The 60,948-nt window shown below is 37.3% G+C and overlaps 1 protein-coding gene across 1 annotated transcript; it reads left to right on the top strand.

The window, feature by feature from the left end:
* The first annotated feature begins 10,568 nt into the window (after window positions 1–10,568).
* exoc2 (exocyst complex component 2) lies at window positions 10,569–60,483 on the top strand. Its single transcript, XM_055049302.1, has 28 exons — window positions 10,569–10,613; window positions 20,850–21,007; window positions 23,060–23,236; window positions 24,270–24,393; window positions 27,093–27,206; window positions 28,795–28,919; window positions 34,825–34,905; window positions 36,342–36,487; window positions 38,219–38,300; window positions 38,411–38,513; window positions 40,911–41,029; window positions 45,237–45,350; window positions 45,594–45,718; window positions 47,273–47,341; window positions 47,448–47,605; window positions 47,700–47,821; window positions 49,788–49,849; window positions 50,484–50,564; window positions 50,727–50,786; window positions 51,570–51,631; window positions 51,713–51,782; window positions 52,706–52,822; window positions 55,350–55,491; window positions 58,880–58,935; window positions 59,028–59,150; window positions 59,425–59,486; window positions 59,802–59,861; window positions 59,948–60,483. The coding sequence occupies exons 2-28, from the start codon at window positions 20,890–20,892 to the stop codon at window positions 60,039–60,041; spliced, it is 2,766 nt and encodes a 921-aa protein (XP_054905277.1). The 5' UTR covers window positions 10,569–10,613; window positions 20,850–20,889; the 3' UTR covers window positions 60,042–60,483.
* Window positions 60,484–60,948: the final 465 nt, after the last annotated feature.

Here is a 60,948-nt window from a genome sequence, read left to right on the forward strand (position 1 = left end):
TGTCTGTGTTTCCCTATTATTACTTAACAATAAAAGTGAAAAGAAAACCAATCTTTTTATGCGCTGCCCAGTCCAAGCCCTCTGACACAGGAAAACATTACAAAAGGGCAGGAGTGGCGAGATGAACACACAGTCATGTGTTTTGACATAACCTGACAATAACAGTAAACAGAAACACAAATACAGTGCTGCTCATTTCAAGTTCAAAACAAAATTACAACAAAACAAAACTAAAGTTAGTGTAATTCCTTGTTGCCAATAAGCTATTATAGTGATTTATAACAAGTTTTTCTACAAATATAACCAAATGGAAACAAATAATATGATTGATTGAAACAAAAATGTGCTTGTACTGACCATCCACCACTGTTATAGGAGAATATTACAAATAGGCAAAAGGTTGATTTACAAATTAATAAAGAAATGACACAGGAGAAAATAAAAACAGGATCCTGAATTAATAGTGAAAGTCTGTGCATTTTTAGATTATGTACTGTTGAATCTGTAAAACATGCAGGTGACACATTATATTTTCTCCAATTGGAACAAAATATGAATAGAATCCCATTAAATCTGAGGATTTCCTCCATCCAGTAAAATATACTTATTTTACTAAAGCAAATAATTGTAAATGTATACTCACAGATGTACCTAAAGGTAGTTACCTATTGGTAACTACCTTTATTAATTTAAATAAATGACAAAATATAAAAAGTATTAAAACAAAATACAATTGATACTCCCTTTGTAATGTTGTATTGTACATTTTTATGAAAAAAAAACAAATAAAATGTTGAAAATTATTTTCTATCTGCATATTGTTCACCCCTTAACTTTTGCCCCATCACATGTTAGACAATGGGCCCAGGAGGACACTTTGTACTTATGACAATTAAGGAGTCTCAACAATCATGGAAAACTTTATTGGCAGAAGAAAATTGATGGTAAAAATAAAGAAAATCTTTATACCATCATGCTATCATTTCAGCTTGCAACTCAAAAAACTCAAAAAGTCAATGACAAAGTCAAAATGATAAAAGTTCACTTCAGACTGAAGTATTGAAATCAAAGATCACATTTTATTTTGACCTAAAACACTAAAGTTCCATCATACCTTGGTTTTTAAAACAAGGTGAACAAATATATAATGAATTCTGAATGCACTGAAGAGTATTGATTTGATGCCATTTTCTTGCTTGTGAAGTAACTTGGAGAGTCAAACATGCTCACATATTAGCTAAGTTATAAGCTTGATTATCAGTGTTATTAGTCTACACTACGCTGTTTATTTAACAACAGACATGCTAACTCTCTAACAAACTTTGTCTTGAAAACAATGGTCTGGTTGAATAAAATTTGTTTACAGTTAACTTCATGAGAAGACCAGGTAAAGAAATTTTCCCCCTCTGTCTGCAATTATAAAAAGCTGACTGACATCTCACAGAAACAGGTAGAAGGAGGGAAGTGTCTCTCTGAAAAAAAAAAAAACAACAACATTTTACTGGGTCTTTTCAAATAAAACATAGAGGGTAGAAATGTCAATTTTGCTTTTAACGATGAAAAAGTAGCTTCTGTCTCTAAGTCTAGCATTTCATAAACCAACTGATTATACATTACATTTGGACCAGCTTAAAACTGACATTTTGACATTAGCTAAAACACTAAAGTTCAACCAGACCTTGGTGGAACTTTAGTTTGGATGAAATCTATATTAAACATCATCTGTTAAAGAACTGCAAAATTATTAAAAGTACAAAGCCATACTTTGGTTGTTTTGTTTTTCAGTACTGTTTTCTCCTGGCCTATATTTTACTGTACCAGAATGAATAAAGTCCAAACAAACAATATTTTTAAAATGTTGTTTGAAATAAATAAATCAAATCAAAACTTTGGTTGAAACAATTCACATGTGAAAGCAGAAATGCGTACAAACAGCTCATTGCTTCGGGCCTCAGGTCCAGAGTCTGACAGTTCGTGGGAGGATCAAAGTTCAGATTTTGAATACACTGCAAAGCAATAGGACAGAATAGAGAGAGGAGACAGGGAAGAACAGATATTCAGACAAAGCAAGGATAATCGTAATGCCCATTAGGGTTTGTACAAGCTAAAAAAGTGAGGGTGGGGGATAATTAGAAGAGTTTACCAGTGGAGAGGTGAGAGATGAAAATAGATTATCTTTGTGGAATGAAAGATAAAAGATTTTTTCGCCATTAAACCACACTCAAAAACACACACACACACACGCATGCTCACGCACCCTCACACGCACAACTTCTCCACCCAATTCACGGTTCTCCTTAACAAGGGAAGCAGGATGTCTTTTATCCCATTCGGCTGAAGGATCAAAGCTGAAAGGGCCACTCAGCTGAAACTGACCTCAATTTGCACTGAAGGCACCTTTCTGCATGATCCTATAGCTGCAATATGCCTCTCGCTGAACTTCACATATGCTGTTCCCCTACCTGTATGCACCACCACCTCTTCCACTTAAAACAGAAAATTTCTTAGTGCCTTCAGGCCATCAATACCACAATTTATGGCCTTTGCGTTCACACATTATCTTCAATATTAATCAAATAAGATGGCAGATATTTCAATGTATGGCTGGTCTGGATGGAATCGTTCATTCTCCACTTCAAAGAGCAGTCTGTTTTTATTTTCCTCTTTATGTCTTCTTTCTCACTGTTTTCACTACAAACAGCCACCCAGCTTCAACTCAGCACCCACACATACAGTGTGATGCAAACAGATAATGTATTTATGTATACACACACACACTCTCTCAACCAGGATCTTGTATGCAAAAAGTTACTCAGAAATGTATTTGTTTCAGGTAGGTTGTTGTTTTTGTTTTGCCTTGCCTCTGTTGTTCCTGGGCAGATAATCCTCTCTGTACACTACCTTACACTTTTTCAAATATTTTTTTTCACACATCAATGTATTCTCAACTGACTTTGTTATAACTGATTTGCACAAAGTGGTGCATAATTGTAAAACGTATGATTTTTTTTTTTTACTTTTTCATTGTAATAATGCGCCCTGTTTAAGTATTTTGCAGAACCACTTATACCTTTTTCTGTAATTTAATCTTTCTGTTTCTGTCTGCACATGAAAAGACTGAAGTGTTTCCTTTATTTTTTCAAGTAAAATAGCTCAAGTTCAGCCTCGTTGGATGGTGAGTCACAATGAAAATCAAGTTTAAAATTTTGCCATAAATTCTGAAATTGATTTACTGCTTCTAACACATGATTGTGCTTTGATTTAAATATTGAATCCTAGAAGTGCTATACATTTGTGGTCATGGTACTGATGAAAGATGAATCTCCAACCCAGTCTCGGGCCTGTTTCAACTTACAAGCTGACATTTCAAATGAAAAGTTTGCAACTAATTTAGTGTCTAATTATGAACAACTCCAAACAGTCAATCCAAAAAGCTAGGAATAACAGTGAAGTCAATTTGGATTTATATTTTTTTTGAGTGATTGTTCTTCTTATATTTTGTTTTACATTTCTTCTTGCATTTATTGTAAGAATGTCCCCGACTCTTTTAACATTGCTTATTTCAGTCACTTTGGTTCTTTGGTTCAACATTTCGAAGATGATAAGAATGTTGTCATCCTAAACCTCCTTAAATTTCTGACTCTTGGCCCCCAAACTGTCAGCTTTTAGATCTTAGCTGCATACCTTAGAACACAGGTGTCCTGGAGGGCCACTGCCCTGCAACTTTTAGATGTGACTCTGCTGCACCACACCTGAATAGAATAATTGGGTTATTAGCAAGGCTCCAGAGAACTGATCTACACAAGAAGGGGGTAATCAAGCCATTTCATTCCAGTGTTTTGTGCCTGTAACACATCTGAAAATTGCAGGACTGTGGCCCTTAAGGGCTGGAGTTTGACACCCCTGCCTTAGAAAGTGGTAAAATAAATTCAGCATAGTGTATTAGTTCTGTAGTAATTGTCATGCTGATACACAGCATGTTGGGTGTCCGGAATAGAAACTCAGTTGATGCACCTTATTATCAACATATATTGCCTGAGCATTGTTCTGAACAAAATGAACTTGGGGAGTCATGTTCTGTCTCCTGGACTGTGCTTGTTGTTTTCTGGGGGAGAGGCAAATCAGCTGGTCAGTTATCTGCTGCAGTTCTGTCTGGTCTGTCCCAAGTGGTTGTTTCTATCTAAGCTAGCTGACTTCATTTTTCTGTTCTCTTAAAGTGATACTTAGATAAATACTCACACCCCTCCACAGGCATCTGGGCCCTCTTGTTAAATTATAATTTATCTCCCATAAAACTTGCCAGTTAATGGTTTCACATAAACCAATCACATAAACCAAAAGTTTTTTCAGAAAACTGGTTGATCATTGGTTGATTAATGCTTAGAATATCTACATACATAAAAATAAAAAAAATAAGATTCACCTGAGAGAAGTTTCCCAATGCAGGGAAAAAGCAAGTGGAAATGTATAGAAAGATATCATGAGAACTTTGTCAAGCTTTTTGATGAGGTTGTGGAGTTTCAGGTTGTTCAACAGAGACCCATATAATACAGCCAATGTGCTTCAACATTAAAATTAAAAATATAAACACTTCCATGAATGTACAAAATCATTCACAACTTGTTGAAAACCAGGTTATTTTATGTGCAAAAATGACAGAATGACTTGAAGATTGAACCCGTAGTTTTGAGAGTTTCAATTCTGTTCTGAGAAATGCACCAAAGCGATTGGTACTTAAGTGCCAATTTCTTTGGGACCACAAAAACAACTAAGATTGAGGAAAAACTAGAATTGACCATGAAATGTTTTGGTGACAAACTTTTGTTTGTCTTCTAACAAATGTTTGGCGACAAACTGAGTTGTTTGCAAATTTTGGAGATTCGGGTTTTTGTTAGAGGATCAACTGCTCTTGAGAAGTCTAGAATTCAAAATGTGTTCCAGGTGATTAGGGTGTAAATCAAATAGATATTACTTTATCCAATACTATTATTATTATTATTATTATTATTATTATTATTATTATTATTATTAAAGAATCAATTAATTAATTAATTGGCAGCTTCTGGTTAATCTATCTTATATTCAGCTACACAGCAAAAACTAAAAACTTTGATCAATATTGTTGTGAATTTGCATTTTGGAGATCATCAGACACAAATTCTCCCCATCACAGAGTCCAATATTATGTTTGTCCCAACATCTGCATGAAGATCTTAAATGACATTCTTGGGCGCCCCCTCCTGGCCTTTAATGAGCTTCTTTTTTTTCTTTTTTTTACACGCTGCAAAAATACTCAGGACTCAGTCCAATAAGGGCCTGGATCCTCGCTGTCACCAATTCACCAACGGAAATGAGAATATATTATTAAATCATAGGTTTGAGAGCCAAAGTGCTTCACAGTAAGTCCAGTTAATGTTCACTGAATTTCTCCTCAATGTGTTGAATGCTCACATGCAAATCCACGGGATAGAAAACTCATGTGTGACTTTAGGAGGCTCAGAGAAGTTAAGACCTTCTCTTCCTTTCACATGATTTTATTTTATTTTCACTTAATGTCATGTGGTCATTTTAATCTGAGTTTTATATTAATTCCGTAATGTCCCTATTAGTGGGTTTAGTACAATCCAAAATTATAGTTCTCACGTTTTTTTTAAAAAACACAGCATTAATGAAACTATAAAGTGTTTGTTTCACTTTGAGAGCCTCTTTTATTTAAATCTTAAGAAATATTTTTCATGCAGGAACACTATAAATGTATTTAGATTGAATTATTGAAAGTCACTTAGGCATTTAAATTACACAATTTTTATCTTATGTCTATTTGCAAAAACATAGTAAGAATAATATAATACCCTAAATAGGAGTAGATTAAATGATACACCAGCAATGCCGTTGTGCCCTAAAGGATGTGAAAGAATGGCATCATGATGTTAGTAAACCCAATAAGAAAAGGAAGCAGAGTGCATGACATCACCCTGTCAGTGGCTGTTTTCTTTCCTGCTCTCCTGCTAATTATGACTAGCCTGAACCAAATCCAAAACATAAATAACCTTCCACTCTAACCACCTCCACCTGTTTATAAACAAAAATAAAGGTCTGAATATTCTCCAGCCTGCCACATCAAATCACGCTTCCATGGCTTCAGCTTGCCGAGATGCAGGGAGTCTGTTTCTTTTCCATTCAAGGGGGATGAGCAACAAACTCCATTTACATACCAAACATTTAGGAAAAAAAGATACCTAATTCAGAGTCATCTTTACCGTGTTTTGTTTGCTTCCTATTTTGCTTGCAAAGCCCCCCTTTTTTTCCCAGAGAGTGTTTCTCCAAAGCCTCCAGAACTGATCCGGACTGCGCCTCCTGAGACACAGTAGTCTGTTGTCTGGCCTGGGGGGGCTGAGGGAGAGCTGTTATGAGAAGGCAGGGAACATGTTATGGTAACCTGGGTGGTAAAAGCCTGAACATATTTGGGAAAATGCCCCTTTATACCCTCTCTGACCCTCCCATTTTCTTTCTCAAAATCTCACATCCCGGCTAAAATTCTTCCAGATCCTTTCAGTCTTCCCTGGCCGGCCTGAAACGCTAGTCTGGCTTTATTCTTATGTGATTTCTAAAGTTCGAGATGTAGATTTGGCAGACAATTATATTAAAATTTGTGTTATTATTAGAATTCTTTAGTATTTTGATATCTGACATAAAACTGCTTTTAAATGTAACATCTGCATAAACCAACAGGGGCAAATTAGCTCTTTAAGTGTTGCAGCTGCAAAAAGATTATTTCAAAAAGAATACTTGGTAAAAAAAAAAAAAAAAAAAATACCTTGGATATTTTATAGAAATAGAAATAACACCAAAGTATTGCGTTTCTCAATCCATTTCTACATAAGCCAGTATTATAATTTAAGCACAGCATTATAATAAAAAGTGCAGATTTTCACTGTGACAGCACATTGCCAGCGTTTTATTAAGTCATATTTAAAATTGACTTAATCAATAAATTTTATATCAACATTAAATCCAAATTTAATCTTAAAAACACAGAACATTGAATACTGTTCAATTCAAACTGAACAACCAATAGCAAACAACAACATTTACCTCTGTAGCCATTGTGTGCCAGAGGTGGAGTTTGTAAATTTGGGCCAGATGAAAAATCATGAAAAAAAGGCACCACTTACATTTTATGTCCATTTTTATTATTAATTTATTAATTTTTTCTATAATTAAAAATTATTTTTGATCACGTTATTTATGTCTTTCCCAAATATTTTCTGAGTGATTCATTTGATCTTGGTTCAGTTGATTATGGATATTGATGTTTGCAGTGTCTCCATAGAAAGGTCATCAATTTATCCACAAGATTTCTTGGTTATTAAGCCTTTTAATGTAGCTTATTTCCACATCAGCTTTTTCTTTGCAAGTCTTATTAGGGTGTATATTCACAGTGGTTGTGCTACAAACAGCTTTTATCTTTTCAAGAAATAACATCCTTTTACTTGCCTCCTAATTCCTGCTCTTTTACAGAATGTAGTTTTTCACTTCATCTAAGTACATGATACAGCTCTGTGATATTTTATATTATTCTTTGGAGGAACCCATTTTGACACTATTAAGTTCAACATAAACAAGTAACCAATTCAGGCTGTGAAATGATAAGTGACAGTGCTGACATAATCCTCTAGGATTTTTCTGATCAAACGTTGGTGGCTCCCTCACTTACAAATGGTCCAGGTCCTGAATGAGTATAGCCGCCTCAGAGCATCGCATTACCACCACCATGTTACTCTGCTGGTTTTATGTCTGATGTAAAGGAATGCACAGCCACTGTTGTTCAAGCACCTGGGTGCTTATCTTTTTACATGAGGCCAAGTAGACTTTGACTAATTTTTTTTCCCTTAGTAAATGAAATTAAAATTTGAAAGCTATTTTTTCTATATTTAGTCAGGTTATCAATGGCTGACATTACTTTTCATTCCCTTAACATGAAACTTGTGCAAAAAAGCAAAACAGAAGCTCTATGTATAAGGCCAGATTGTTTTGCATGGCATTATGGAAAACAATGTGGAATTTTGGACAACAGCCCATGTTTATCTTCAACTCTGAACCAGAATTAGTTTGACTCTTTGTGGTATGGTAATATGAAAGATTTTCAGGTTGCCTTTGATATAAAAAAAAGTACTAGCTCTTAGAAAAGATACTCACCTTCCGTAAAGGTTACACTGTGTTGCAACCGGACTACTTGTCTTAAATTGGGATATCTACTACCGTAAATGTTCTTTTAAGGCCATGCATGTTCATTGCATTATTCTTCCATTGAGACAAGCAATGTGCTAGCTTTCAGTCTGCAAGCCAATGTTCTCCTTTATTCCTGCATTTTGTTCATCTGGGTGATTTTCAAAACTAAGCCTGGCACAGGCCTGGATTTCCTGAGTCCAGATTCTCCAGGAAAAGAGAGCTACTGCAGATAAAACAGCACTCAGAAACAAAACAAACCTAAATATCAGAGGTTTATTTAAAATCCTCTCGTCTTATATTAACAGCAGCACTACGGGGCAAGAGATTAGCCATGCTTGGGTCAGCGTTCCTCAGCAATAGTAAGTCTCCTAGGAATACATTTTTAAAATTTTTGTGGTACACATAAAACAGACTAACTGGCTTCATACTGGGCAACTGAAAGAAATAATACATAATTTACGACCGACATGATAGAAAATCTGTTCATAATATGACACTGTAATTTTCTTTACCAAGGTTGGGACCCCCCAGGTTAATACAATGTAAACACAGAGCATATGATCTCCAGCACCCATCTTTGACACTGAAGGACTCCTGCTTGTTTGATGTGTTACAGTTGCTATGCCCTGTGCAGGAAGGAAGTGCTCACCCACTACTCGTCTGTTCCATCTTCAGGACCGGCATGAGGTGGGAGGAGGGATTTCAGTGCAATATTTACAGTGACCTTTTCCTCTCACTGGCGAGGGGCCCATGGGAAAAACTAGAGGAGACAACAATGAACAATAGGGCTGAGGGATGAGCAACGGTGCCAGCCCAGCATGTGCCATTATGGGACATGGATTAGACAGGGGTGAGGGAGGTCATGGTATCAATTTAAATTGCCATCATTGCCCAATATAGCAACACCTGTACACTTGTCCAGAAAATCTAAGCTGTCTTAAAAACACTAGAACATAAATTCAAATGTTTTCTCTTACATGGCTGTTATAAATAAGCAGAAATTTTAAAAGTTGTGTTTATATATACCATTGAATTAAAGCTCCGGCTGTATGTTTAGGGTTGTTGCCCTGCTGCAGTCTTTATAGTTTTTCAGTCTGTAATGAGTTTTCTTCTACAATTGCCCTGTGTTGACCTCTGCTTACCTTTTCATCAATGTTGAGCAGCTTCTCTGTCACTGATGATAATAAAGTGAACAGCTTAAGTGAATAATCTTACAGGCTTGGAGTTGTTCCATACTATTTCCATTTTTAGACAATGCATTGAGCAGACAATGCATTGAACAATGTGAGGTGTATGGAACGATGTGGGTTCTTCGGTCTTCATAATTCTGTTTGTTCAGTAATGATCTCTATAAAAAACCTAGGAGGTTTTCACCTCAATATTAGAAGTGGACAAGTTCAATGACTATGAGTATGCAGTAAAAGAGGCCAACAATAGATTAGATCACCACAAGATATATGTGATGTACCACTGACGCTCTCATTCACTGGCAATAGCTATACCACTGAGAATAAGATCAAAATCTTCCATCGTCATTGCTGTTAAGTAGATGTTTATGTAGACAAACAGCCTCTGTGTGACATCAGCATCTGTGCAAGCTCCCAAGTCACAGTTTGATCCCTCAATTATCAGATTACCCCGTGTAATTGGACAATATGGTTTCCTTGGGGACTGGGCCTTGCCTTATCACAGAAAGTCTTTCTGCCCTGCACAATTTGGTGAGATAAATGTAATGGTATCGGTGCTCCAGTGTGAGCCTGGGTGGTCTCTGTTGCATTTCTAATGATGCTGCGACTTTCCCAGAACAAGTGGAAATACCTCAGTGATGCACCGTGAAAAGAGAGACAAGGAAAGAGCAGAGCTCCCACTGCGCGCCAGTGTTCTTGCACAAAGGACGTCAGATTCTCCTGAGAAAAATGAAGGTGGTCTTTATTTGTTGTTGTACAGACTCTATTCTGACAAGATGCATTAAATTTGTCATAAGACTACCTAAACTTATTTAGTTTAACCATTTGAATATGTATTTGAGGCAAACAACTAATTTTAAAAAATGCTTTCAAAATTAATCTGCAGTCTTTTAAATTTGATGTAAAAATAAATTTTAGTGAAAACACATCAGTTTCATACCGATTGTAGACTGCAAATTGTGCAATAAAAATGTATTACTTACTTAATCACAGATAAAGTGAATAATAAAGTGAATAAATATAGATGATTTTAGTCAATTATGCGCTATACTGATTTAATTAATTCGTCCAAGTAAATATTAAAAAAGGAATTCATAATGGTCAAAATTTTCCACGTGTTTTATTTTGAAGGCTCTGCCCGGAAGTTGTTACAGAAAACAGGAAGCAGTCTCTGCAGACAAGCCTCTTTGAGCTGTGAGTTCCTATTTCTCTACAATATTTTGTCCTTCTTTTCTTATAATGTGGTGAAAATGATTGTATTCCGCAATTTAGAAGACTATAAACTTTAGTAGGATTTCAGTCAAGACGAATGACAGTACTTGACTCTCTTCTTTGACATGGATTTGACCCACTAGCTTCGCGTAGCGGATGTTAGCTTCGGCTAACGTTCGCTCTCAAATTAATCAACAAAGCGGCTGTTTTTGATGTTTTTAGTTGTAAATTACCCATAAATTATTTTGATATCCTAAACTGAGGTGACTACAACATAGCAGTGTTTGTAAGTAATGAAGTTGAAGTGGTTTAACTGTCCTTTCGCTAAAAGTTTCTAACAAGAGCGTTAGCTATGCCAAACTCTGTTCAAATTATAGAAAATTTTAATGTCCTGGGGGCGTTTCTTTTTTACAGAATATATCGATTGCTTCTTAGGTTATGTGAATGATCCATGGTAAATTCGGCGGGGTGCTTGCTAAGACATTGACAAAAGATTTGTCTTAAACTTAGAGGAACCGTTTGCTTACAAATATTTAGGCATTTCTGGATGACTGCAACATGGCTGGGCAGATTACAACTCAGCTGACAATACATAAGATACATAAGCGTCTCACTGGGGTTATCTCATCTGGACGTACTAACACTAGTTTTAGGTGAAACAGTTTCATTATCTGTAAATCCAAATTTTTGTATTTTACTGTTTATCATAAATGATAAATTTATAGTTTTTGTTTTTACCTTTAATAAATAAAATTACCTAACATCCATATTTTGGAGGGACTGTGAAAAGAGTACCTGGAAAAACCAATTTATTAATTATCTTTAGTGTCAATTGTGCATGATAAGATAAAACTATGAGATGTAAATTTAATTTCAAGTCAGTTTTATGTGGTACAGCGATTGTTAAAGACTCCTTCATGCTGAATTTTAAAAGTTCTCCCAGGGACTGATTATTTTGGTCATTGATAAATCTGCTTTGTAAATGTCCTACTAATCAGGACTCTTGTCATATGTGTATACATACTGTATCATAATTTTAGTCTTTTGTAACTATATGAGCAATTTTTACATTGCATGGCAATGTAACTTGTGAAAATGTTTACTTTTTGCTACAAAAAAACTTAATTTAAAGTTTATTAGAAGCTGCATAGCAATGCCCTCTTTGGAAAACAGCTATGTTTCTTCTGTAATCTTGCTTCTATGAACTTTTTTGATTAAGAGTCTCTGTTATTGTATAAAGTCTTGTCTTTTTTTTTCAGGCTCATTAAGTGTAGTGTTTTCAGTCTCAACACGTTTTGCGCTTCTTTAATCCCTTTTTGTGTTGCTTAGTCAAATATTGCTGTAGCATAGGCTCTTTAAGTAGGTTTGTCCAGGGAAAACAGTACTTCAGCATATGTATTTGTTCAACAGATTGATTGGACTTGAGAGTGAAAGAGAGCAGATGATTGACAAGTTCACAGCAAGCTGTGGCTGTGTCCTACAAATGTCTGTGATTTGTGTTTATATCCATGCTAGCAGGGCCACACTTAGAGCACTTTGTCTCACCTTCTTCTCCACTTCTCCTAAGTTAGAGGGGAGAAGGATGGGAGGGGGGAAACACAGGGGCAAGGCTACACTGATCCATTTCCTGTCCCCTCCTGGGGCTCTAATTGAAAAATTTGGGTGGCCCTGCTTGTTTGTTTTGGTGGAATGTGGTGGGCTGTATTTTCTGAGGCTTTCCTCAGTGACGCTGCTCCGCTGAGGCCGGGGTGAATTGAGTGACGGGGGTCAGGCCAAGCCCTATTTACGAACCAAGCTCACCCTAACCCTTTATTCCCCCTGCACTCTTTGCGGTGTGCCCCACCTGGTAGCCTCGACTCAGCTAAAAGCCTTACCAGGCCACTGGTCTTCACTCTCTGGCTCCAGTGATACAATGAACCTTGAATTTACAGACAGAAAAACAGAATACTGAAACTTAGAAACGTATTAAGAACCTAAAAATAAGTTTATATAGTTGTTGAGGCATTACAATTTCACCCAAAGAAATGTACTACCCTGTATTTATTTGTGCTTTAAATTGTCAATGCTGTGGTTATTGACATCCCTGGTTTTAATTGCATCCCCTTTCCCAGCAGGATAACAACACATCCCACAGAATTTCTGAAGGATTGCTTTCAAGATTCTGCCATATGATTTGTGTCGTTAAACTTAAGACATCCAATAAGAATCCCATCTGATTTTCATTTACAGTGGGTTGTTGTTTTAAAGAGCTCAGATGCAATGTGCTCGAACAATATTTCTAGAATGCTTGTGAGAGAAACAGACTCTGAGCATCACAGACCCTCTCCTCTATTTCACAATGTCCATCAGGTTTTTTTCACATTCATCCTGCTTTACACAAGTGTCATCTAAAATTGCTGAGTTGGTTCAATTTGTTTAATTTCTTCAAGTATCGCATTCAGTAAAAGTCCAAGTAGAGTTTGTCAAACTACACATGTTTAAGTTTGTAGCAGTAGGGAAATTAAAACTTTTTCTGGCAAACAACCAGCTGGTATGTTGCTTTAATTTAACAGTTAATATGGAGACTTGGTGACTCCACAATGCCTCTCTTTACTGTACTTTTGTTACATCTCTAGAAGTTATGCTATGTCCCTTAGCTGTTCATGGTGGGAAGATAAATTGGTCCTTCTCCAGTATTTTTTGTCACTGTTCCAAGTCACTAACTGATTTCCTGATGAAATGGTTTTAATCCACCAACTCATTTCTTGTTTGTTTTTTTCTCTTATTGCTCTGACTGTAGATATGGGGAAGTTTAGGTTAGTTGTTTTTCATTTGTTAACTTGAGATCGGCAAAGTAAGCATATATTTCATGTTTGATTAGAAGGGCATGTTCTTATGTCCACCTTTTTGAAGTGTGGCTCTAAAAACCCAGGTAAAAAGAAATTTGTAAGTTCAAAAAGAGAACGTTCCTAGAACATGACCCAGTTGTACTTTCACTGAGCAAATTATCTACAATTTAAAAGTAGGATTTTTCTAAGTTTTTCTTAAATTGGAGATTAATTCACATTATCTTCTCTAATTTGCTTAGTAGCCAAAATAATTTTGAGACAGTTGCACAAGCAAAGTAATAAACAAATGTATTTTTGGTATTTTTATGCAATATTAACTTAATTCAGTTTGTCTGTAACACCAGTTTGTGACTAATTTTTTTTCCAGAAAAGCAGGCAAAGAGAATTTTATTATGACTAAATTATTTGAATAATATTCAAGCATTCTTTGAAAAAATACTTTTGACTTAGAAGCTTGTCAATAAGAGAAAGTAATAAACCTATCAATTTAAATATTCATTCTTTTGTTATTTTTTATATGTAATTGTGAAGTACAGATTTTTGCTGTAACATATTGAATTTCTGCTCCATTATTAATTACATCGCTTCTGTTTTGACTCTGGACGTTTCTCACGCTTGTACTTTTTTTACATAAACCAATCGGGATAGCGACGTTCCAGCCCGGCTCACCAAGGTTCAGATTGCTCCACTGAGCCTCGTCACCAGGCAGAGCCGCCTGTCTCCAGTCTCCTAATCCTCTGAAAACATTTTCTTACAGTTGTAGGCCTATTCTTCATATTTCTGTTTATTGTTTCAAGATTTTTCTTATCTGGGAAATTGGCGACTTCTCTTCATTAAGCCTAACTCAGTGAAGCACTGGAGACCGACAAACAAACAAACAGATAGCCCCAAACATAACAGAGCCTGTGGGTAAATATGATGCTGGTCGGACAGGGAGCCAGAGGCAAACATCTGATCAGTTTGTCTTCATAAAGAGTTTCCAAGAAGTTTCAGGCTGGCTGGTCTAAAGAGCAGATGCTGACTCATTGTAGAAACGGTTAGCAGTCACTGGACAAGTTTCCAAACAGACTCTCCACAGTCCGTTTTAATGGAGCCCATTTATATGGAATCTGATACAGTTCACACATATTATGGCCAATTTCTGGCTATCGGCTACATTAGGTCGTCCACATCTTAGAGCGGCGTGGCTGTGAGTGAACAGTAACGAAGATTGTTTAGGGTCGGCCCAGTCATCCTCGGCTGGGAGATGTTTGGTTAGCTCTGTGCATTCAGAGGAGTCGAAGGGATCTTTGATGGAATCTAGTGTTTATGTAATGATGGGGAGCACAGAGCAAAATGGTGTGTGTGTGTGTGTGTGCGTGTATGTGTATATGTATGATGCTTAGAGGGGGATGGATTGAGGGTGATGAGCTGTTTTAAATGGGTCCCTTTGTGCCCGCTGAACCCATCACACACTCGCTTACACTCACACTCCAGCACAAATTTATGCCAATCATTGCCATATGTGAGTCACCTTTTAGCTCCGAGGGCTAAATGATCCAAAATTTGAACGCCTTATTCACGACATCATCACGGGGCACCGGGTCGTGTGTGTTGCGATTATAGGGGGTCAGCTAGTTTAGATAAATTTATTTATTTGTGTGGTTACAGTTTTTCATGTTTTGATGTTAGAATAATTCAAATCATTGTCATTTAAGTAAATCCTGAACACATTCTCTGATGCTCCACTATTTCAACAATATTAGTATTCTTTTAGTGGTTGCTAAGAGTTCGTATAGCCAGAGGAAAATATGAAGCAGTTAGAATTGCATTGAGAGTCTAACTGAAGAAAAATCCTTCTTATTGTGGCCAGGTTTCACTAAATCTATAATATAATCCATGCAAGACTTTTATTTATACATAATGATTGTTTATGCACAGGTTTTCCTATCTAAAAATAATTGAAATGGCAGGGAAAATGCTAAACCCAACTAAAAATATAAGCTTATTGCTTTAGTAGCATTTGTATTTTCAATGCAGTGAATGTAGCACATCCTTCATGTTCAAGAACTGAAAGGAGATACACTAATTTTGTCTAATTTTATCATGCATCTCGTGGGAAGCAACAGTTTCAGATAATCAAGACAATCTGAGATCATCAAGATAGTTTATTATTCAGAACTTAAATGTGGGTGTGCGAGTAAAAGAAGCAAACAGATGTCAAAACTGGATTCTTGATTTGCCGTTTGCTCTTTTTATCAAATACTCTTCTGATCCTCCCTGCAAAGCATTAGGCTTTGTAGCGCTTCTATGAAGAAAGGTTTGTATGGGCTGGAGCTACATGATTCAGGCTCTTGGTGGCCTTATTTTTTTTTGTCTTTTGCAGAGTGGCCTGCTGATTTCTATCACTTTGATAGAAATTGTCATTTTGAATTTAATACAAAATGGTGAATACAATATTTTTTCTTTATTTTGAAGGAAATGCATATACCTTGCTTTTGTTTGCTTTTTACTTAAGGCAAAACAGAATACAAAGAAACATGTGGATTGTTTAGACATTTCCAAACTGAAAGAGGTGCCAGTTTTCCATTTTGATCTGTTTAACGGGAAAAAAAGAGAAAAAAGATGGACTTTTTGATCATTAGTTAAAAGCCAAACAACAAAAATCTATTTCTGAATGGTCTGGGCATCTTTGCATCAGAAAAATCAACAATAAAAAAAAAAAATCCAGCCAAACTCTCCAGTAATTCCAGAAATTGGCTAATAAGTCGATCTACCTTTTAGATATGGATGCGGATGCACTCTTTACAAGGTCTGGATTCATTATGATAAGTTATTTAAATAAAAATTTAGTAAACCTTTGTTTTCTTTCTTTTTTGTTTTAATAGTGAATTGTTTCAGTCACATTATTTAAAGTTTCAGATAATCAAGACAATCTGAGATCATCAAGATAGTATGATTCAACAACCTGAACTGTTACTGATATTTTTTTAAGATTATGTAAAAAAAAAAAAAAAGCTCTAAATTCTTTTGTAGAGGGAATCATCAAAAGAATAGCTTCTTTACACATGATGCTTATCTTCAATATTTCAATGCGTAGCTTAATTTGTCATTGAATTGATGTACCAATAAACAAAAAATCAGTCAAGTAAATTTTAATTTCTTGCCGTTATAGTTAAGTCGAATCTCATTTCTTATTTTTTATCAAGATATTCAAGAAAAATAATTTGCTTACATCCTAGATGTAAGTTAAAAAGACTCAACAGTACGAACAATTTCTATTTAAAAAATATTTTGCATAGTTAGTTTTCTCTAACAGCTGCTGTATAATTAGAGGAAACTCTAGTGTTGGTGACCTTCAAAGGAAAGTAAAGAGTGACACATGGGACAGTGGCAGCATCCTGATTCTGAGGGATTCAAGCTGTAGAAAGGAAGCTAAAAACAATCTATGATTAAATTTAACCAACAAAAAAAGTTGGGGCTTTACACATGTTGGAATAAAGTGGTTTATCATCTTCTAATGCCCCCTAGAGGCTAGTCATTTTATCCTTTTCTAGGAAGATGCTGCCCCCTTAAATGGTTCCAGTTGGGGATTCTTTTCCTTTTCATGTTGCTCAACGGCAAGAAAAAAAAAGTTTGCAGTTAAGCGTCTGTTTGAATAAAGTTACAATTTCTCTGACCTTGTTAGCAGGGTATTTGTGGTGATGCATGACATGAGGAGTCCCGTTACTTGCGACTCGGTTCCTTGTCCGAGCGTGCGTGATGTTCCACGTGTGTGTGTGTGTGTGTGTGTGTGTGTGTGTGTGTGTGTGTGTGTGTGTGTGTGCTGGATGTTACAGAGAAGGGCCTGGGCAGTGTTCCCGTGTCCATGAGCAGCCCCCAGAGTAAAGTAAACACAGCGGCTCTTTTCTCATCCCAGCCGTCAGCAGGCTCTCCCCAGGCCCGCGCCGGAGACCACACACCCAGACCACACACACGCACACATCTACAGACATTCATGCACACACATGCACTGCCCAGAACTCTCTTCAGATTCTTCCTCACGCTTGCATACGCACAGACCACACAACACCAGCCTGGGCCCCTCGCACGCAAACCTCGCTGAGCTGTCATTTTGCCCAGCGTCTGTCTGCGTGTGTATGTGTGTTTTCATGTGTACTATAGAACAGAAATACTCCTGGAAGTAGAATCTGAATTATTATACAAAAAAAAAGGGCTGTGGTCTCATTCCCCCACTGCCTGTCCTCACGACTCCCGCTCCAAACATGTGGGATTGATGAAGGATATACCAGGCTCTTGTTTTAGGCCTGTTGACCTCTTATCTTCATCATGTCAGATTCAGAGTCCCTCCATTTCCTCTTAACAAGCACAGGGCAGCAGGAACAGCGCGAGGTAAATCCCTCTGGAGGTTTGTCTTTAGCTTTGGGATGTTGGTGCGGTCCAGGAGGGAAGGAGCTGTTCCAGAACATTCCACGGACAGGTTCCTTTTCTGCTCAATTTTTGGGTCACTACAGTTTTGTTTACTTTGATGCATCTGTGTTTCAGATTAGCTTGTTTTTTTTTCAATATTGTTCTTTTAAATGAAATTGACTTATAAATTTCAGTTTCACCACATAATTTGATACCTTTTCAATAAACTGCGCTTTTGTTTTTTTTTTTTTTTCTAATTAAAGTAAATATAAAATTTCTTAATTTTTGTTTAACATCTTAAATGTATTGAAATATATTTTAATTTCAACATCTTACAAAACATTCTTGTACATCTTCTGTACAGGTTCTAAGTTATTTAGGGGCATTTCTTGACACTAGATATAGTCAATATAAACATAAGCTGGTTCTGGGAGATAAAACAGATTCTCACTTTGTAAACAGTTGCGATGAATGACAGCTTGAAGTATGTTGTGTTATACTCCTTAAGGATAGAACAGGGATTTCTTTGTTTCAATTGAAAACTTCTCATCAAAGAGGGCAAAGGTCACATGTGGGGTACCCCAAGGTTCAATCCTAGGACCCCTCTTATTCAATATTTATATTCTCCCACTGATTGATTGATTGATTGATCTAAGTATTATGATTCTGTGTTGTGTTTTCTCAATACTAATGAAATCAATTTTATTTAGATGCATCAATTTAGATCTTGAGACGTATTAAATTTTTTTCTTTCTAAGAAATTTCATAATATAATATTAAACAGAAGTTTATCTAGCTTTCCTTCTATGAATGTAAAGATCAATAATTCTGTGATATGTAAGCGCAAAAGGATGAAACACCAATTTGCTAATATTCATTCCTGTTGATGTATCTGCAGAGGGGTCTCGTAGTTTCCTTTTAAACAGCTTTTTTCAACTTTTGAGTTCAATTTGGCCTCCCAAGATATTGTCACAAGATATTGAGTTGTAGATAATGTTACGAAAGTCAACAATGGAGTACAAGTTCTTGTAAAATTGGGCAGTCAAGAAAGAGTTTTTGTTGCTTTTGTTGCTGTGTCACCTCTTGGTGCTTAAGTCTGGCACTTCCACCAGATGCTGGTCAAGCATAATAGCAGCCACTTCATGTCACCATTCAGCCAAATATGTTTTGAAGTCAGAAAATAGGAAAAATCTGTCATATTTGCCTACATTTTTCTAGCGGGTGTTTAGGATATGGTAATGAGTTTAAAACCTATTTCCTCTCAACAGTCTTCCAAGGAGAAACTGTGTGCTTTTGAGTCCATTTGATGTCAACTTTGGTGATTGTCTTTCCTTCCTCAGAGGCAAATTCTTTTGACATGATTTTTTATTTTGATTGAATACTACTTTTTTGGTTTGATGTGATCTTTGAATAATTGTGACAAATTTAACATCATAGAAGTTGCCAACACAAGAATCACCTTTCTGCGTGTATTGGAGTGGACATTTGCTTCTCTTTTCTCTGGTTATTGATGAGCACAGAACTAAAATTGGGAATATGGATTTTCTCCTTTTTTCTGAACATGTCACTCCTTTAAATTGAGACAAATTTTGTAGAGAATTTCAAATCTACATATGTGTGAACTGTTTGGAGCTTCTTATAGATCAGTTTATGCCTCTCACATACAGTCACATTCGTTTTGAATTGTAAAATCTCATATTTCTTGCATATTCTTAATTTTTGGGTCTGTGCAGAGAGTTACCACCATGGACAAGCTAAGGGTCCAGTCCGTGTGAACTCTTGCATTGTTTAAGGTGAACGTGTTCTGGCTGCAGAGCGAAAGGGCGGAAGCCCAGCTCGGGTTGCTTCACGAAGCTGAGCCTGGTCAGAGTCCTGGCAGTAATTTATTAGCAAACATCTGCTCAGCTGAAATGCTTCCTTTCATATTTTTGTTTTATTTGAAACCCTTCTCTCTCCCCAACATGAACTGATTTGCATGGTTGCTCCTTCTTTGGTACCAGAATGTGTACAGTATTTTGTGGGCTTATGAGGTATGATTGGGCAGACCAGGTTTATTTATCCTGCACTGTGAGGTTTACATTCTTGCAATCCTCTCTGCTCTCTGTCTGTTTCATTCTTGGCCGCTTTCTCTGTGTTTGCTAATATCTGAGAGATAACTTTTGCAGTGCATACATTGTTTGGAGACGGAAATGAACTTTGAGCCAAATTCTGATCATATTTTGGTAAAAAGGTCTAAGTATCTGGCATGAGTACTAGGTGAAAATTCTTGTTGAATATATAAAATGATTTGTGTTATTACTGATGTTATACATTGTATTGTAATAGTATTGACCCCCTATGATTCCTTATTCGAGTTTTTACAGGGCATGAAAGAAATGAAAAATAAATGAGACTAGTATAAGTCATAAAAGCCTTATTAATTATTCCATTTTCTAAAAGATAAAACCCATATAAAATATTTTCCATTGGTTTTATGTTTAAATTATGCCCTTTGTCTTATATTACAACAGTAATCTTTGGGTTGATTCCATTTTTCATTTACTTTTTTTTTGCTGACAGATAACCACAAATAAACACATACTTGTTCAAACATTTTAAAAAGGCCTCCAAACTTACTTGGATGAGAGTTTGAAACTGAGTTTGTTTTCAACGTTGGTCCAGATTAGATCCCAAGTAAAGGATATACAATTTCAGATTGTTCCTTGTTTCCAATTACTAACAAGATGTGACAAATTGTAAGAATGAATTTAGTGCAGGGTAGTCCAGTGTAAATTTGACCACACACTTTTATGGTACTTCAAATTTTTAGTAGACATTTGGAAATATATTTGTTGATCTAATATTCATATAGAAGCAAAGTATGCAACAAATTCAATTAGTTTTATTGTTGAGTTCTTTTCTCTAACTTAAATGGACCAACAGGGCATTCTGTAATGTTCTGCAAGAAGGCTGCATTTTGGATGCCACCCAATTCTTACCATTGTATGTTGTGCTTGTCCAGTTGCTGATTGGTCCAGAGCTGCACTGCGACTCAGGTCAAAATGTCACGAGCACGGCCGCCACCACTAGTCACGGGCATCTCACCTAAGGAGGGACAAGCCTGGACCAAAGTGACCATTCGTGGAGAGAACCTGGGTACAGGCCCAGCTGATCTCATTGGTAAGACCTTTAAAACTAACTGAACATCTCAGTACCAGCAGAGTCATAGTTTGTATTTTTGTAAATTTCTTTTAATATGTATTTAATTTTCTTATTGTCTCTTGCTGTATCTATATTTATAGATATGTGTTATTTAAATTAAGTAAATATTTGTTCTTAAAAGTCTTTAAATTCGGGTATGTGGAGCAGACAGGTAAAAGTTATTCAGTCTTGCAACAAATGTAGTGTTGTCATTTTCAGTCAAGAACATGTAATGATAAATGTAGTAATAAAAAGTTACTAATAATTTGTGAAACTTGCAAAAATAAGTGATCTGAGTTTGTAAATAACCCAGGAGCCACTAGGTCTTAAGCTTCTCATTAACTGGAAACTGCTGGAACATCATTAGAAGCCAGTGTTACTCCACCATGGACTGAGGGAGTGTCAGCCAAAATGTAAAATGTCCAAAATCGTTACATGAAAGCTTGGCAGAGATTTGTAGCTGCACTTGTGGACAAGCCAAATTCTTTCTAACATCAAGATATTTGGCCACAATGAGAAGACATATCGAACAAGTCGAGGTGAAGCTCTTAGTCCTACAACCAAACTGTTAAATGGCAGTGGCTGTGTGCTTCTTTTAGAGGTACTGGTCCACTGCACAAAGTGGATGAAGAATTGAAAGGTGGTCACGGTCAGATGTTGTATCTTCACCTCACAACATCAACCAGAATAGTGAAACATGGACTCAACGTTTCAGTTAATATCAAACCTAATTGCAGGCAACTGGAATGACCTAAGGTCAATCTGAACTCAATCTTATTGAAACTTGTACTTGAAAGTTGAACCAACCAGTTTAATTCTGCCATAAAGTCAAATATCCAGTCAGAATTACACCTTAAGCTTGGTGACAGTTATAAATAATGCATTGTCAAGGTGTGACTTGCTTGGAGATATTTAGGTAAATATTATTAACGGTATATGCAAAATTTAACCCCTGCGGGAATTTGAGAAAATGCACAATAAAATCAAAACTAAATTTGCTTGTGTAAAAATTACTTTTTTTTATTTGGTAAAAATACCCAAAAAACAATTCAAATAATTATGATCCACTTGCTCACAGGTACTGGATGTGTACTCTTTATGTTAAAAAAACAATCTTGTAAACACTCAAGACCAGAATTTATATTTTAACATATTATAAGACTTTTTCCTATTTATGAATATAGAAAAACAGAGTTGTCATTTGGCTTAAAAGAAAAAAGTCAAACTACTTTTTTTGTAAGCTAAACTTGAGCTTGAAACATCTTGCTCTCATTAGATGATTTTAACATCACACTTTGACTCTGCCAATATTTTCCGTCATCTTTGCCAGTTCCTGTAAAAACTCTGATGGCAGTTCAGAGGACCCACAAACCGCTCTTCATCAGGCTGCCAGCTCTCTGGCCAGCAATACAAGTCTATTCCTGACCATTCATGTCCCTGGGGACTTGACTAGGACAATTAGATATGCACAAATGTGTGTGAGTGCCTATGTATCCAAACAAAGTGGCCTATGGAGAACAGAGGCAGGAAATGGGACTCTAATGGGCAAATTATTTACGGTTTTATGGGCTATTTGTTGATCGCCTCTCGTTGGATGACACACATGGCAAGCGCTACAAGATCTCCTCTGCCGAAAATGCCCAAGTTCTCCCTGCCTTTGTGAGGTTCTAAGAAGAGGTTGACAGATGTCGGAGCAGAGTGCACATTGTGCCAGTAATGAGCCACTTAGCACTGAGGAGTCCTCACATTAAGTTTAAGCAGTTGAGTGAGTTGGAGGAAGATCAAGGCCACCCACGCCAGCTGTGACCCCGGCTTGAGCTTCGACCTCTGGTGACAGTTTGACTAAACTTGCTGATAGACGACAGTAGTGCTGTCTGAGCAAGCTCTTCTGCACTGCTCCATATTTGTATTTCTGTGCATGTGTGCTTGCATTGCAAATGTTTATGTGCTCCCCCTGTGTGTGTGTGCCTATGTGTGTGTGTGTCTGTATCTTTCACCCATTTCACCTTTTTCTCTCCCTCTCCATCTCAGGTCTGTCCATCTGCGGGCATAACTGCATGCTGACAGCAGAGTGGATGTCGGCCAGCAAAATAGTGTGCCGTGTGGGGCCTGCCAAAGATGACAAGGGAGAAATCATTGTCACCACAAAGTCCGGAGGTCTGGGCACCTCGACCGTCTCATTTAAACTGCTCAGGCCAGAGAGGATTGGTAAGACTCAGCTATTGATGATGTATATATGGCTTGAGGTAAACTTTAAATTTAGTTTCTTCTGGCTATCTTTCAACAATGGCTTGAGCCCAGATTAGTGGATTGCAAGACTAAAAGGTGATAGATTCTCCCTCCTGAGCTGCCAAACTGTGCAGCTCCTCCTCTCTTAAAAACCTCTGAGATCTTCACAGTTAAACAAATTTCAGCCTAACAAATACTTTTACTTTTAAATGCAATTTCTTCATTTGTTCTTTATTTACTCTTGTCAGTAGACTAAAAATAAGTAGGTGCAACATTTTAAGAGTTTTTGTTAAAAAATTAAAACATTAGTCTATTTTGTTTATTTCCCCTTGAGTTTAAAATAATGCACTACTTTGTATTGGTCAGTTGCAAAAATTTAAAATATACTCAAGTGACACAATGTGAAATGATTTTAGGGGATTGTAAACCTTTGTAAGGCAGAATCAACTGGTGAAATTTTTCATAAAATTCTACTTTTAATCTAACCATAATCTAATAAAAACACATGTGATTGCATGTGACGTTAAATTGTTATTTATAATATTAAAAAGATGCCCAGATTACAGTAATTCTACTAAGCTGAATCAATTTTATTTGAATTTGACAATGCAATATTGAATTTAGCAAAATGTTAATGTGAGTACAAATTGCAATACGGTTAATAAAATTTTAACAACTTCAATAGATTAGTTTTCTCTTAAAATTTCAGGGATTTTCTTGCTTTGCCACTCACCGCTTCATATGACAGTGGCAAAAACTTTTTTATGCACATTTTTTAAGCTATGTTTAATATAATTTTTGCATTTGGTCTTGTATGATGCAGTTTTAGTTGCACAAACCATATAAAATGGTGTATTTTATTAGGTATTAAAATATAGAAAAACATGATGAATACATAAACCCACGGTTGACTTATTTACTATTTGCATGCTTGTAAAATAAATGAGAGCAAGTGTGTTTACGTGTGAGCCCATCTGGGATGTGTTGTGACTGCATCCCGCCTGTCCTGCAGGTATCCTGGAACAGTCTGCCGTGTGGGTGGACGAGGTGAACTATGACATGAGGACGAACCGCAATAAAGGAATCTCTCCCTTCTCTCTGCGTCCCAGCAATCCACTGGGCATCGAGATGGACAAGTACGGATCGAAAACATACAAAACGCACACATGCCATCTCACTGCCATAAACACAAGGGCTCTCAAGTCACTGAATCATGGGTTACATCTCTAAACAGACCCAAACTCTTCCCATATGCTGGCATTTGAAATATTATACCAGCATGGGAGAGGCTGAACAGCTCCGCGCAGGGAGTGGAAAAAAAATAATTGTGTGTAAAGTAGAGAGGAGGACAATAAAGAGACGTTTGGAAAGGACTTTGGGAGAAAACGTCACACTTTCAGCGCCTCACAGAGCAGACAGTGCACTGATGCCTCCCACTCGTCGGCCAGGGAGGGCAGAGCTTGTAACTTATAGTTTGTCTTGTCAAGTTCTGACATTTCTGGCTCAGTATTTGTTTGACTTAGAGGGTCTGGGGGCAAGTGACCGCTCGTGGCCAGAGACAAGACCCCCATAAACAGGCTGCTCCATTGACTGGCTCTCAGAGATGCATTAAACATTCACCGCAGCGCGTCTCCGTGTTTGCCTTTCAGTCAGATTAAAGCTATCTCTGGTTGATATGTAACATGAAGGCATTCAAAAGGAGTCCGATTGGTTGTTTACATTTTTCTGCAGTGATCTCACTTTTAAGGTTTGCTGCTGTAAGTATTTAGCAGCTTTAGAAAAGACAGGTCACTTATAACTTCCGCTTGTGAGGTGTTGCTTACAAATGCTGCGATCTCTGACAGAAACACTGATTGCACAAAATGTAAACCTGCTTCTGAATTAAGGGTTGAAGCCTAAATATTTAATTAAGATTTAATCACACCCTAAGCTACATTTATATTTTAAATGTTTTTATGGTATTGCTCTTTTGTCTTTTATTTGTATCAGAAGCATAATTAGAGATAATCTCTTTTTTACATTAAACATTGTGTATACTCCACATATCAGTGGTATGTGGAGTATACCACATAACAGTGGTATGTGGAGTATACACATACCACTGTATAAAGCAGAAATAAATTAAAATCTATTTTGGCCTTTTAAGAACAGGGGTAAAATTTTTATTAATCACAGAAATAAAAATGGATAAACCAAATGAGCATAATAAATACAAATATTTAAAATTAAGATGAACCCAAACTAAACAATAAGACTACAGATAAATTTACTGTAAGATAAGAATAGGAATGAATTTGAGTTATGCATCTTAATCACTTAAATTAGTGAAATACCAAATGAAAAACATATGTTTGAAGCCTTCTTTTAAAAAACGTCTTTGTTCTCAAATTTTCTTAAGAAAGCTGTTTAACAGGCAAGGACTGTCAATATTTGCTTAATAATATATTTTAAATACAATATATTTCTTAAAAATACATACAATCTAAAAGCTTCCACATTTTTCATTTTGTAAACGTGAATCCACTAACAACATATTCTTCTATATGCTCAGGTTTTTTGAGAATATGGTAGAGGTCAGGGAGAAATGCTTTGATGTGTGCATTTTTTTGTTGGATTCAAAACAACCCCAGTCTAAAAAAAATCTGCGCCAAGGTTTACTTTTATGCTCAGTGTTTGTTATATTTTAACTGTTGAGTCAAAACTGTTTACACAAATATGTTTCTGTGTGGTAAAGTTTCCTAGAGAAAGAATCAAAATCAACAGGTCAGACTTTAGAGAAAATCCGAAATCTGATGAGTGCATTGCTAAAATCTTCATTATGTCAAAATAACTTTCCAGAAAGCTAATGTCATTTCAGAAATGTAAAATCTTGCTGCTACATCAGAATTCTAAAGATAGAAACACCATTGCATTTGTCCAATTGAAAGGTATAACACATGCTGTTTGTGTGGCTGTGTATGAAGTCCAGCTGTGAGATTTCAAAACACCATAAAAAATAGATTGATAAGGAACATTGTATGAGGAAAAGCCAGATCATCTGTTCTGCTCTGCTTTTATTCCTTAAAATAGCTTCAATCTGAGTTCTGCTCGATGCAAGACATTTTTGTCATAAACATTTACAATTGAACAAATATTCTCTTGGTATCAGTTCCACCGTTCAGGAGTAAAATACATTAGAATAAATACAACAGCATTTCTGGTCATTTAAAATTGTACAAACATTTATTATTTTTATGAGACTAAGAGCTTCAGAAAGATAAAAATCCAATCCAGTGTAAATATTTTTACTTAGAAGTGTAGCTGAGCTGAAAATCAACTGGAAAAATTAAATATATGTTAAGGTGGGAGAAGAGCAGGAACCCTGGCACTCCCATCCACGGGAGGAACTTCTGGTTTTGTATGCATTTGTGCGCAAACATCACTGTGGTGGTAGATGGTTTTCTTTTTCTTCACATAATTAAGCACTGAAGTCTAATGTGAGACATTTCCTTCTTTATATGCATGTGTGTTTGTGTGTGTGTGTAACTGCAGGGTGGGTGGTGATGCTGGGGATGTTGGTTTGTGTAGCCCACAGGTCATTAGTAGAGATCAAGCTTCCCTAATGAGTACTGGGTCCTCCAGGGGCATCCAGGCGTCACACACTGCACTTCCCACGCCAGGCTCTCCAAGGCCTGTGCTTCCTGGCTACACGCTGCCCCCTGCTGGAAAATAAAGTTGCATTAAAAAGATAAACCTTTACAACTAGCACACTTGTAATTCAGTTCTCCTCAACAACACTCAGCTGTTCATACACTTTTCTCTTGCATTTATATGCCTTAATGTTTTTTTCTTGCAGGGGCAAAGTCCCACAGAAAGACCTGGAGCAGATATTTCCTGGAATGAGTGGAGACTTCACCAGTGAGAACTTCTCTGCCTCCTGGTACCTTATAGAGAACCACGCAGGCTCTGGGTAGGTCTGTTGTTCTGTCTGTTTAAGCAACCATCTCATATAGTGGAAAGACGGTCTCCTCTTACTGATCATGCACTTGAGGTGTGAGTTTTTTACAAAGACAGAAGTGAAATCTTGATTTTTGCATCCATTGGTTACAACTGTGATGTCTTTTTTTAAATACTTTTTTTCACCACATAGTGCAAGTAGTCAAAAAATGCATTTTCTTAATTTTCTTTAGATTCAAATGACAAATGCCACATGTAACAAAAATACAGCGTATTAATAGGAGGAAGCATAACAACAGTGTTGCATTTTAACTCCCGGATTTTGCTAATATGTTTCTCGATACACAAGTTTGGATGTAATTACAGCAAAAGCATTAAATAATAAATTATAATTTTACTAATATCTGATCAAACTCATGATTCCACAGATGTTCAAAAGAAAGATCATTCTGAAACTATTGTGGGGATTTAGCTATATGAGACACAAACGCATCTCACAGTTTTCTTCCTCATTTCTTATAGTTGCAGTTTTAGTTGTTTAATGGATGACTTTTTCCGCTTTCAATGGAAGCAATTTCTAATGACAGATTAGAAAGACAGACTTTTGAAAATAAGTTAAATTAAACGATCTACTCACATTTTACTGTGAGGAGATCAATAAAATGTGAGTAGATCATTTTATGTGACTTCAGTTTCTACTTTATTTTATTTATTTTTTTTATGGTTCCTAATCTGACATATTTCATGATGGTCAACATGTCCAAATGGATATCAGAAACCCAATTAATGGAAACTAGATGTATAAAATCGTCAGAGAATGATGTACAGTTAAAAGAAATGGTGCTTGGGAGAAAAACATTTTCATGATTGCTTATCTTGATAATCCATTAACTATATGACTTTATTGTTATTAAGTCTCTAGATATTTTCTTTATTCCAATGTACCATCCACTTTTTTTTTTTTTTTTTGCAAATTTCTGATATTTTGCAGTTAAAATAATAATAAAGGATTATTTAAAAAGGAAGAAACAATTCAATATACTGTTGGAAGTGATTTCTACATTCACTAACTGACTGGTAAAGAAAATATGCCAGGAATTCCAGCTGAAGAAAACAAAAACATAGTTGCATTGTTTTCTTTTTGTTGTTGTTTTTTTTTTAATATACCGATTCCCTTTGAGTTTCTCCCCACATTGTCAGCTGGTTCTTCAGAGATCAGAGCGGCATGTAGACGAGGCAGCCTGTTGACCCTTAAGACTGTTGGGGCAGAGGAGAGTTATTTTGGACACTCCTGGGTTCCTCTCCCCCTGCTTAGCCTTCCAGTAACCCAGACCCCAAGGATCCACCATGACCAGGGGCCTCTGTTTGGACCTCACTGGGTGACTGTTTCTTCCTGCAGAGGAAACCTCACTCAGGATACTGACACACAGACACACGTACTCACACACGTAAAATCTCAAACTATGCGTCCTGAAATAGTGGGCAAGAAATGCAAACAGACATGAATAAGAAACAAATTCAAGTCATTGTTTGGCTTTTTTGTGTATATCTCACAATAAACTAATAATTATTAGTTGTTTTTGTTAATCTTTTTGTTGCAGATTTGAGCAGCTGAAGATCGCAGCCAATAACCTGAAGAAGCAAGCAACTAAGAAAAACGAGGGAAGCCTGGCCTATGTGAAAGGAGGTCTCAGCACATTCTTTGAGGCTCAGGACGCTCTGGCAGGTAAAAAAAGAAATGATCCCAAACGTGCGCAAACCTTTACTCCCTCACTTCATATTTGGCCTCAGAAATAAGGTCCTAATTTGGGAGTAAATGTACGAGTTGGGCCGTTTTAATCCCCCCCCTACCACATGTGGTTTAGCAGTGCTTGATTAAAGAGGCTCATTTGGACGGTGTGTGAAAACCCTCCTCTCTGCATTACAGTTCCAGCAGCCAACCACAACACAGTTAAATCACCTCCATCAAAATGAGATCAGCTCTCACCTGTCAGCCTTGCTCGGCTCTGAGAAGTAGTTAGAAAAGCACAAACACGCCATTCACATTCGCTGACCCTCAGATGCCAAAAAGATTTCAAGGTGGCAGAGTCGGGCCGCTGTCGCTCTGCCAGGTACCTCGAATCAATTGTTCACTTCATCATTCATGCTTTTGTCTGTTTACGCTCTGCTCCCGCCGCGGTCACTCAGTTACTTCCCCTTACTATTTATATGTACACTTTTCTGCCTCCATCTTTATTATTATTGCTTTTCGTATGTTTGTGCTCCGGTTGGAGGAGAGGCAATGTTTTCATTGTTAGTGACTGAATCTAAATAAACGGAGCAGCCCAACACAATGCGAGCCAGAGTATTAGGACTGATAGAGCTGATAACGGAGCCAATATGACCAATGGGAACAATGCAGAGTCATTCTCACGTTCAGACTGAGCGTGGCTACTGTGTGCCCACTGCCCCAATGGGAAGTGTACAGTCTGGAGGGGTTGCAGGAAGCAGCACACCATGTGTGCACTACATTGACCTGTGGGCCAAATGGACTTACACTCATGGTTGGTAGAACATATACCCTCTTTCAGCTCCAAGGTTTTATGTATTAGGAGATAATAAAAATGATCTGATGTCTGCCAGGTTCTAAAATTATTTGAAGTGAGGTGTCGAAAAGCACAGAACACATTCCAAATTGTCATTTATTAATGGCTGAAATGGAAAAGCTGTGGATGAAAAAACAAAATACATCCAACAACTCAGCTTGTAGAATCACCTTCCCCACCAGCAGCTGTAGGTAGTCATTTCCTGTATGACTTTATCAATTTCCCACATCATTGTGGGGTAATTCCACTGACCTCTTCTTTACAACCTTGTCTCCCTGCTTCCATGGCCCAATTTGAACCAAGCTTCAGTTCTCCAAACTGGACAGGTTGACCTGCCTCACATTTGACTTTGAAATAATACAATTTTCAGACAACTTCATAAATGACTGCAAAATGACCTGAAATCATCAACATTTGCCAAAGCAACCACAAATCATTTATTCAAGTTCTCTAACTAGAAAATCTCGGCTGCTGATTTCACTTTTCAATCTTCTCTGAACTTCAAGAGTGCATTTTGTTTTTTCCACTGCTGTAAGGATTTTAAAATGTATTTACTAAAAAGATGTGTACAAAAATGTAACAATATAGAACATAATAGTCAATCAGTGTGATAGGTGAATGTAGCTTAATACAGTTTAACCTCTTTAAGGAGTTCCTCAAATTTGAGAAAAGTTTTGTCATTTTTACTCATCAGGTAAGAATGACATGGTTGATGGATATTTTTAGGGTTTAGTGATTTTTTCCCCCTATTTTTCAATAAAACTTAGAAACTAAAAACATTAAACTGAAACTATTTTTGAGTTAAACATTCATTTATTTTAAATTTGTCCATTTTATTTTTCCTTTTTCAGCAGCGGAAATGTAAGCATTATAAAAGCTGCATCAGGAGAAAGTTTATGACTACTTATAAATGTGTTAACTATTCTGAACAACGAAGGGAATTATCTTTAGATTCTCAGCACTTGCATGATTTGTCACTATTGAAACTTATTTTGTATTTGCGTTGCCAGTTTCAAGAAACATGCCTTAAAACTGATCATTTCGTATGTCCACTTGAGAGAATACGTAAAATATGAGAAGCAAGATTTCTCTCTCTCTAAACGTTTTGCATTAGGCCATAAAGGTTTTCACATTATTCAGCTTTTGAACAAAACTTGCTTTCACTTTTTATGAGTTTATTTATTCATCAGCAGCTCCTAACAACAGCAGGACAGAGTAAAGAAGCATTATCTTGACAGCGGTACGGCATCAAACACTGTAGCTGTAAAATCCCTTTCCTCAAATGCTATATTACATCCATGTGTCCATATTCTTTTCCACACATAAAGATAAACATTGTCTCATATTTGAACCAGCAGCGTGACTTGAAGGTTAATTTTCAAACCTCTAGACCCCATGTCTTCTCGCTGTGACTCATTACTGCCCTGCGGCATCCTTTTCAGGCCAGGGTTCGGTTCTGTGTCTTGAAAAATGAGGCAGCCACACAGAATGGGTTGTTGGGTCAGGGATATATTCGTTACACGGAGTACGGTTGGCCAAACCAACGTACAGAGCACACAGCCTGTGAGCTAGCCAGTTGGACTTGGCCCCTGCAGTGAACTGCTGCAGGGCTACTAAGCACAGCTGTCTGAGCGACTGTGAATCCCTTCTTTGTGTCTCCGAGGAGCTTGGCATGTTGTCGTTGTTCTGAGCCAGACCAGATGAAGCTTACCTGAGAGGCAGGTTTTGGGATTTTTAGAAATTCCTGCACTTCAGAAAGTGCTGCGTTGGAAGTTGCTGCTGTGTCTGCAGATGCTCTCAGTCACCATGTGACATTCTCGTCTCCCCTCTTGTTTACTTTCAGCTCGCACAATAAGATGTTCAAGTTTTATTGATGACTTTAATTGAAGTCTGGGGTTATTTTTAATGCAGCATGCAAGGTGGAAAGAAGGACAAGAAGCCAAACCTGTGTAAAGAAATGAGACAGATGGAAAAAGTTCAGAGCAACAGCGACACTCTGAGGTTTTCTTCTTCTGAACATTTTTTTAGTCCTCATTTAAAGGCTTTTAGCTGTTTTTCTCTTCAGTTCACTATAGACATTTCTAACAATTAAAATAGTAGTTTATTATAAAATATGACGTTTGTATTTTAGAAACAAAGAGATCTGCAAAATGCCTTGCTGTTTTGGGATAGTTCGCAAATACTTCGTTCTACATGGTTTGTATTTATATAAAACATAAAAACATTGCATATTTAAACTAACGTCATGTTTTTATAATGTGTTGAAAATATGAACTGAAATGTCTCATTAAATTAATATATTATGCTATTTATTAGTACTTGGATAAACTATGCTTTGCTGACATACTAGAGAAGATATCCTTGATGAACGCTCCTTCACTTTTAAATCATTTATGTGGCCAGTATGACCTTAGCATTTTTACATAGTACATTGATAAATAGCACTTAATAGCAGCATTTAATCATGTTTTCCAAGATATTAAAATTTATTGATGCTCTCATAAACCTACTCGTGGAAAGGTAGTCTAAGTAACAAACAAAGGTGTTAGTTTCAGGGTCTACGGTCCTCATTAGTTTTTTTGCTATCACAATAAATAGCAATTTGCATCTTATTAGAAAAGCATCACAATAATGATAAACAATACAATAATAATCTATCCCAAATTGTGAGATCAAAAAAGGAATGGTGACCAGATACAAACTATTTATAAACACTTTTAGAAATTATTGATAGGGATTTAATGCTATATAACTTTTATTTTATAGAGTCAGGACTGCATTTGATCATCTCTAGTTTAAAATCTAAAATTTGTTCAAACCTCAACTGCATAGTTTTATATGCAGTTAGAATTCTCTCTAACAGTATTGTATTCTGTGAAAACAAAATAAATGGAAAACAAAATAAATGGTGATGCACAAGTCAGCTGTCCTGTGATCAAAATCTGGCAATTTCCTTTGATTAGCTTTGATTGGTGATTATCCAGACACTGAAAAATTGGGAGTTTTTTTGCTATTCAATAATTACATAAAAACTAAGAATAATTTTCAAATCTTGTAATTTCTTTTTGGGTTTTTTTTTTACTCTAAAAAACTATGTTTATCAAGAAATCAGCAGAATTATTTTCTTTTACAAATAAATGAATTGGAAACAGCAGGTAATTCTCTCACTTCTTCAGGAGGTTTGATCTCAAACAAAATGGGAAATCGATATTGGCCAGCAAAAGCTTGATTATTGCATTGCTAATTCTATAAAACAATGTTGATTAATTACACAATCTTCCCTGTAATTATGAAAGCCAAAACCTGGGTAATGGAGTGTGTTTTAATTTTTTTTACAAAAAAAAAAAAAAAAAAACATAGCGGTTAAGGTTAATGGAGAAGATAATTTAGGCCTAAATGTTTCGCAGATGATGCACATGTAATTTTCAATCAATTTCATATTTTACTCTATTAATGTTCTTATATTTTAATGTGATAAATATTTTCACTTTAATGGAAATGTCTCAGGGTTTCGTGGAGCATTTTATCCCTGCACACTGTTTGATTGCAGAGCCTGAGAGACGAGCTGGACCGATTCTTCTGAGACATTCTCTGTCTGGGTGATTGAATGAGTGACAGGCTGTGAGGGAGGGGCAGGTTATTTCTGCTAAAATGTTGAAATTTGAGGTTTTTCATTGTTGTGTGAAAAGGAAGTCTCCCAGTGATGCAGGAAACGGAACAGCTACCGTGGTCCAAAAATGAAAGATTCCCAGGGCCTGTTCGCCATGTCCCCAGCCCCAGCAGGAGTCAAAACATCTCCAGCTTTAGAAACCAGGGACACTGTATTTTTATTTTTATTCTCTTTTTTTCTTTTTTCCCCTCCCTGAGTGGTTCCAGGAAGGGGAGCAGGAGCTGCGGCTCTTCCTCAGGACCTGCCTTCGTGTGTTCTCCGGATCTTGACCTGATGTTTAGCTTAACTGTAACGTCATCAGGCCTCTCGGTGGGAGAGGACAGGCAGCTGGCAGTGGGGCAAAGGGCAGTCTGGAGACATGAAGCAGACCTGCAGTGTGTGTGTCATCCTTTGTTTTTGACCCTATCAATTCTGCTTACACACACCATCTCTGCTTATTTCTGTCCTGATCTGCGTTCAGTCACATTTACTGGTGGCTTGTAGTGACATCCTTACTGATTATGCACAGTGTGTTTGAATAGTCTGTCTCAGTAATGCTTCTGTCTGTCTGATTCTGACCTTTTTTATTCATGGAAATCTTCTTTCTCCTTTTTTAAAATCAGCTAAAAGTCACTTGGTGTAAATGTTTGTCTTCATTTTTTAGATAGAGTTCTTCTTCACAATGGTGTTGCTGCACAAGAATGCAAGAGATTGTCTTTTAAAGCCTCCCCACCTCTTTGCCACTCTGTCAATAAACTCACCCTCAGCTCTCAGCACCCAGCTGCCCACTACTGAACACCATTTATTTATTCACTGGGTTAGCCCCACCACTCTCTCCCTCTTTTTTCCCCCTTTTTAGTTTTTTTTCTCCTTCATTCCACCTTTTTCAAACTCTCTTTCTGGTATGAAGCTCTTCATGCTAAGTGATGGCTAGAAGCCATCAGAGGGTTCCTGCCCCCCTTTCACTCTCTTTTCTGCCGCAGTCACTTTTGGCATAAAAGCGTGTTATTTTTTCAAACAAATGAGACGTTTTACTTTCATATTTACCCTCTCTTGGTCAAAGGGCTTTAATGTCCCAAAACCACCAAACTGGGCTGTTAATGGCTGTAGCTGGGCGACTTGATCCAGGCTAGTGCGAGGTCATGTCCTGGCAGTGTGGGAACAGTCACTGGTGGGTTCAATGGCAGAATCTGTGAGTGGAGAACCAGTGAGGTTATCGCACATCTACCACTGAGGGAGAGCCTGTTTGTTGTTTTACCTTCAGTTCCTGAAGCTAAAAATGTCCATGTCTTTGGTGATGTGTCCCACTGCAGTTAAGAAAACAGAAATAATTTCCATATGTCTGTTGCAATTATGTTTAGAATTTTTAATCATTAAAATTATTAATACTCTTCCAGCGATCCACCAGAGACTGGAATCGGACGGAACAGAGAAAGTTGAGGGATCGATGACCCAGCGACTGGAAAACATCCTAAATCGTAAGTTTGATTTAAAATTTTGTGGAACAAAACTGATGATGATTGTTTAAAATTTTACAGATGGTCTTTGGTTCTGGCCTTCACAAGAAGGCTTGAACTTAAAAAAAAAGTTGTGTTTTTTCCTCCAGGTACACATACACATTTTGTTCATTTTTAAGTTAACCTGCTCAGTTGCACATATTTTTTTATAGTTATACTTTATTTATGTAGAAATGTTGCCTTTATTGTTTAATAAATTTATTCTTTTCTATTTTCAAATTGATGTTTTAAATTTTGCTTCTTAATTTCATACATATTCTTAGTCATTTGTATCTATATTGATCAATTTTCATTTAAATGTAAGTATTAGAGCATCACTGAAAAAGGAATTTCTTTTATAGGTGAAGTGACTTTAGCCAGATTTGTTTTGCCAACAAGAGAGATTAGAAATAATTTAAATATATAAATATAAAAAATGAAAAATTATTACATACATGTACAAAAAAGATCTTTTAAAGTTACCTTTTGGAACTGATAATGCTTACGTTCCGAATAGAATAGATATATTAATATATTTTATAGCCTCCCCATACAATATAAAAGTATTTAATAGGAGAAAATAACATTATAGTAGAATCGATTTATTCATCTAGCTGAATATAGAAAGGATAGATCAAAAACGGACTGACTGTGCCAGAAAATTGGAATGATAAGTGAGAACTGTAACCTGGACATGTGTGTGTTCTTTCAGTGCCCTGTTAGTCTTTCCCACTTTAATAAGCTGATCCCTCATCAAACCCTGTGTCCCACCCTTGTAGGTCATACATGATAATGGGGCCACTCTAATGTGAGGTCAATAAGCTGGCCCTTTTCCCTAAGTGAAGAGTAAATAAATCTCTTAGCCGGACATATCTTTCATCCCCCGAACCCGGACGTAAAGGCCCATGGCACAGCAGAAATAGAGCTTTGTTCATCCCCCCTCCAAAACCTTGAGCATCCAACACACAGCACCAGTCACCCAATCACAAATCAGCCTTGTTAAGTGTCAGCTCCTTAATAAGTGAGACTGGTGAGTGAAAAAATGTTAGATATTAGTCTTTACTCAGCCTTTTGCTGTTTTTCCTTCAGTGATTTTGTTGTGGGTGGGGGTTTTGTTTTGAATAGAAGATCTTTGTTTTTTTTTTTTGACGGCCCAGCTGAGGCCACCCACAAAGCCCCTTAGTCCTGCTCAAGTCCCACCAAGTACGCGAAGAGATAGTTGTCACTTTCTTGTGAGCAGTGTAGTTCCTGCTCCTACTCCTCTTTTTTTCTGTCTAATAACATCCCCAGCAAGAGGAAAACCAGAGACCGGGAAATGTGGTGTTTAACATTTATTTATACAGTATCCCAGTTTCTCATTTTCTCCCACCTCCTTCACTCTCGCTCATAGCTTTTTCTCACTCCGTCTTTTTTCGCAGGAGCGAGTGATACTGCAGATACTCTCTTCCAGGAGGTCCTCGGACGGAAAGACAAGGCTGACTCCACACGCAATGCACTCAACGTGCTGCAACGGTTCAAGTTTCTCTTCAACCTGCCGCTCAACATAGAACGTAACATTCAGAAGGTACTTTACAAGAACATGTGAAATCCCAGCATGTAAACAGAAACTGCCAAATGCAAAATTAAACCCACCTGATCATTGCTTAAACACCAGTGTGTTCCCTCAGCAAACCTGATATAGAATATATGAACACTTTACTCTAGTTTCTCTCTTGAAAACATGTTAGAGGTTAATAAAATTAATGCTTAAAAAAAAGAAGAAATCCTTAAATATATTTCTCTGCTTTCCAGGATATTGCCTTGTGCAACCTTTGAAAAAAAGCCTCCAATATTGGTGCTCGTTTCATCTAACATTTTGTTCTAAGTCTTCACTGGGGGTGGTGATCCCATTTCTTTAAGATCTTCCATTGAGATGAAAAACCTGCTTGTTGTTAGATCTACAATTACTAAATAAGGCAAAAAAGCCATCAAATATGTGCAAGAACAACTCTTAGCAAAGCCGTCAAGGATGTGTTAAGAAAGCACTGGGCTCCTGGTAGATCACGATGGCTCCCAGGAGGGTCTGAACATGTAAAATACTTCCGTAGCATAACTGTGGTGGATTACTGGAACGATTGCAGTCTGGTGTGGAGCATGAGTGAGTAACACCATTGAGACCCTATGCACACCGACATGGCCTGGTTGCCAAGAATTTGAACCAGAGATTAACTACAGTGATTTTATTCAAGATTCTGGAATATTTGTCAGCCCAGCGAAATACAAGTTCGCACTGTAAAAATTACTTTTATGTGCCAAATCCACGTTTGTGTTGATAAACAATGTAATGTTTCATTGTCTTTTTTTTATCATTCAGTAGTAAAGTTGACAGGCAAACGGAAACATTTCACACTAAATATAGACAATTATTTTTAGATTGTGCTAATAAAATAAAAACTGAATCACAGGTACTCACTTCGATGAAGGAGATTACCATGTATAGTAACTGCTACTGTGTGGACTGTTTTGCCAAACAAGGAAGTGACACTTTTAAATGTTACATTTTCCTGAACAAAGGCTGAATTATTCCATACTTATTAATCTTGCTTTGTTAAGGAAGTTAAAATGTGGTGATATGTTTTTTGGCAAATGTTTTGCTCTTGACTCGAAAGAACACAAGGCCTTCAAAAAATGTTGTGCATTTTCTTTTACATTGGTATTGAAATTTAGAATTTTTACATTGTGACAACTCACCTTTAGCATGACACTAGATCATCTTTTTAGTAGATTTTGTAATTTTGCAGAATCTTTTATGAGGACAATATATACATAAAGCAGTCAAGGGGGAAGGTGAGACAAGCCGGCTAACCATTAAATGTCTTGGAAGCTGGCTTGTCCGTCTGTAACAATTTTAATTCCTAACAAAAAGTATGCCAAAATGTATGCATTTATTTTTGTGCTGCATTTAAGTTTTTTTGTATTGAGTGTCAGAGAAATAAAAGCTTCCTCACCTGTTCATTTATATTTACCACTTGTGTTTGAAGATTAATCCTAAAAGTTTAAACATTTTCTGGGTTTATTTAAATCCACATTTAGCATAAAACACTCGCCAATAATACACACGTTCCAGCTCTTTTTCATACAGTTTCGGCTCCGTCTGTCCACAGTTTGTCTTGTGTATTTGTTTTTGTCTTGAGGTCCAGCCTGGGTGACTTCAACAAAAGGGTGGAGCTATAGAAAGTTTAGCACAGTGGGTGTTGTGATTGATAAGTTATTAAGATCAAAATGCTAAATCATTAACAGATTTTTTTTCTCCCAGGGAGACTACGATGTGGTGATCAATGACTACGAGAAAGCCAAATCTCTTTTTGGGAATACTGAAGTTGCAGTTTTCAAAAAAGGTTTTTTCTACTTTTTTTGTTCTGCACTTTCTGGGGGGTTTTGCCCCAACAAATAAATGCCACAAAGTAATTTGATGATGTTAAAAAGCTGTTTCCATTTTGTGCTGCAGTTTATGCTGAGGTTGAGACCAGAATCGAAGCACTGAGAAATCTCCTGCTGGAAAAACTGCTGGAGACGCCGTCGACTCTTCACGACCAAAAGAGATACATCAGGTCTCCTTTCAGTTGTCTAATCCTCGCTGACTGTTCTTCATCATCTGTCTCTCTCTGTGTGTCTGAAACCTTTGATTTCTTTTACACAAAGGCTTTGCCCTCGTACTTTGAACAGTCATTATTTTGCGTTCAACCTCAAAATATCCAATACAAAGTCATGATAAATCTTTTATATTTTCTTCTTGCTCACATTTTGGTTACTTTTATGTCTGTTTATCTTTGTTTACTAAAACTTCAACCTCTATCCACGTCCAGTTTGTATTTTTTTTTTGCCTCTCACTTTCCTATGTTCATGAATCTTGTCATCTTTCTTTTACGTGGTCCTCTTGTTTTTGCTTCTATTTTTCCTTGGCTTTTCCGCCTTTCTTTCCCTCCTTTTTTCCCCTCCATCTAACCATCCGCTCATACTTGCGGTTGGTGCCGATTTATTATTGTTAGTACCAACCTGTCAGGATCACAGAGACCAGCTCCCAACCACATGGTAACATCTTTCATCCTGGTGCATTAGGCACAGCTCCTAACGCCCACTCAGCTCCTGTTTACCCTTCGTGTGCAGGGTGGGAGCTGGGTGCATTTCTTCGTGTGGGTCTCACTCAAACTTTTAAAAAGATGCCACTTAATGAGAAACAAACGAGCAGCTGGTTTTGCTGGATGACGGCACAAGAAATGAGGCCAAATCTCAGAGGTGGAATCATCTGACATCCCAGAGGACGCTTTAGGGACGTCCGGGAAATCAAATCTCCTTGGAGATGAATTAGGATTACCAGGATGGACTGGAGTTCAGATGATCAAAGAAGACTCTAAATGCCTAATTCATGCATGGATTTACAAAAACGTTGTTTTATTTTAGTCACAGAAAAAATTTTCCTCTTGAATTATTTTTGCTATATACAAATAGTTCTTTGATTTTTATTTATTTATTTGTAAAAATAGTATGTACTGTGTGATTCTTTGCTTGCTAAGAGTTTTTCATTCTATTATTACGAAGAACTGTTAAACAGATTTGTAGTTATTTAACTTTTTTTCTCTGGTAAGATACATAATTTACCTCCTGAGAAAGATATTTTTACTTTTGCTTAAAATGGAAATTTTGCTTTTGTTTGAAGGGGGAGAAAGCAGAAGTAATTTTTCTGGCCCTGCACATCTCTACTGGGCATTTCTTTTCCAAAAGCAAGCCTTTTACTCAGTGTTATAATTTTGTGGGCAGACTGCTTGGAGCTAAAATTACTTGCTACGATTGATGCAACATTGCAAAATTTACTCTGCATCTGTAGGAAATCTACAGAAACAACAAAAAACAAAATTATCATCAGTGAAATCTTTTCATATATTCCAAATTGTTTTTCTCTTCTTAATATAAAAAATGTAGACTATAATTATATCATATTTTCTTCTTATTTTACTTATGGATTAATTTTTACATTTTAGTTATACTTATTTTTTTGCTTGTATTTATACACACTTATTTTACCATATTTTTTCTTATATAAAACTTATACATGCAAGCGTTTTAGTATTTCCCTAAGTTTGTGTTATTATTTTATTTATGTCACTATGTTGAAAACAGAAACTAGTTTAGTTATTTTAATTCTTTGACCTTTTTCCTTCCTCACAGTGCAACACAAGTAGTTGTCATCATTTCATTGCAGGATAAATTTTTGTCTGTATTGTTTAATATGTCTTGACCATAATGCTTATTACAAAACAATGTAGTGCTAATTCTCAATCATAAAAAAATAAAGATAACTTTTTCATTTGCTTTTTCCAAAAAAAAAAAAAGTATTTATTTTCCAACAAATCTGTATATTTATATTTACTATGTGTGTACATTGAGACCAAAGTAGAAACAAAGACACATTCCTTGTTTGTGTACACAAGCTTGACAAGTGAAGCAGATGTGAAGTGGTCTAGTTGTAAGATGTTTCATTGACATGGAATCAGATTAAATCTCTTATTCTTTTTCCACCTACCACCAGGGGTGCTAAGGTTTACATTTTTTTCCTCTGCAAAGAAATTGAAAGCTTCTTTCTGATTGAATATGTGTTTGTGGCAATTTCAATCTAATTTGGTTTTATCGCTGAATGCTGTCTATCCCCCCTTTCAAGATTTTAACTGTCTGTAGACCATTTATAAAATCAACGTAAAGGCATAAAGACACTTCAAAGGATTGGGTAATCTGGCTAGAAAGTTCATCAGTTTCCTTTAAGAGTTTAATCTGACTTTACCTTATTTTATCATCTTTAAAATACATTTCTGCTCTTACGTTCTGTACAACGTTTTAGATTTAGGAGATCTAGGTGGCAATCTATTGAGTGATTAACACAACAATTCAACCATAATTCCTTCAGTCAGTTTTATTTTTTGTTATTCATTTCCCTGTCTGTTTCTGCCCTGTAGATACCTTTCAGACCTGCATGCCCCGGGGGACCCAGCCTGGCAGTGTATCTACGCTCAACACAAGTGGATTCTGCAGCTGATGCAAAACTGTAGAGATGAGTTCATCAGCGGTGGAAGAGGTGACTAACAGGACATAATATTAGTCTTAGCATCCTATTTTGCATTCCCAATTATGTCTTTTGAGCCTAGAAGTAGCAGAAGGAAGGGAAATCCAGCTGCATCTCCGTCACTCCAGCCCTCTGCCCACATTCCCGCTTCGTCACCACCCTCCCAACCCCGTTCTGTTCATGGCTCGCGTGTTTATTTTTTCACCAGCATATGAATAAGATGAAAGCAAGGCAGCGCTGGCTTCGGATTTGGGTTTCAGGGCCCGATATGTTGCCACACACACACAAACTCTCTCCTTCTGCCTCACACACAGCTTCACAGATGGATTGGAACAATTAACGCCAATTAAGCTGTTCCTCTGTTAAAATCAGCCGGCAGAAAAATGTGGATGTGAAACTGTCTGCTCAGGAAGACTAGCGATTCTCCAACCACACTTCAGACACGTACATGCAGAAAAACACTGCTAGAGAGGGGTCTGCTTCACATTGTACAGCTGGAACATAAACATGTCTAATGCTAACGGTAACAGAGATTTCCGGGGCTCTGGCTTGATTGATTTGGGGTTTGGTTTATTTTTTTGCCTATTCACCTTAAATAAAATGTCAGACAAAAACGAACATGCAAACTAGAAATTGTGGAGTTTTTCAAAAAATAATTTGAAAAAATTATATCTGACTTTCCCATTTGTACGCATTATGGAATCTGCTTTTTTCTTGCATCTAGTTTATAAATGAGGTTTAACTGAAAGGTATTGAAAAAATCTGTAGGTCAATGCACAGTAAGTTCAACTCTGGTTGTGACAAATTTTGTTTAGATTTAAAGTCCTTCCTGTCTCGGCTCTTCAGTCACTGGTTGCACTAGTGCACTTCATGTTTTTCTTTGGTGCACCAGCACAAAAATTAGATGCATCCAGATTTTTTATTGCGTTGCATTTGTAGTTTCACATGATCACTCAATTTATAGACTTTGTCTGATAATCTGATTATTGCCTCCATGTCAGAGTTCTGGTGATGATTTTAGGATGGATGTAATAATGCTTTAATTCTTGAGACAACTCTCCTTCTTTGCAATATAGATGTGATTTTCAACGTCTTGGTGTTGTCTTTGTCTCTCCTATGTTTTACTCAGTCTTGTCTTGTTCTCTGAAGTGAAATAGATAAAGGATTTTTTTTCTTAAAACCATCCAAGACCACAGCTACAACATTCTCTTTTGCAACTTAGAGCCTAAAGTTTTAAAGCAACATGAAAATGCATTAATTTTAATTATAAATGTGTGTGTATAACTTACTGACCAGGAACCATGCAGTCAATTAGATCCTAAACTCAGGAGTAAAAGGATCCGCTATCTTCTGTGTTTTTTGTTTAAAAAAAAAAGTTGCCAGAGTGTGCTTTGTTTGGGGGTCTTCAATTTAAAAAAAAAGTTCATTATTGATTATTGTGAAGGTGTTAATTTGAACATATTCCTTATATATAAGAATCACTGACTTCATAGACTTTGTCTGATGATCTGATTATTGCCTCCATGTCAGAGCAGTGGCATATATGCAGCATATTTATTTTCATTCAATCTTTTCACATTTGAAATTCTAGATAAAGGTTTTTATGTTTAATGAAATATTTCAAGATTTTAGTCTTGATTTAGATTTTTTTTGTTTGTTTTAAGTTGATGAGAATTTGTATTATAACACTTGAGGAAATAAGTCCTGTTTCTCTCCTTCTTAACACTACATCTCTTCTCCTCTCTCTCTGTCTCTCACACACATGCACGCGCACACACCTGGTTGCTGTTTACCATCTCCTCTTTTCGCTCTTCAACTGTGAGAAACCTCTTGAAACGTCTCTCCACCCAGCCAGTGCCTGAGTTGCCATCATCTCAAAACCACATCCACTTCACTCCCCAGACCCCAGTCTTCCTCCATGCCTTGCTCACCTTGCCACATTCACCCCCCCTACACACACCGTCCTCAACCCTCTACTGAGCGGTGCCTCCACCATCCCTTCTGCTGGCTGCTTCCTCTTCCGCCTTGAATCACATTCAATCACACGTGGTGGGGATCATTATTTGTCTTTGATGGGTCAGTTGTAAAGACAGTAGCTGAAATCGTTTTCTCCATCTCCTTTGCTTCTTAGTCAAGTTTGGAGACCAAAGGCCGTTCTGGTGTTCGTATCGCCCCATTAATCCCTCGCTGAATTGTTCTCAATGCGAGATCCAGCCATCCATCTTTATCAAACTATAAACGGGAACGTTTTTTGCCCTGTGAAGAAGCAGAGCAGCACAAGTTGCTTTCATATGACTAAACACTTCCAGCAAACCCCATAGCTGCCGTCTGATTCGAGTCGGCCCAAGTCATTTATAAACTGAGCTACTTAAACAACACTTCTGTTCCCAACATCAATACAGCTGATCAGGAATCTTGGCTTGTTGTTTAGTGATGTGTGAGTTTGCTCTGCCAAAATGACAGTTCCCATCGTTAATGCCTTTTATTGAGATTTTAAGTGACAGAAAAGCACAAAGAGGCCATAAAAAGCATCAGTTTCACATGTACTAACTAAAACTTGAAAATAATTGTGTGTTAATACTCAGACTCTGATAGGGGGTGAAGGGTTGTCAGTTTATCATATTAAAATGTGTCTGATGTTTTTATTAGTTTAATGCCTCCACCCCAGCTTCACATCTTTTTCAGTTTCTTGCAGTTGCTTCTTTCAGGAATATTCTGCATTTACCTCTATGAATCTTTCCACCAATCCCAAATAATTTGTTGCCCCTTTGAAAAAAAGCATTCACACTTCCTGGTGTGTTTAGGGTATGCATACTCCAGCCAGCTTGTGAAGTGCAAAACTATTATTTGTCCTGGCAAAGGTTTCTCTGAAACTCCTCTAGAGTTGCGATCAAGGCCTCTTGGTTTGTCAGTTCTGTAACAGTCATGTCAGTTCTTTTGTCAGTTTTTAAGAGTATCAAAGTAGATACAGATGCAAGTCACACTCTGATTTTCATAAAAAGATTTTTTTTTAAACATACAATTTCCTGCTTATTTATAAGTGTGCACCTCTTTGTGGTGGTCAATAACATGTATTGAAGCATGCAAGTATGACTTTTTAAAATGTAGAAAGGTTTAGTTATAAAAATATTTTTGACACACTTTGAGACAACTGAGTTCATCAGCAATCCCACGCGTCAAACTTAAATGGGAAGTATACAAGGAATGCATGCATTATATTTAGCACACGCAATTTCTAACCTCTGTGTTTTGAGAAGTGGCTACATAATATTGTCGTGCAACCACAGATTGAGTCCTGCAGACTTCCATGTTTTCTTGTGATCCACAGCCGACACCTGGAACAACAGCAGCTCTCATGGCTGTAAGAAGACAGGGAAAACATGAAAGACAGACTCTGTGCTATTCCATGTGGGTCGAGTGTGGATTTGCGTGTGTGTATGTGCGTGTGTTCGAGATATGTTTAGAGATAGTCTGACTCAAATGAGAATTTCCTTACATTTTCTAGGCTGCTGTGTTGTGTGCACAGCCATCTAAACCACAGTTGCTGCTCAGTTTGGGGGATTTCTCAATACTTGCTAACACACTGCAGTCAGTCTATGAGTCACCGGTGCACTTTTCTCTCTCTATGTGTGTGTCAGACACATGTTTTGGAAATGTGGTCATCCGTCTCCCATCGTTTAGACAAACTCCATGTAGGCGTTCTGCAGCGTTTGCACGAACCTCTCCTGAGTTTCATTTTCACTGCAGCAGCTTTGCTCCCTTCTTGGCTCTGCTGGTCTTTCACTTTCATTCCTGTCCCGTAACTTCCACCCCTCCTGCTGTTACTTTTAAGCTTTCTTCCAGATTAATTTCACCAAAGTTATGTCACCTCATGAGATAGGACCGTGCGCCTGCCCTTCATAACTCCATCCGTCATTGCAGTTCCATGGCTCTCTGTTGCCATCTAGTGGATGTCTTCTGCTGGATGTAACTAAGGACATTGTGGACAGCTTAAACTCACTTCACCCCTACACTTGCAGACCCCCATACTCTGGACAGAACTTGGATGTCTCTAAGCTGCGGGTCTGGATCAGAACATAAATAAAGACAAGTCAAGGAAGGATTATTTGGTGTGAAAACTTGCTCAGCTTATCGAGGAATGTGGAATTAGGAATATGGCTCATTTGATTATTTGCTATTTAAAGCACGTGTTGGTTTTTCTCCTCTCTGCATGGGTCAGTGGGTATCGGCGCTCTGGATCTTGAGGGGGATACCCGTCTGGCATCGCTCGGCAGGCTCGGCCACTCCGCGTCTCTGAAGAGAGGGGGCAGTCTGCAGTCGGCGCGGCCCAGCAGTGAGTGTAAAATCACCCACACACAAGGTGCCGCAGAGGGGCTTCCCTGCCGCTACCCTTATGTTTATGTGTGTAACACTTTCTGTCACATACAGTGCTTAGGGGAATCTCCTCTTATCAGCCAGTACAGTAAGGCCACAAACAAAAACAATGTATGTCTTCCAGGAAGGTTTTTGTTGTGTAGTTACCCACATCTTGACACAACTTTGAGTTTAGTGAATAATAAGCTTTTCTTTCCTCCAGCGTGGCGCTTTGAAACCCCACAACAGGTACAGTTTGTGGAGAAACTCTCAGACGTGGTGATTGGTCAGCTGCCAAACTTCTGGAAGCTGTGGATCTCCTATGTCAACGGAAGTCTTTTTAGTGAGGTAAACACTTCAGAGTGAGAAGAGAAAGGATCATTTTAAAAAAATCAGTTTTGCTTCACGGATCACCAAAACCATTTTCACCTTGGATCTGGACCATAATCCGCAGGTTAGATTTAAAAACAAAATAGCACTATTAAGTACATAAAATTTCAGTTTTTAAACATTAGTCAACAGTTTATTAAAAATTTTAACAAATGTTAGCTCAGGGACATGTGTGTTATTCCTGCTGAATTCAAAACTACAAATCCCGTGAAGAACCTGCAGTTTTTCTTTTCTGCGTATTTTAATCACCCATACATTTTCTTACACCTTCATCCCATTGGGGCTGGGAGGGGTGCTGGTGCCTATCTCCAGGGTACACTCTTGGCAGGTGTCCAGTCCATCGCAGGGCAACTCAGAGACAAACAACCATTCACACACACAGACATGTTTTTGGACTCTGGGAGGAAGTAGGAGTACCTGGAGAATGCACAGGGAGAACATGCAAACTCCATGCAGAAAGACCTCAGGCTGGGAATGGAACCCAGAACCTTCTTGCTGCAAAGCAACAGTGCTAACAACTGCACCTCTGTGCAGCCCTATTTTAGTCAGATATATTTTAAGACAGAACAGAAATTTTTTTTTCCCATAGTGGAAAACAATCAGGTGTCATAGCAACATGTTAAGGTAAAGGTGAACATGCATATTCACCCAAAAGTAAAAGAAAAATATTTGCATAAAAATAAGAATAAGATACTCTACAATAATGACAAATTCAAAACATAAAAACAATAAGACAGTGCAGTTATCCAAAAAGGAGAAATATCCTTTTTGGATCAAAAGTAATATGCTGCTATGCTGGTTAATTTAGAGAAGAAAAATGTGCAAGATGTGTCTGGATGAATATGTGCATTGAAAATATCAGACTATTTACAAGAAATAAAAAAGAATGGCAAACAACTGGAATGTGAAATAACAGCAGAGTTAAAACTTAAGTCTAGATTTAATGAACTTATGCTTCTCTTGCGCAAATTTTTCATTCATGTGACCAACTTTCTTGCCCCTGCTAAAGGCTTGCTTCCCCACAGGATGGTTCTGCCACCACCATGTTTCATGGTGTGTGGTATTAATCTTCATCCACACAGTATTAAACCTGTAGATTCTGAGTCTTCTGAAATAAATTTGTGACCCGTCTGATGGGAGAACGCTTTGTGACTCTCGAGTGACAGTTGGAGGATGTTAAGGATACATGTCTTGTGATTTTTGCAGGGTTTCCAGGAACAATAGCATTACCAGGTTTTTCCCCAACCTGAGCCTCAAAGGATGTTTACAAAACTAGACCAGAATAGGCTCTGTGATATCCTGGAAAACACTGTAAACTGTTCCAGATGCAAAATTATGTAAAACGTTATATTTTCAAATACTGATGAAGCAAACTGAAAATTTGTGTTTCTGTCAGTGGTTATTTTTGTTTAAAACAGAAAAATATTTCACCATCTTACAAGTCTCTTCACCTATCTTAGAAAATAATGTTAACTGCTTTTCAAGCTGGACAACTTTCTTTTTTTCTTTCAGACTGGAGAGAAATCTGGCCATGTGGAAAAGTCCAAGAAGAACGCCAGACAGAGACAGAATGACTTCAAAGTATGAAGCTTATTTCACTTGGACTTAAGCTTCTTTTGTAAAATCTGTTATCTGGTTTCTACATGTTTTATTGGTTTGTTTGTTTATTTTTTTTACATTTTTGTAGAAAATGATTGAGGAGCTGACAAACAGGCTTGTGAAGCTTATTCGCGGCGCTCTGCTCCCAACCACTCTACCGCAAGGAGAGCTTCATGTTTATGGAGGCTGGGAGGACAAGACAGAGCTGACCGGAGCCTGGTTCACGCAGATCATCCACACTGTCAGGTTCTCACTCCAAGTTTTTTAACATCTACCTCCTCTCTGCCGCTTTGTTAATGACTGGGTTTGGTCATCAACATGATGTTGGTGTCTTGCCCAGGGGTTGTCACGAGGCGCTGTCCACTCTGGAGATCCCGAATGATTTGTTGCAGGTGATCCAGGATCTACTGCTGGACCTGAGGGTCCACTGCCTGATGGTGACTCTGCTCCACACGTCAGAAGGTGAGACATTGACCGCTGAGTGGAAGCTGTGGAAAGTGAACGGGGAACTATTCCCCATTAAACCATCTGCATCTGATCATGTCAGCTTCATCTCTGAAAGACGACAGAGTTTATTTTTATTACACTTTGCAGATTTTTCTGAATTATGAGCTGGCAATTTGCTCCAGTGTTTACTTCAGCTGCTGTCCACATGTGCACTTTACTCTAACCCCTAAAAGAAAACTTTAGAACAGTATTGTATTTTTTTTTTCTTTTTTAGGAAAAACACGCACAATTATCACACCATGAAATGTATTATAGCAATAATAACATAATTCCATATAAATACCTCCAAAAAAGATGAGAAATGTCAGAATTATTATGCTAATGTTTTTAAGCAAAGATGTTGGACTTAAGCTTTAAATGTTTTTAAATAAAGAAAAGTATTTATGAACCCATTTAGGTATCTACACGAGTCTAAATTCACAAATAAAAAATATTAAAATAACAATTATTTAAAAAAACGTCTTCAGGAAATATTGCATGTACAAGACACCTGCCAGTTAAGGCAAGTCAGATATTTTAGGAGTCCTTCAGCACAAACTGGCAAATCAGTTGCAAACAAAACATTAAGATTATAATGGGATTCTTGCATGTTGACTAAGGAACATGCTGAAGTGTCAATATAGAAATACATGTCTTTAAAAGAAGAATGAAGCAAAAATAAAAACCATGAAAATCAAATTGGCTGACTCAGTGTATGTGATTGAATACTTAGAAATCAAATGTGCAAAACAGCTAATCTGTTAAAAGCAGCAGCCATGGATCATGGGTCAGTGATGATTCAGAGTCCTGAAAGAAGAAAATGCTGGAACTTCAACTTGGTTTCATCTCGGTGAATGTTTAGGGTGAGAGTGTGGAGAACAAACATCACAACAAATTTCCTCAGCAATTCATGATTTTTGGGGACACTTGTAAGAAAAATGAGCTGGGCATACTTATCAGTCAATGGAAATGGGATTTCATGAGGATGAAGAGGTTTTTTCAGAATAATTAATTTAATGTTTTCTTGTATCTAATGGTGGAAAGTGGGTATTTTCATGCTCGATTGGATTCATCAGTTTGGATGTGATGGTGATGCTCAAACTGCAGTCGGACTGCAGGGCAGCAGAAGAAATCAGGTTGTGTTGGTTGATCTAGCATAAAGCTACAGGATAAATATATGTAAAGCACTTTTTGCCCACAGTTCAGTATGGCAGGGGATCTGTGATGCTGCGGGCCTGTTTGTCTTTCAAAGGGAACCTTGTGAGAGAGCCAAACACAAAATGAACCTTATAGGCTATGAATGAAAATCTGGTGGCATCTGTCTGTGAACTAGATTAAATGTATTTCAATTATAATAAAATAAAATAAAGGTCCCACATCTGGTGAAATCACTGTATAAATGCATACCTTATTGCAAGAAAGTGTTGAAGAAAAACTGATAACTTATTCTCATGTTCATATAAACAAAATACAAAGCAGAATTTAAGTAAATTACTTGGAAGTGAAGAAAATTACTGTTGATTGATGTAAAGCAGTAAGAGAAATCTCCAAAAACTCTTCACTATTTATTTTCTAAGAAACCATCTGAATTAACTATTAATTTTCTTGGTGGTCAGGATCTTTTTACCTCCTGCAGCCTCCAGTTATATAATGGAGAAAGTGTTATGAGACCAAAACCAGACATGTTCAGTTTCACTTGTGGTTAGGTATGGTCATTTTGAGAAGAGTGACTGGTTTTCGTTGAACTCCCTACACCCGTGTCACATAACACCAAACAAAGGTCTCTGCAGAAAGGTAGATTTTCTTTGACATTGCCTGTTTTTTCTTCAGAAAAACACAACATTGTCTCTGTTTATTATCGTTCTTTGTAAATAAGGGATGATTCTTCGGTAAATTATTCAGCGGTTTGAAGTCATTTCTGCATTGCTTCTTCCCCGTTTAGATGTGAAGAGGCTTGCTGAAAAGGAAGATTGGGTTGTAGATAACGAGGGAATCACCAGTCTGGTAAGAATGAGTTACCACACCAAGCAGTGTTTAATTTTACAGAACTAAACATGGTAGATCTATTCCTGCAAACACTTAGATAGAACCAAACCTAATTCAGTACAGTCTTCTATAGATTATAAACATTACTTTGTTTTTCTTCAATTTGTTTGTTCTCTAATATTGCTATGTTTTATTTATTCATTATATCTAACAGAATCTAATCTTATCTAAATCAGATCTCATTTCTTTTTAGAATTAGTAAAGGGGCTTTGAATTGAATAAAGTCATTTTGTTGCTTGCAAAATCAAAAATTGATTTTATGCATTCATCTTCCAATAAGAATGATATATAATCCTCTATCTGATTGTCTGAGCTTTTGTGAAATTCTCCTCCACACTTCACATAGTGTAGAGGAGACAAAATGATCATGTTTTTTATTTTATCTGTTCATTATGTTTTGAAGCACTTTCAGTGAAAATCACAGATCAAGCTGACGAACAGAGAACTGATGCCCCCTTACGTAATAATGTACCAATTCTTTCATTTTAAAGTAACGTGCACCTGCTGCCAGGCTTTAATCTGACTTGCATTTATTCTTCAGCCCACAATTCCAAGTCCTTCGCACATGTTTTGTCTTTGATATTTTTTGCAGCCTTCAAAGTTTGAACAATGCCTGGTCCACATGCTGCAGTCACTGAAAGAGCCGCTGGAAATCAAAGCAGGAGAAATCAATGTAGGTTTTCAAATGAGTGAAAGCGAAGTTTGAAATCCTTCAAAGCAAGAAGTTAAAGGTCGCTTTATCCTGTAAAATCCCATCTGACAGATTTCTGTCTGTGCTTGATAAATCACAACCACTGAATTAGTTATTTTAAGCTTTGCTTCCTGTATCTGTCAGGTCCTGCAGTTAGACCAAGTCCAGGACAAGGCAGCACAGCTCAGCGTGAGCATCATGAAGGTAAAATGTGCTAGAAAACATCTGCAGACCTCAATAATACTTGCTTACTCTTATTAGACTAATTTCTTGTATGATTGGAGGAAGTGTCCTATATAGGAACCACAGATCGCTGCGTGCACTTTAGCTAAAACCCACTCTAGTTTTCATTATTCTGAATCTTCTGGAACAAAATTCACACATGCCAAAAGCATTTTTGTGCTTTTATTACTTCATGCATGTCCACAGTTGTGCATACATTTGTAGGTTTACATACGTCTCATGAGTCCTTGACATTGTTTCCTTTCTCAAAATATTTATACTGAAGATGTTTTTTTTTATACAAATGTACAAAAAGAAAATTCCCAGTAGACCCAACCTGCAGGTTGCACCAATAAAAAACCTAGCATGGTTATAAAGTAATAAAAATGGAAAATCTAAAATAAAGTATAAGCTGCTACATGGCACCTTTTCTGTTCACTTCTGCCAATCACTGTTGAGATGGATGTTTCTCAATCCTTAGCTGTTGACACAGATCAACTTTTGTTGACAATATTGACCAGTTCCATCATATGGAATTAATTCTAAATCACTGTTGACATAATGGAGACAAAACACATTCAATGAAAACTGAACTTTCCTCTGTTTTTTTTGTTGTTGTTTTTTTTCCAATGTGCAGATCTTTTTTTCCACCAGTTATTGGTTTCAAGACAAAGTGGTCGTTTTCATTTATAGTAGCTTATAAGACTAAATTTCACAGCTTTGATGTTTGTGGAAATGATGTGGATCTCCATGTGTTCACCTTAGGTTTTTATAAACTGTTTGGAGCAGCTGAGTACGAAGGGAGATGAAGAATCTGATGTATCTCAGTGAGTATTTTGAAGATTTCTTTTTTCAGATTTTTGCTATTGTGTTTTCCTCTGAAAAAGAAACTTGTCCTCTCTGTTCAGCAAAGTTTCAGTGGACCTATCCTCTCCTGATCGGTTTTCCAGCATCCAGGAGGGATTCATTCCAACATCTGTAAGGAAATTATTATAGTTTTTACTGAGCATTCTTGATTTAATAACCTCAAGACCTACAGCCAGCCTGTGCCTGGTAGTGTCACCCAAGCGTGGGCTCGCCGTGTAACCCAACTAGACAAACACATGTCTCAGTCACTGGAACCACAAAATGTTATCAGGCTGTTTCCTGGTTGTGGACAAGCAGCAGATACGTCCTTGTTTCCTGTAACTTGGTTGAGTTGTTGGTGGAGGGGTAAAACGCAGGGGAGGCGGCTGGGAGGAAGAGCAGGGTACGGGGTGCTTCTGGTAAAGGGAAATGGAGCAAGGCGCAGAAGGGGTTTCCCCAACCCAATGTGAGCAGCGGGAGTTTGGCAGCGGAGCTCTGGTGAATGACCAGAGTCGAGACGGATTTCACTCATACAGTATTTTGATGGTTTTGTTTTAAGAATGACTTGCTAAAAAGCATGTGAGGATGTAAATCAGACAGCCATTAATAGATATCAAGTTTCTCTAGCCCGCTGTAGGCTGTTATTGCTGGAGCATGAAAAACAAATGTGCTGCCACATTTTGTGGTTGGCACATTACAAGCTTATCACTCAGTCATCTCTTTGTTTCTAAGTACTAGTTTTGGTTATTTAATAAACTTGTATCTCCATCTATACTGTTTTGGAAGGTTATTGTGAGTTTGTGGAAATTAAAATTAAAAACAAAGTGAGGGAAGGAGATTTTATTGAGTTGACAATCTTGCTTGTTGTATGCAAAACAACAAAACTTGTATTATTAAAAAATAAGTTCTGATTCATTTCATCCAGATAGATACATATAGATGGATAGATAGATGAATGAAAAGTGAGTAAAATGTTCCAATTTTAGTGTAAAGTAAATGTTTTTGGCTTTTTTGTAGAACATGGAAGTTGAAACTTGGTATTGTTTTGTGCATAGGAGCAGCGCCTGTTGATTATCTTGAGTAACTGCCAATACCTGGAACGGCACACCTTCCTGAACCTGGCCGACCACTTTGAAAAGCACGGCTTGACAGGGACAGAGAAGATCAATCGGGTCAGTAACTGAAACCGTGTCTCCTTTTCAGGAGCACTTTTGCTGCATTAACTGCATTAACTGCAGCAAAAGTGCTCTGTACTCATACTGTTATTCTGTTAAGTGGTTTGCTGAGGTGTCTGTAACAACAAAGCTCTGATCAATGAGGTTCTGTTTCTCAGCAGAGTGATGACTCTTAATCAAAAAAGGTGAATGTCATTGTCTTTAAAGCTCATTTTCACCACTTTCTCTTCACTCACTCAGACACAGTCACACAGCAGCACACAATGACTAATGGCTGAATCACAAAGAAAATAAAAGTTCGGTTGGTTTTCCAGTAAAAACTGTTGATCATTATTTTCTTTGAAAGCTTGAGTTAGAGCCTCATTAAGATGTTAAAATGATGTGGGTGTAAGACTGCTCTTAAAGGTTAGAATAGCTCTGAAAGTGCTGGTGAAAAAAAATCCCAACTTGCATCTGGCATAAAATTGTTGCTCTGTGTAGAATATTATCATCCTTAGCATGTCTCTGATCAAAAATAACTTAAGAAAATGCACAGGTCATATATGTGAATTTTGATAGTTTAGTATTAGTCATTAGAAAGCATTTGCAGATAAGAGTTCATTATTTTACTTGATCCAGAAATAAAAATTAGGAAAAAATTAAATTAAATCTTATATTAGGAGTTAATCTAAGCTTTAATTTACAAAACACAGCACATTTCACACTTATTAGTTATCAAATAGTAAGGCTAAAAAGCAATGGCTGTTCGAAAAACTAAGTACGCTTTCACATCTTCAATGGGATTTAAAATGAAACAGTACCAGGAAAGTTTTCATCTCTTTATCATCATCAATCTGACCTCCATTAATGGGCAGGGTGGAAACCTTGGGGGGATAGATATCAGCAATGAGGTACGTTAAGACACTGTTGTTAAGAGGATTATGTTGCCACTTCCAACTATTTGAAGTCGAACGGTAAACACTGAGAAGATGGAAAACATTTTAGACGTGCAAATTGTTCGATTCCAGTAAATCCATGCCAAAGTTAGACCATGCAATGCAGACACAAATGACCAAAACATCTCAGACTTTGCAGGACTCAGTTAAATATTAAATCTGATGATGGAAAAACTAACAAAGAAATTGGAATATTTGAAGGAGAAAGTCCGTGTTTTCTAAAAAAGAATGTAGTAGAATGACTTTGGTTTGCAAAGTTGCATTGAATGAACCGCAGTGTAATGTTTGGAGAAAACCAAACGGCAAACACCTCATACCACCTGTCAAGCATAGTGGTGGAAAAGAGATTATGTGGGTTTGATTTGCAGTTCAGGGTAAATTGCAGTCAGTCAATCTGTATATCGTAGCATTCCAGCAGTAGTTTGTCCAACAGTTGAAGCTTGGTCCAAACTGGTTAATTATCAGAACAGTGATTTCAATTACAGCAACAAATCCACAACACAGTCGCTAAAAAGGATCCAGGTGTTGTTTTGGCCCAGTCAAAGTACAAAGCTCAAATCAGTAGGAATCCTGTGTGAGATTTGTTAAGACACAGTTCTCCCATTTAAGCTTGGTTTCAGTTTAATGAGTGGGGTTTTTTTTATACCTGTTTTGAAATCTGAAAAAAACATGTTTTATGTGTACCTACATAAAATAAAGTATAATACTTTATACATGAAACTTCAGAACACTGGTTCTGAAGTTCACTGAGGACAATGATCCTCAGTGATCATTGTCCTGCATGGTTTAGATGTCTTCCTTCATGCAATCGTTTGTATCGGAGTCTGGAACAGAGACACATCGGAAACATGCAGGACATCAGTTCCTAAGGAACCACTGCTCTAGAGCAAAATGAGAGGATGGCTACTTTCACAAAGTACGCAAATGTGACGCATATCTGACTTCTTCTCTGAAAGTTCCAATTCGGATCTTTCAATATGAATCAATCACTTCAGTATGTGGTTCTAAATCTGATCTATATCCGATGTTGATGTTTTCAAAGCATCTACAAACTGAACTGTCATGTCTCATTATGTCATAATTCTGCACCAAAAGAACCCAACATCATAAATCATAACGTACACAGTGGCTAAAAATTATAAAATATGAAATAAGTCTTTGAAATAAGTCATCACAATCACCCAACTTCTGGCTCCTTCTACACATCCAAATAGACTTCTCTACAGAGGTTGCAGTCAATGTTCCATGACAGATCATTGCTATTTGCTCAGCTTTCTTTTGTCTTATGATGTTATGACAATACTGTCTGCTCCATTGCTGAACTTCAACTTTAAAATTGATCCATAGTCAGCGTGCAGTATGCATTATTACTTCTAGAAACAATGCACTGCTGTGTAACATCAAAGTTCTTCTTCTGCTCTTGCAGGTCACCTTAGGTTTGTAAACCATTCACAGAGGAGTCTAATTGCAGTTGCATCATTCAGTGTTATGAATGACCACACACAAAAATATCAGAATTGAGCATCTTGACCTGCTCTGTGAACATAGACTTAGTTTTTGTTAATTCCCATCTGTCTGTAACCTTGCAGGTGAGTGTAGATGCCGTTCGGGAGTTGGACGGCAAACTTTTTGAATCTTACATTGAGAGACGAGCCGATCCAATCGCCGGTTCCTTGGAGCCCGGCATGTATGCTGGATACTTCGACTGGAGAGACTGCCAGACCCCTTCAGGTATTAAATAAGCTTCTTTGGCTTGATAAAAGTCAGGATTAAAAGAGTTGGGAATTCACCCAGAGCAACCACCAACTGACCCCGCATCATTCATGAGCCACCAAGAGTCATGTAGCATGAGAACTTGCTGTCTGTGCTCTGATCTGAAGATTTGTGGTTCACTTGTGTCATGTGTGGAGCACAAGTCTTTGATGGCTTACTGTAAACATCATTCTGCTGCTCTGCCTGAAGTTCTCATGGCCTTTATGTTGGCGCTGTGGGTGTGTGCAAAGGTTTACTTTGACATTTCTGTTACCAGATGAGCTCAAACTCAGGTGGAATGAGAATGTAAAATATGTGGTTATCTTAAACACAGGATATGAGACAGCATGAGCCTATTGAATTTTTCAGGTGGGATGCAGGCAGATTATCGCACAAAATTTCCTAATGACAAGTTTGAGCCTTGCACTGGTTTTCTGCAGCCTCTAAAAGTTTGTATGCCTGGGCCACATGTGAAAGCGGAACATTTTGGACACTAAACCACCATTCTAGGATATGAGACTTTCACTTGTTGCTCTTTGTGTGGGACTCCTGTAAGCGTGTGGGGTGCTGCAAGGCATTAAAAATCCGGTTTCAGTACTTTCTTTCTGTTGCTGCATTTGGCTGTTTCGCTGTCAGAGTTCACTGGATGTTATATTTTCAACATACCATGTTTGCACATTAACCCCCGGCCCCAAACCGCATTGAATCTTCCTCAAAGAAAAAAAAAATGGCAAAAACACCTTTGCAGTTGCAGCTTCTTATGCATTGCTTCTACATATTTGGCTGCTTGTTTTTTCTCCCTTTGGAAAAAAATTAACGCATTCAAAGCTAAATTATCTCACATGTGGATTAGTATTTCAAACATAAGATTATTTGGATCCACATGTAAACTAAGGTCTTTCTTTTTTACATTTGTTTTGGGGAAAAATAGTCCTGTTTGGGTAAAGTATTTCCTAATTGGATTTGTTTTTTGTTTTTTACAAAGATTCAGAAACCAAAGGACATCTTTATTAAGATATACAAAATACTGTAAGTTAACTGAATGCCTGATATTTACAAATCTTCTTTTAAGGACTTTATTAAATGTTTCCAAAACAATTCTGCATGCCTAACCAGAACGAACAAAACAGTCTAATGTAGGAATGTAGTTAAAACTAGGTAACATAAAGGGTATAAAAAACATATACAATAAATAGATAAACGAGTCTGAACTTTTTTTATTTTAGGTTAGTTTGATTACCAAAATTGTTAGTAACATGAAAGTAATTTTTCTCTTAAGTCAGAAGTCTGTATATATGTAGATTACTATGCATTTTAACAGGTTGGGGAAGCCCACATGATGACATCATGGCTTTGTAAGCACATCACCATTTGTGTCCCAGATATGAATGTTTTAGAGTGAAACGTATCAACCGCAGAACAAAACTATAAGGCCGGGTGAACATACAGCTGAAGGTAAACGGAAAGTCGTTTTCCAAAGTGAAACATGTCTTTCCTCAGCATTAGCTGGAAGGCCACTCGAAGAGGAAGAAACCATTACTGCGAAAGTAACATAAAAAGATAGATTGACGGTTGCAAATACTTTTAGGTTAAAGACAGTCATTTATGGAGATATGTTCTCTGCTCTGGTCAGAGGAAAATTTCATTGCTTGACCATTGTTGCCTGTGAAGGGAAAAAGGAAAGCTTGAAAGATTCATGTCGTGGGGCCCTTTGCTGCAGAACAGACTGGTACGCCTCACAAAACTGCTGGTGAAAAGCACCAGATGAGGAAGAAATTAAATAAAATAGGTGTATGTCACAACTAAAATCACCATCTCTATTTACCAACATTATCGCCATCATAAGATTCTATTTCAAGGTACTCTACTTTTATCAGCTCTTACTTAAAATGATAACTGTCCTTCTTTAGCAACTACAATCTTTAAAGTGCAATGTGTGTTTTTCTTCTAACTTTTATTTGTGAATAACAAAGTGGAACGTTGCTGTGGGGTTTATATATTAATATCTTAACCTCAGAGCAGGCCCGGCATAAAAGTTTCAAAACAACTGGTAAAAGCGGTGTAAGGGTCTTAGATTTTGAGATAGTGCTGATCCTTTCTCTGTTCTTCTTTACTCAGTTACTTTGCTAGAAGATAGTTGTGACAAGATCATCCCCGCAACTTCCTGCAGTGCATAGCTGTAAAGAACAATTGCGTAAATAATTTTAAGTCATAAAATTCAGTCTCAGAACTTGCTTGGGAAGAATCAGCCAAATACAGAACTTTGCGAAATAAATCATATTTCTTTATGCTTTACACATTTGGTCTCACGACAACGAGTAACTACATTAAAATGAGGATGTATTTCACCGTTTTTTTTTTGTTTTTTTTTTATATGACAATTCAATGCAAAGTAGCTCATACGTGTGAAGTGGGAAAAAAGGGTAATACATGGTTTTGGACATAGTTTTCAAAAACTATAGGAAGAACACTTAAATTCAACCCTGTTTTTTTCTAAAACTTCTGAATAAAATTAAATATAATGAATCCTATAAAACAGATCAATGATAAAGTTGTACAGAAGTTTAAAGTAGGGTTCGGTTATCCTAACAATGACCTAAAGCGATCTGTTTGACTAAAACAAACTTTTGCAAATTTTTCTGTCCTGTGATATTCTGTGGATATTCAATCATCATCTAAGATCAGAGAATGAAACAACTGTTAACCCAAAAAAACACAGGTGTCCATCTGATCTAACAGAATTTGAAAAGAGTGCATTACTCATAGAAGCAGCCAGAGGCCCATGGAAATTCTGGAGGAGTTCAAGAGATCCATTGTTCAGATGGAATTTTTTGACAATTATTAGTCATGCACACCATAAATCTGGTATTTAGGTTACAGAAAACTAATGGTGAAATGCGTCCGCAAGCCAAGTAAGAAACATGCCAAGCAAGGATTTATGATTGTTCTTCTGTGTGAAACGCTGTGTTTGGTATAAAATAAAACATCAAGTCACCCATCTGACAGGGTGCAGTATTATGATGTGGGATTGCTTTCATTAAGCAGGACCAAGGTAACTGGTCAAAGTTAATGTCAAGATGGTTGAAGTTAAAATGACGGCAGTACTGGAAGAAAACCTGATCCTGACCACAAGGACTGGGTTTGTTTGTACTGACACGGTTAATAAAGATGTCCTTCGGTAAAGGTTCACCTTCCAGCAGAATATTGACCCTAAGCATCTAGCTAGTGCTGAAATAAAAAGTTTTTTTTATCAAAGCTTATTTATGTGTTTTAATTCCTGGACGTTATTTTTGTTTTTGTTTTCATTGTTTTTGCAATGTTTTGCATAATGTATCCCATTTTCACTTTTCACTGCCTTCTCCCTCAGGTGTAAGGAACTACCTAAAGGAAGCTCTTATAAACATCATAGCTGTCCACGCTGAGGTACAAACGCCCTTGCTCACACCCACTATACACCACAAACTTCTTTTTTTTTGTCTCCACTTCTTTATGAAAGTCAACTTTTTCTGCAACAGGTCTTCACCGTCTCAAAGGACCTGGTTCCTCGGGTTTTGTCAAGAATTGTGGAATCTGTAGCGGACGAGATGTGTCGCCTTATGCAATGCGTGTCGTCCTTCAGTAAGAATGGAGCCCTACAGGTACACACTAAAATACACACGCGTTCTCACAAACACAGGTTTAGCTGTTTCTCAGTCATATAGTAAGACCCTGACTCATAAGCCAACACCACATTTGTGGGGGGATCCACCAGTCGTTTCTGATAATGCTACATTTCAGTTCATCTGCCAACTGCTGTCAGTTGGCCTGATGGCTAGATTTCATGTTCGCTGGCTCTTATTGTTCTTTTTTCTTTTTTTTTTCAAACCTAACCTCTCACCACCATCTTTCACCCCTCCCCGGCTTCACATCCAGGCCCGACTCGAGCTCAGCGCCCTGAGAGACGCAGTGGCCGCATACCTAAACCCTGATAGCAAGTGAGTGCAGCCCTCAAACATGTATAGCCAGTGATTTATAGCCTTGCATGTCACAGGCATAAATCCTAACAGTCGCACATCCCTCACCTACAATCCCTATTTATGTTAGTTGGTGGGTTCTGGAAAGGAAGTGAAAGTAATCTGGTTCTGTTGTGTGCCTGCTGTGTGGTGTGTCTTGTGTGTTCATGTAAGTAGGTCATTGTGCATGTCAGGATACATGCATAGACTCGCCCTGAACTGTATTCTCTGGTAATAAAGTTTAAATAAACGTAACTTTTTTTTTTTTTCTAAAATTTGTTGGGGTTTTATTTCCAGCGCCAGCTTCAAGCAGGCGTTGGACTCGCTCCCTCAGTTGCACAGCGGGGCTGATAAGAAGTGAGTTCAATTCTGACACCGTTTCTGTAAAGGCGTAACAGTTTACATACTGATTTCACACATTTTGTGTTTGTTTTGGTCTCCAGGTTACTGGAGGAGCTGCTGAACAAGTTTAAGAGCAGCATGCAGCTGCAGCTCACCTGCTTCCAGCCTTCCAACATCCAACCCATCAAGAGATAATCTCAGTCTGCCTTCTCCTCCACTACCCTGCATCATCTTGTAATAACCTGTGTGCAGTCATCTAAAACTGCAGCTATTATCTGCTCTCTTATAGCTTTGTCATTTACTCATATCTGTTTTCTTTTCCTCTGTATCACTTTCAATTTCTGCTTTACTGTGATAAACACAAATGTCTGTAAATCTAATCTTGAAGACACTAAATGAGTGGATTTCATTGTTACTGTGCAGGACAGTCCCATCTCTGTTGGTTATGCTAATCATGCCTGACCATAAATGACTTCATGTGGGGATCTTGAGTGTCTGAGAAAGCACTGGATCATTGGCTGGATGCAGAGTCTCTTCTCAGACCAAACTCGGGTCCAAATCTGGATTTATTTAAAGGATGAAAAGTTGCTGTAGTTTATAATTATAATGTGCATTAATAAAAGAAACCTACACTCCATAATGGTTTGAAGTTGAACGGTCTGTCAGATAAATCTGTTGAAGGTCGAGTTGCTAAGACGTGACATCTTTATCACTTTGCCTTTAACCTTTCTCCAACATTGTGCAGCTAGAACTTGACACATATCTATCATGAACATAAATACAATATTAATTTACACCTTTAGAAGTTTCTAAAATATACTCTGTTAATGATTACATATACATTTGTTTGGTTGATGCAAGTGGAGAGAGCAGTGCCCTAACACTGTCAGAGATGGCTTCACAAAAGACATCTACGGTCTACAACTGGTCTCAATCCCCAAATGTTTCCAGTGGTGATCAGCAGGACATCCAGGATGAAGAATCGAAAGGACAGCATTTCCCTGGAAAAACGCCTTTATCCGGTAGGTGTTTTAAAAACCGTAGTCATCAACACACCAACACCTCAAGTCAGAGCAAGTTTATTTGGAAAGCACATTTCAGA

Source organism: Poeciliopsis prolifica, unplaced genomic scaffold (assembly GCF_027474105.1).
Source record: "Poeciliopsis prolifica strain line A6 unplaced genomic scaffold, Auburn_PproV2 SCAFFOLD002, whole genome shotgun sequence".
In the NCBI taxonomy this organism is placed as follows: domain Eukaryota; kingdom Metazoa; phylum Chordata; class Actinopteri; order Cyprinodontiformes; family Poeciliidae; genus Poeciliopsis; species Poeciliopsis prolifica.

Coding starts and splice junctions, on each gene's coding strand:
- exoc2 (XM_055049302.1), top strand. CDS start 20,890: ATGTCACGAGCACGGCCGCCACCACTAGTCACGGGCATCTCACCTAAG. Junction 45,719..47,272: donor ACGGAAGTCTTTTTAGTGAG/GTAAACACTTCA, acceptor TTTTTCTTTCAG/ACTGGAGAGAAATCTGGCCA. Junction 47,342..47,447: donor AGAGACAGAATGACTTCAAA/GTATGAAGCTTA, acceptor ACATTTTTGTAG/AAAATGATTGAGGAGCTGAC.